The sequence below is a fragment of the Pinus tabuliformis genome, chromosome X (assembly GCF_031772625.1).
Source record: "Pinus tabuliformis cultivar Carrire ecotype Pingquan chromosome X, CPIR1, whole genome shotgun sequence".
Classification (NCBI taxonomy): Eukaryota; Viridiplantae; Streptophyta; class Pinopsida; order Pinales; family Pinaceae; genus Pinus; species Pinus tabuliformis.
The window spans coordinates 1,180,697,069-1,180,769,157 of record NC_142308.1 but is presented as its reverse complement, the minus strand read 5'-3'; positions in this window follow the sequence as shown (position 1 = coordinate 1,180,769,157).

Here is a 72,089-nt window from a genome sequence, read left to right as displayed (position 1 = left end):
AGGCAAAGGCCTACTTCTCCATAATATTGTGTTTGAGGGAAACATCTCTAAGACACTTACTAGAGAATGTTATTGGCTGCTCTATACCTTGCTAATTATTTTGTGTTAGGATAGTTGCTATGCTATGCTTTGAAGCAAATGAAAAAACAATAAAATCTTGAGTATAATACAGACTAATTTATAGGAGCACAGGGCTAGGCAGATTTTACCTCATTAAAATATTTTCTGGCTTCCTCGGTCCACTTAATCTCATTGTCTTTCTTCAACATGTTTGTAATTTCCCTTTTGATCTCTTCTAAGTTGGGGATTAACCTCCTTAAGAAGTTTATTCTTCCAAGAAAATACTGAATTTATTTTTTGTTTCTTGGGATATCCACCTTTTGAATTGCTTCTATTCTGTGAGGATCTATTCTAATGTCGTCTTTGGAAATGATGTGTCCTAACATATTTCCTTCTTTCATCACAAACAAATACTTCTTAGGATTTAGAGATATGCCATAACTTCTACATTCCTCAAACACAATCCTTAGATGCTACAAATGATCCTCATTAGAATTTTAATACAAGGTGATGTCATTAAGATAGATGACCAGAATTCTATCCTTCTCATCAACAAAGGCTATATACATAGCTCACTGAAACATGGCTCCCGCATTCATCAAACCAAAGGGAATTTTGGCGTACATGAAGGTACCCCATGTTGTAGTAAATGCAGTTTTGTTTTGATCACCTAGATGAACAAGAATTTCATTATATCGTGAGAAACCATCTAGCAACAACATCCTTCTTGCACCTACCACCTTTTAAAGAATGTGATCCATATTGGGCAATGGATAGTTGTCCTTGTGAGATACCTTGTTCAAATTCCTAAAATCCACACACAACCTTATTTCTCCCATCTTCTTCCTAACTAGAACTAGATTATACAACCATTTAGAAAAATGAGAGGCACAATAATTCAAGCATCAAACAATTTTCTTACCTCTTTTTCGATCAAGGGCAGCAAAACATGGCTTATCCTTTGCAACTTCTGTTTGAATGGATTTTGGTCCTCTTTGAATGGGATAGTATGTTGAATAACTCCTTTGTCATAGACTTTCAAATCAGCATAGCCCCATGCAAAAAAAATTAGAGAATTGTGTGAAGAGATCAGTGTACTTCTACTTCATTTCTAGGCTTAAAGACCTAGACATCTTGATCATTTCAGGCTTGTCCTTTGTGCCTTTGTTACACTCCTCTAACCCTGTTTATGTAGTCATCAATTTTGGCATGTGAGCCACATCATTTTGGTCAAAGCGTTCTTCAAGTGGTACCAACCCTCTTGGAATGACATTGTCTTTCAACTACATCACCTTCAGATCTACCCCATGTTTGTTCAAGTGTTCTCTAGTCTCATTTATAAACCTTTCCTTTTCACCTTCTTCCCATCCGTTGTGATTACCAACCCGCATCTTGGCAAATTATTCCTTCATTAACAAAAAATTTTCAAACAGCCTATCCTTTTCAAAAACCTATCAACACCTCACATTATCTGGGATAGAAGGCCTATGCCTGACTTCAATGTCATAATTTTCATTTGGATGAATTGAAAACTCAAAATCACAATAATATGTAGCTAAAGAATCTGCAACAACATTATGTTTTCTAGGAATAACGGACAAATTGTACTCAAGTAAATATTGCAGCAAATCTAGGACAACATTAAGGTAAGCCTACATCTGAGGGTGTTTGGTATGGTACTCACCATTGATCTTCTTGATAATCAACTCACAGTCTCCATATATTGATATTTTTTTAGCCCCTAGCCTTTTCAATACCTGCAAACCCAAAAGTAATGCCTCATACTCAGCTACATTTTTGGTGTAGTCAAAAGCCAACTTATAGGAACACAACTTGGATTTTCCAATTACTAGATTGATTATCCACTTGCCTGCACCGACACCTTCCTTACTTGTTGCACCATCAAAATTCATACTACAAAGATTTTTTTCCCCTTTTTATTCATCTACCTTGGTCTTCAGCTCTTTTCCTTCCTCATCATTTACCTCGTTGTCCTGTTTCTTATTTTCCTCTTCCTCTATTTTTACAATGACAACTGGACTCTTCTTCTCATCTTCAGGAAATTTTGAGTTGAAAAAAACAAAATAATCCAAATTAGAATGTACTGCATAAATAGGGGGATTGGTATGATTTTCTTTACTAGTAATGATGTATGACATCAATGGTTCCCGATAAAGTCTCCTATTTTGGTCACCAAAAACTGAAACAGTGATGTATGACATGTCGGTTTGCACAAGCCCTTGAAATTTTTCTATCCATGACCTTGATAAGAGCATTAAAAACTTAGGAGGTATGTCTGCCAATAAAATTTCCATAACCATGCTTTTGGATGGAATTTGAGTTACGGAAACCGCTATCTCTTTTATCAATCTCAAACGCTTCACTCTGCTAGAGTCAAAAGAGTACAAGTCTTTGTATGGTATAGTCACATCAAGCCCTAGACTCTCCATGATTACCTTTGGCATGAATTTGTGGGAAACCGCTGAGTCCAACATATTATTATGAATAATTACATCATGTACATTTAGGCTCAAATAGAAAGGAGTCACTTCACCATCCTCACTCTTGTCTTCAATATTTGGTCGAAATAAGATGGTGGGATGGTCATCAGTTACATTTACAGTATCATAATTATTCTCAATCTTTAACAATTCACTTAAAGGAATAGAAATTTTAAGTTTATAAAGTTCATCAAAACTAAAATGATTTTGCATCCTATCTGTTTCCTTAGGAGTTTCCTTAGGAGATAAATAATTCTTATCTTCTTTGTCTTTGGAGGAGTCATATTTATTTTGATTGATGTTACATAGTGTATCCTTTTTCTGACTTTTTCCTACTATGTTTTTGTTTGCAATGCTAACTCCAAGAGTTTTACTCCTTAAATTTTACTGTCTTTGGACTTGCATAATGGAATTTTGGTAACCCTTTCTATACTCCTTAGATTTGGCCATCATGATATCATCTCGTGTCTGAGAAAATAACATATCCTCTTCCTCTGTCAAGGGATTTTCAAACTGCTCTTGGTATTCCTTAGTTAAAAAAATAGTTTTCTTCCCATCACCGAAGAAGTGGATATGGTCTTCGGGCGCTTCTTCATCTTCCTCATCTTGATCTTCTAATAATTCTGCTGGAAGGGGGTTCTCACTTGCTGCTGTTGTTGTTTTTTAGGACCTCTTTTCTCCATTTTCTTAATTTGGTCCTGTTGTTGCCTCCTAAATTTTGATTCTAAATTTTTGTACCTCCTTGCGGTTCTCTTCTAAACATTATGTCTGACAGTGTCATATTTTCCATCATTTTCTCCATGGTATTTACTGAGGTGTCCAATTTTGTTTCAAATGATGTGGAAGGTTCTTCTTTAATAGTTACTTTCCTTTATGACTTCATCCTAGACTTCTTCACCAAAAGGTTTTCCTCCACACTAATTGCATTACTTTTCATATCTTCAAGTGTTGCAGGATTCCTTTCTCTAATTTGGTATGCCATCTCGGGATCAAAACCATCAGGGTAGTGGAACAAGGCTAATCTGGGAGTAGGCTTTATATCTACTAGAACGGATTTATAAACTTTGTTGAACCTTATTGAAAAGTCTTGAACCATTTCCCCGAGCTGTCTTTTCAAACTATCATACTCCACCAAGATTTGTAAAGGGTTCTTTTTCTCACCCCATCTTGCAATAAAGGCATCCTCAAGTTCTTTGGCAAAAGTTCTATCTCTCGCACCTCTCAACCACTTTTTCACGTCCCTAGAGAAACTATATGCCAATAGCCTCATCTTCATCAACCTCTTCAAGATCAATAAAATGATTTACCTTGTCTACATGTTGTCTTGTGGTAAGTTCGCTAGTGCCATCATACTGAGGGAGTCTTTGACCAAAATTTTGAGGCAAGGGATTTAACTCTGTAGGAAAGTTCAAAGGAGCATACCTGGCAGCTATGACTAGTGTTTGAGAAGATGATGAGCATGTTTTCGTGGTAGTTGTTGTGGATGGAAGAGGTGGTAGAAAAGTAGTTTGCTAAGTAATGGTTATGATAGGAGGTGTATAAACAGTGGATGTTATGGGAGTATAGTTCTGAGGTGGACTCAAAGAAGTTGTGAATGAGGGAACAACATATGAGAGGGGGAATTTTCATTGGGAAAGAAATGCCTTTTCAACATTCTGTTGCACTTTATTGAATAAACCCTTAAGCTTTTTAAACTATTGTAATATATTCCTGCCAAATTCAGACATTGTAGGTGGGATATAAGGACTCGATATTGACTCATCTATGATAGTTTCAGAAAATGAAAGATTCAGACTTAATCTTAAATAAAGGGTGTTGAGATGGTAACTGGAATTTAATGTCCTCAACTATACTCAAACTTTCGAGAAGAGAGTAGGACCTTTCAAGGGGCTATTGCTCCCTTTACCTTCTTCAAGTCTGCTCTTTCTTCTAAGAAATTTTTCAAGGATGTCTAGGATTTATGGAGGATTTGGGTCATGATTTTGTCTGGTATATCTCCTTGAAGCCAGATTTCCTCAAGATTGCTACAGATATCAACACTATTTTTCAAGGTGATTGTTTAGCCTATTGATGGCTTGAAACCTATCACCCATAGGGCTAGGATATAGTTCTGAAATGAAAATTATTGTGAGGGTATATTTGTTAGGGTCCAACCCTAACCCCCTTATTTATGTAATAGGGTCGATTCATAGTTATAGTTAGTTAAAGAGTCAATAAAGCCCATATTAATAATTGTAAGTGGTTGACCTGCATTTAAAGAAGGGACCACAGTTAGTTGCAAATGGGCCATGGTATGAGATAGATGGTATTAATAAGAACCATGGTACTGACCCATGGTATTGCATGTATGGATCCTATATAAAGGATAGAGACTCCCCTTGAGGAGCGTCGTGTCTTATTTTGTAATTGAGCCCAGCTCTATTGGAGGTTTCCCCCTCGAAGAGGCAAGTGAACATTGCTTTCCTTTCTAAATAATAAAATACATGTTGTTATTTCTTATTGTTCTATATTCTGGGTATATTTCTTCACATATTTGGTATTCTAGTATCTTCTCACAGCTCAAGAGCATAACAAGTGGTATCAGAGAACTTTCCAGGGCCGGTGGGATCTCCATTTTTAGCAGAATGTTTTTTGGCTAGAGACGTGTTCCGGCATCTTTAAACCATGGGATCTGTCGTTGAGCACATAAACCTATGGATTTGGGAAGGAATGCACACAGGAAATACAAGAGGTGGTCATGCTTGTTGGACTCCCTTGTAACCCCTGTGGGTACCCCTTTGAGTAGTAGCGCATTAGATAGAATCGTGCAAAGACTGTCTACCAAGTACCCTCTAGGTATATCAGAAGCCCCATAGGCTCTCTTGAAACCTCGCCATAGATAAACCGCCGGCCGTCTTGCTACTACAGTACACTGAGAACAACACTCGGGGAGATTACTCACACATACGATAGGATAGTCGGGTTGTATGGCTAAGGGTACGGTTGATCCTCCTTGGTTAGTGCCCTGAAAGATTGGGCCAAGTACTACTGTTGGACCCTTATGTATATCGCGATCTATAGCACCTGACACTCCTTGAGACCATAGTTCCCTAGTCTCTCTCTATATCACGCATCATCTTTTCCAGATTAGATCTAGCAGGTTGGGTTCTGTCGCAGCCGCAACAATCAGTTCCGCCAATCAGATCTATCAGATCCACCATTTAGATCTAGCAGCAGGGGTTCGATCACTGCCACATTCCTACTCATACTCTGTAGTTGAGGGGTTTTCCAATAGATCTGACTATTTGTGTGCATCCTATACCTGGGCGTGATTCTCATAGGACATTGGGCGAAATTAACTTTTTTGGGAATCGGCTACTGTAGTATTACTAAGCGAGGAGTAAAACTCCTTTTTATAGGAGACTTATCCCATAAGAATCAGGTCAACGGGCTGAGCAAGGTGGTACCATTCACTTGTCAGCGTCAAAATTTTGGGTGGTCCCAATTTTTTTTTCACAGTAACGACCAGTGCACTGAATCGGTGCATGGTACAAACCAGAGCTCAAGCTATGGCCAATGAGAATATCAACACCCTTGAACAAAAGTTGGAGGCATTAACGAAGCAGATCCAGACCTTAACTGACACAATCACAAAGGGCAAGTTGGGGGAACAATCAGAGGCATATGCTTTTAATGAAAACCTTGAGGGCGAGTCTAGTCATTCTCTTCACTTTTATGGAAACCACCAATAGTCCCAGCTTCGACCACCCAAGTTGGACATGTATAAATTTGATGGCTCTCATCCGGCCATATGGCTAGCACAAATGGAGCAATATTTCACATTGAATCACATCAGAGATGATGCGACTAAGCTAAGTGTGGGAAGCCTATACTTGGACCAAGAAAGATGGCAATGGTGGCAGTGGCATCAACGCTATTATGCAATGCCACTGACTTGGCAGATATTCTCAAAATCCCTTTCTAATAGTTTTTACCATGAATCTAACTTTTTGGGTTGTCTTACTAAGCTCCGACAGACAAACACAATGCAAGAATATATTAAAGCCTTTGAAGCATTAGCCTTCCACACAGGAGGTCTAGCAGATGAATTCTACTTTGAATGTTTTATCAGTGGTCTCAAAGATGCCATACAAGCCCACATCTAACTACAACACCCAGTCTCATGGCTGGTAGCTTGCAAGATAGCTCGTGAAGTAGAACGCACGTTAGAAGCCTAGTCGACTCATCCAAATTTCATAGCCAAGGGATGCCCCACCCAGGCTCCGAGCATTACCCAAACACTTAAGGTTCAAAAGGTGTCACTAGCGGAAATGGCGGAAAGAAGAAAGCAAGGATTGTGTTACTACTGTGATGAGAAATACTCCCTGGGGCATAAATGCAAGGAACCCAAATTCTTTCAATTTGATGCTACTAATCACAATTCATGTGAGGAAGCCCCACCATTGGAGGGACCAGAGGAGGAAGATGAGGACAACCAGCCAGACAATGAGCTCCCAGCTACACCTGAAGAACCAATTATCTCGCTTCATGCTTTGGCAGGAATTTCTTCTCCCCAAACTCTCAAAATCAGAGGTTTTATTAAGCATAACCCTGTAGTAGTCTTGATTGATAGTGGCAGTATGGATAACTTTATCTATCAAAGAGTCGCTAAAGCAGTGCATTGTTTTGTCAGAGCAGCCTCTAATTTCCAGGTCCATATTGCTGATGGGGGGATAATGAAATGTGAAGGTTGTTGTGAAAATGTCAAACTTCAAATGAGGGATTATCACCTAAAGACCCACATGTTTTCCATCAACATGGGTGGGTGTGACATTGTCTTGGGTGCTGAATGGCTCCGCACACTCGGCCCAATCACAATGGATTTCTAGGAGTATATATGAGCTTCAAGCAGAATAACCACACACACACCCTTTGCGGACTCCAGGCAGGTGCTCCTTCTATCATCAACTCGCATAGGATGGAAAAATTGTTAAAAAAAGGGCCACCATGGAGTTATAGCCCAATTTAATGCCATCCAGGCCTTCGAACCCACTTATTTGCATATTCATCCTGAGATGCAATAGGTCTTAAATAACCATCTACAGGTCTTTGACAAGCCTCATGAGCTTCCACCCTCGAGAGGGGAACATGATCATAGCATTACTTTGGTCCCAGGGGCACAACCACCAAATGTGTGCCCATATAGATATCCTTTCGCCCAAAAGAATGAAATTGAAAAAATCATCAAGGAACTCCTGGAAGCCGATGTCATTCATCCTAGAATTAGTCCTTATTCATCGCCTGTGGTCATGGTGCTCAAGAAAGATGGGGAATGGCGTATGTGTCCAGACTTCAAGGCCCTCAACAAGCTGACGGTCAAAGATAAATTTCCCATCCCGGTTGTTGATGATTTGCTGGATGAACTAAATGGGGCTCAATTCTTTACTAAGCTCGACCTTCGCTTAGGCTATCACCAAATTCACATGAAAGAAGTAGACATTCCAAAGACTGCTTTCCGAACTCATGATGGCCATTATGAATTCCTAGTCATTCCATTTGGTCTCTGTAATGCCCCATCCACTTTTCAGAGCCTCATGAATCACCTACTCAAACCATATCTCAGAAAATTTGTCCTTGTTTTCTTTGATGACATCCTCATCTACAGCCTCACCTAGGAAAAACATCTTCAACATGTAGATCTGCTCTTGCAACTACTCTAGAAGCATAAGTTATTTGTCAAATTGTCCAAGTGCTCTTTTGTCATGGAAGAATTTGAGTATTTGGGCCACATTGTGGGGCATGAAGGTGTCAGGGCGGATCCCAAAAAGATCTAGGCAATGCAGGATTGGCCTCAACCAAAGACCTTGAAGAGCTTGAGAGGATTTTTGGGTCTCACTAGCTACTATTGCAAATTTGTCTGCAATTACGGTCGCATTGCTAGACCCCTCACTCACCTTCTCAAGAAAAATTCATTCCTCTGGAATCATGAAGCACAACAGGCATTTATAGCTCTCAAACATGCTATGTGTTCCACTCCCGTATTGGCACTACCCGAATTCACCAAATCTTTTGTGATTGAATGTGATGCTTTAGGTACGGGCATTAGGGCTATCTTAATGCAAGAAGGTTGACCCTTGGCCTTCACTAGCCAACAACTAAGTGGGACAAATCTGGGACAATCTACCTATGAGAAGGAGATGATGGCCATCTTACATGCAATGGATACGTGGCAACCATACTTATTGGGGTGGCGTTTCCAAATCCACACTGACCATCAAAACATTAAATATTTTTTGGAGCAACACCTATCCTCACCACAGCAAAATAAATATCTATCCAAATTTTGGGATATGATTATGAGATAATTTACAAGAAAGGGTGAGAAAATGTCGTAGCGGATGCTTTATCACGCCAATTTGTGGAGGAAAGCACCTTGCTAGAAATCTCTCTTCCCATTCCAGAGTGGATTGAAGAGGCTCGCAAGGAATGGTTTTCACATCCTTTGCTCTCCCAACTCATTAATAAATTGCAGGCGGATCCAAATTCCACAGCGGGCTACTCTTGGCACGATGAGATTCTTCGCTACAAGGACAAAGTAGTGATATCATGAAATTCCACCCTTAAAAGTCGCATTTTGGCAAATTTTCACTCATCTCCCACTGCAGGCCATTCAGGCTTTCAGAAGAATTATGCTTGCACCCGACGTTCATTCTTTTGGACAGGCATGAAAAAGGACATTCTTACTTTTGTAGTTGAGTGTGATGTGTGTTAGCACCACAAAGGAGAAACAGTCAAATCCCCAGGCACATTATAGCCATTGACCACCCCTACCTCAATCTGGATGGAGGTTTCTATGGATTTCATTACGGGTCTTCCGAAGTCAGGCAACAAGTCAGTCATCATGGTGGTTGTGGACAGAATTTCTAAGTATGCTCATTTTTTGCACCCTACCCCACCCTTTTACACCAGCTTTTGTGGCTCAATCTTTCATGGACCAGATCTTCAAATTGCATGGCATGCCCACTTCCATTGTGTGATCATGACCCGATCTTCACCAGTAACTTTTGGCAGGAAATCTTCAAGTTACAAGGTACCCAACTACAATTCAATACTTCCTATCATCCCCAAACTGATGGTCAAACTGAAGCAATCAACAAATGTCTGGAGACCTACCTCAGGTGTTTCACTTCAGAAAAGCAACATCTATGGGTACAATGGTTACCTCTAGCCAAATGGTGGTATAATACTAACTATCATTCCACCACTAAAATGACTCCATATGAAGCAGTTTATGGTCAATTCCCTCCTTCACCTGCTTCTTATATCTAGGGATGCTCGAAGGTACAAGCAGTGGATCAACTCCCAAAAAACTGTGCAACCATGTTGGCCCACCTCAAAGAGAATCTCCATCAAGCTCAAAATCGTATGAAGCAATAGGCAGACCAACATCGTTCAAAGCGCAAATTTCAAGAAGGGGATCAGGTATTCTTGAGGTTGCAACCATATGGGCAAAAATCACTCAAAGACAAGGGTTGTTAGAAATTATCTCCAAAATTCTACGGACTGTATCAAATACTTCAGTGCATAGGAGAAGTAGCCTACAAGCTAGCCTTGCCACCCACTACAAAAATCCATTCCGTCTGCCATGTCTCATGCCTCAAGAAAGTGGTTGGGGACCATTGTAGAATTCAAACCAGTCTACCGGAATTGGATGAAGAAGTTTCAATCTAGCTCTAACCTAAACAGGTTCTTAACACGCAAGAACGACACCTGCGTAGCTGCACAATCAAGGAAGTCCTCGTTAAGTGGAAAGACACCTCTCCAGAAGATGCGACCTAGGAACCAACCAGTATTCTTCAGCAATTTCCACAGCTTTAGCCTTGAGGACAAGGCTATTTTTATGGGGGAGGGCATGTTAGGGTCCAACCCTAACCCCCTTATTTATGTAATAGGGTCGAGTCATAGTTATAGTTAGTTAAAGATTCAATAAAGCCCATATTACTAATTGTAAATGGTTGACCCACATTTAATGAAGGGACCACAGTTAGTTGCAAATGGGCCATGGTATTAGATAGATGGTATCAATAAGAACCATGGTACTGACCCATGGTATTGCATGTATGAATCCTATATAGAGACTCCCCTTGAGGAGTGTCATGTCTTATTTTGTACTTGAGCCCAGCTCTATTGGAGGTTGCCCCCTCGAAGAGGCAAGTGAAAATTGCTTTCCTTTCTGAATAATAAAATACAAGCTATTATTTCTTATTGTTCTGTGTTCTGGGTATATTTCTTCACATATTTGGTATTCTGGTATCTTCTTGCAGGTCAAGAACATAACAAAATTTGACACTCGTTCCCCTAGAACGGTGCCACTATGTTAGCACCCTGTAATTAACCTCTAGGCTAAAATAAGGATCACATACATAACCACATACCACTTGTAGAATTGGAAACTAGCCCTTCTAACTCTAGACATGGCTCTCTCTTTCAACTCACTCACAAAAGATTGGTTTCAATGAAGAACAGTGGCTAGATCTTGGGCAAGGGATGATTTTTTCAATTAAATTTTGTGCTAGTATGGTTTCAAAAGGAGTTCCATCAGGAAATGAAGACAAAATTTGAGTTCTTATGATCAAACCAGTGACTGGTAAATCTATTTAGAAAGCAGAGGCAAGATTAATAGCGCTTATCAGTGAAAAACATGATTATCAAGGTGTATAGGAAGAATAAGACTAACAATCAATTTTACAAAATCCATCTAACAGAGGATAAAACTTCAATATAACTTTAACAGGAAAGAATGAGATGAGTATTATTATGAACAAAGAATTTATCTTGGAAAGAAATCTCAAACATATAATCATAACAAAAAGGAATAATACTTAAACTGCATGTGTTGGAGAACCTTATAAGGGATGAATTGCAAACAATATAGTTGAAACATTCATAATATTTTATATATAATATGGTAAACAAATAAATAATACATGTTCACATAAGAAAAGGGACATACACCAAATCACCATGTATTCGAATCTCTAGTAAAAATAGATTTGTACATCTGCAACTGGATTTGTATTAATATTCTTAGAAAAACTACAGAGAATTTCAATAATCTTCTCTCCAAATACAACTACCAACCAGGAACCCCTTTTTCATCTTCTTTCATCATTAAATACAAAGAGGAATTCAAAATTACCACTCTAGGTGGTCAAATTCACTACACAGGAGTAAAACAAGTTAAATACAATGTATTTGTAGAAAAGTAGAAACCTACCATATAGAAGCTATCATAATTTGGAAACATCACTCTTTTAAAGCTTACAAAAAATTATAAACACCATGTTTAGACTTATCAATTAAAATAACTTATTTATGCCTATCCGACCACAAAAACCACTTCTAGAATGTCCCAAAATAGAAGTTTGTAAAAATAGCCATAACTGATAAACTTGCACAACAATGTGAATGGGTTTCCAACTTAGCATGGTTTCAGGATCTTCTGGACAAAACTGAGTTAATGGGTGCACTTGAAATTATGTTATGTCAGTGTAAAACCCCTGAGATATCCTTTTTAGCCTTTCTAGACCTTCCAACTAACTAGTCACCACTTGCGCAACCCTTGTGCAGTAGAAAAGAGATTCTAAATTTGTATTAGAAGCTCATGCTCCAAACTGATTGTAGTGACCACTTAATCATCTCATCCAACCTTATAACACCTAACATACTTCCAATCTACCAAAATCTCCACATTTTCATCAAAATATGACATTATGTCACGACATAACACTACCTTAGTCATATGGATTTAGCCTTCGACAAAAGGGAATAGAGCATATAGCTTTAAAAATGGCAACATGAAAATGACCTCCTTATGCCAACTTACTTTTGGGCAGCCTCAGCCAATATGCCAAGGCTACCTCCTCCTCCTCTTGATGGATGATGGTTGGCTTCCTTGGATTGCTTTGTAATTTTGACCTACTTGGTAGATTAATGCTCAACTTGCTTGGATGACTGCTTAGTTTTCTAGAGTTTTTTCTACTCCTGGTTATATTTTGTCTCATTAGTCTTAACCTTCTTCTCATGATCAAATTCCTTGTATAGTATATTTTCACTTGTATGTGTACATGCATAATCCAATTCAAAACTACCTCGTATTTATCAACTGTATAGATAGGTTCCAATACTTCAACATACCTCTTTGTACCTTTCATTCCTTTCTAGTGCCTCATCAACCTGACGTTGGCAGTCCTCAATTTGCTCAAACAGTTTTTGATACTCTTTCCATTCATCAAACTTTTTTATTTTTTTGTTGTTGGAAGGGTCTCTTTCATTTGTTCTTCCCTCTCAATTGTTGATCTTTTCTTGGGTCTCCTTGACTTTTATGGCACATTTAATCCCTCCAACTCAATCACTTGCTTGCCTTTATCATGGGTTGTAGGTTTAGAAGGATTCTTGGATGATTCACCTTCACTATATGTAGTTTCCTTTGATTCTTTGTGTCTAAGCCCATTCTTTTCCTTTTGTAAATGAGCCACAATGAGATGAGCTTTGTCGAGGTTTTCCTACAGCTCTATGATTTTCATATCAGTGTCCTCCATGGGAGCCTCTTGGCTATCTCTTCAAATTCTTGACCTCCTTCTTACAATTTCTCTGATGTATCATCATGTGGCTCAATTGTCTTCTTAGATGTTGGTTCCTCAAACATCTTCTTTGTAGCTAACATAGTTCTTGGTTTGTGTAGAAATTGTCTTTCTTATCTGTTAGCTTGTGACACCCTACCTTTCCCTCTGTTTATTGCTCTCTTATCCTTCAATGACTTCTTTGTCTCTTCAACTTCAGGACTACTGACAGATTCTCCATCTGTAGGTGTTTCTTCATTTTTTTCCTACTGATGGAAGGCTTTCTTGGCTTTTGGAGCTGAATGAATAGGCCAGCAAACCTGAGGCTGACAAGAAAGCCTCCCAAGAACTCTTCTTCTTCTCTAATTCATTCAAGACCTACAATTTAATTAGTGCAAAGTGGAATAAACTGGGCAAGTTTTTCTCTCCCTTAGACTAAATATTTTCTGCCATTTTTCCCAAGATTTTGAAGAGGTAATGAGGTAAGTTAAGGCTCCTTTTTCTAGTGAAGTGCACGAGAAGCCTAATATGGTATTAGTATACTCTGCTGAAATGGCCTTCAAAAGTGAAATATCTTTATATTGCTTTCAGGAGTTTGTTGTGGTGGTTCAATAGGTAACTTCCTGGAAAGGTAGGACCATATTTACCTTTGTACCGATGTTTCACAGAGTATTTGTAGTGTGATGCATCAAGTTGCATGCTTTTAAAACAACTTTCACCTAGTAAAGGTATCTTTGTGGCTTGGGAGATGGTTTCCTCTGAAAATGTAAACTCTAAGTCCCCAAACTTCACCTGGTTACCTTTGAGACTGAGGGAAAAGAGACTGACCACTTGGAAATGGTAACCATAAGTTTGGATTTTTTCACAAAATACCATATACCTTGTTTTTTCAAATGTTTCTTGAATAGTTGGGTCATCGTTGATCATCTCCAAACTTCTGGGTTCAAATCAAACCACTTCTCCTCCCTTGGTTTTAACTTGAACCAATGTATAAGTCCTTTATTATTCATAAAGGACTTATACATTGGTTCAAGTTAAAATGACTTCAGACATCATTAACTGCACATACTTCATACACCTTAGCATATGTATGCGACCATTACAAACTACTTTCGCGTGTGTATGTGCCTTTCAAAAAATATACCCATGTACAAATTTGTCCATACTGTTGAATCGAAATGCGGCTACCTAGAGGCGAACCCGAGTATGTGCGTGCTTATTCTAAGACAAACTTGCATACAAATCTTTGATTATTGACTCATTCCTTCGCTTCACAACAAAGCTTTAGCCAAACCCAAATCTCGGAAAACCTAGTAACAAACATACTTTAGAATAATGTTATCACAAATCGACCCATAAGGAAAGCATGTAGTCATTTCAGATCTAAAATATTTGATCCCACATCACATTCCTTGTGCAACCTTATTTTAGATCAAGTAATTCATCAATATCCCACTACTTTCACACTCAACACTTTGATCTTCATCTTCTTATATATCTTAGGACTTATCCAATACCACAGGGCAAATCCTTAGTAATGTTGATGGTATTTCTGGACGGGATCAAATATTTGTTTTCGCTCTCATTACTATGGGCCAATACCATGGTAAATATCCCTTGTATTTAGTACTATGGTGCAAAAATTGTATGTGCTTTCTCTTCTCCAGACTTTATTCATAAAACCCACATGTATTTCTCAAAACATCACCTTCATCATTCTTCTATCTCTGGACTGCTATGCCTTTTTCTAAACTCTTTGTCACATGTGTACTATCTTGTAAAATCATCCACTTATCATCATGTTGACAATCTTCATCAAGTAGCTTCCCATCAAGGACAACACATTTTTCATAATGCCAACCCTTTATTCTCCATTGTGATATTCTCTATTAATCTTGCTTGAACTTTATTTTCTACTTTAAGGGTTACTAATCTCTTAAGCTCTTCATCTACAGACTCCTACACTAGAAAGACACCTTCCTCACTTCTTGAGAAATCAAGTTCAACACACTAATCATAACCCTCACCAATAACTCCAAAATCATCATCGATATATTGACCAAAAACATTACTTTCCATACCTTTTACTAGGAGGAAAGAGCCATTAGGTTTTGCAGCACTCTTAATCTATCTTCAACCCTTATCTTTCTGAAATTTTTTCCTCTTGTTCTTAGCCATATTCCCACGATCTACCCTGAAGCGATCAAGCTCCACTGGGAGAACTCACTCTGATACCAATTGTTGGAAATGAGCTCACAGATGATGTGGGGCGTGAATCAGTAGTGATAGGAACTATAAAAATTTTCAACTCTTTTTCTCAATTATTGAATCACAACATACATTAACCCATTAATAGATCAGATCATATAATTCATTAGAAAAATTAGTAAATAAATGATTTGAAAATGTGGTTGTACTGTGATCAGCACATGAGAACCATAAAACAACCAAACAAACATGCATAAGATGACACAAGATATTTAAGGTGGAAAAACCTCCTCTAGGAAAACAACCACCCTTTTTGTTGTTGCGTTACTTAAATAATTTTATTAATCATCAAGAAATTCAATTACATATAAAACACATATGGCTACTATCAGTAAGAACCTTGATCCTCCTGTCAGAGCTCTATATGCATCCATCCATTGGAAGCCACCATAACCAACGAGCCTTGTCCAACAACTTTTGGACTATGGATAAATTAGATCCTCATCTCATGACTCTGCAGACATTCATCTACTAGAAGCCACCACAACCAATGAGTCTCACCTAACTCTCATTCGACTATGAAGAAATTTGTTCTCTATACTGATGTTTCCAAAGTCCCCAATCCACTCTTCTATGTGACCCTCGTTTCATTCATTTTCATACTGGAGTCAATATGAATTTCTCAACTAGAACAAAATAAAAACCTCTTGCATTGTAGGATCAAAATCAAACATGAAAATCACACTAATACAATTTTTCAAAACTCACTCAATCATTAGAAAACTTTAGCAATAATAAATTATACATGCAAAAATGATAATTTAGTGAAAATACAATGAACAATCATATAAAAAATTATTTACAATCATTCCTTACTCCATCTCCTCACTGCTACACAAATTTCTATCTAAATCACACTTCTACTTCCATTTACTACTACTGTAAACTATTGTAGATTTTTTACAAAATTCCCTGCACATAATATTTTTATCTCACACAAACTCTTCCTTAACCATCACTCTTCTTCATCTAGAGAACCAACCAACCAAAATCAACAAGACACACATATATATGTAGACAGATCAACCTTAAACAAATACCATGGGCAAATACTAGGGTAACGCCAATATATAGTGTAAATACCAAGCAAGCCAAAATTTGACATGCAAATACCATGGCAATACCAATACCAAGGGAACCTATACCATGGTAATACCAATACCAAGGGAACCTGTACCAGTAATACCATTACCAAGGGCACCTATACCATGGTAAATACCAAAAGCACCTATACCATGGTAATATCAATACCAATGGAGACTGTACCATGGTAATACCAATACTAGTGGTACCTATACCATGGTAATACCAATACGAAGTGCCAACCTATTCCACACACACACACACACCAATACCATGCATGTACTAATACCTGCAACCAATCATCATACATTTATCCTTTTCCATAACAACCATACATCAGAACAACATATGAACATAAGCAATCGATCATCAAATACATGTACCAATCAAATATTAGCAACTCATGCTATCTGATTTACATCAATGCCAACCATCATCACTGTAACACAACACCAAATCCACCATGTTTACACCAATATGAACCAACAACTGAGCCATAATGCTAACAATACCATGTCAATAATCAAAGGGAAAACATGGTAATTTTTTTAAAAGAAAACATTCAATATCTCACAGAACCATACCTAATTTTGTATTGCTTCTAATAGGGGTTGGAAATTCACATGTCTTTCGGTATTGTACAATGATTTAAGCTATCAAGTTGATATCTCATTATTCATGCATACTCTACTTTTGTTATCTACAACCATAGAAATTTGCTTATCTAGACCATGTCAATAGTAGAATCTACATAAAGGTTATGATCTCTTCTTTTGTTTTTAATCATTTCCTTAGTTTCACACATAATCTCTCTATATATAGAGAGAGATTAATCATATACCATGCTTGAATATAAAGTTAAGGTCTCCCTTAGTCATTTGTGACTAATAACAAGGGTGGCTTGACTTGTAATATTATAGAAACATTTAAATTCACTATAACTTACAATACAAAATATATATATAGAGAGAGACCTCGAGATCAGTTATGGAAGCACTTAAATTTATTTTGACTACCTAACTTTCTTCTCAATGATGTTTGGATTATTGTCATTGCTCATGCCTTACTTTTTAAGTAATAATTGCATCATTTTCTTCGAACTCATACATTTGGAAACATGATGGTATTAACATAGTTTATATCTATGTTGATGAGTCTCCTTATTATTATATTATATATTAAGTTTTAAATACTCCATTGTGACATAAGATTTGGCCTTGCTTAGCACTCAAAGTCTCGACTCCGAGTTGTAATCCACTACGTTACGTTCGAGGTGCTATAGATTGGGATTATTTTATAATTTACGGTATGATGGGTTGGCCTCATATCCACTATACATGTGTCATTTGGTAGTATAAATTACTGCAATTCATGAGGGTTAGTTTTGGGTGTAACCACCTTGGATTTGCCACCTCCCTCTCTCATTTGCACCTTCTCTTAGTAGTGTGGAGCTACGCAATACATTGCTTTTGCTTCTCATTCACACAATTGTAACTATATTTAGGCTCTTGAGTTCATTGCGTTTTAGAGTAATTCTTCCTGTAACGATCACACCCATAAAGAAATTTTAACATCGTTCACACCGATACTAGGCCACCCTTCTTCGTTGATACCAAAGCCTCATGTCGATTACATCTATTTCGTTGGAGTGTCTACTTTGATTGACTGGTCATTTTTCACCAGGTTTTAATAGACATTTCTATCATTCATGTGTCTTCAGGGTCCTTGAATGCAAGCTTAAGGGCCTATGAGTTGCCATATCTATTCAAATTAAATTCATTTTGAAAGACTTATAAAATATTATCTTTTATTTAATTTAGGCCAAGCCCTCACATGAATTTTGTTAGCAACAACTTATATTTTGTTAGTTATATTCTTTAAAAAACTTGAATATGTATTCTATTTGATGTATTATAGATATATCGTCTCTCTCATTTACTCGAGAGAATTTAATTTAATACCCTCTTTATTTTAAAATCCAACTTCTTTTTTATTTAGTTGATGCAGGCAACTCACTATTGAACCCTTTATGTTAAATGAATATTGTGTCGATATTCTTTTTGTAGACAATTAAATTGTCTTTGTTTTAGTTTCTCAGTCATTTTAAGATTGCATGAAAGAAATATATTTATGTTTCTATGTAGTTTAAAGAGTATGTTGTAAAACCCTTGTTGTCTCAACTCTTTACTTATTAAAGAATATAACTCGGGATGCCACTTTAACACTTATCATGGCATTCTAAGGGTTTATTTTTTTATCTTTTACTTGTATCCAGTAGAGTCATTTCTATCAATTTTCCTTGTTAAATACATTTTATGTATCCTGAGTTGAGGTATCGAAAAGAATAAGAGACTTGTCCATTATCAATTTACATATTTATGTCTAACGTGATAGTTCTTTCCACAAGCAAATGTTTATATATATATATATATATATATATATATTGTTGGGAAATGTATATTTAAAGTATAGTCTAGAAACGTGATGGGTCCTATCATGAGACCTATTAGTTCTTTCTATGACCTATCTACTTCTGGCTTGGGATTGTTCCCTAGGGAAAAGTGGACATTAATTTGTCTGCTACTCCTAAAAGAAACTAACCCAAATCTCCTTATACAATAACTCTATATATGTATATATGAGTCCTCCTTCATGTATAATATATTCCTTAACATTCCTACCAATTTAGTTAGACATATAACAGGATCTGCAAACTTAGTTAAATTTGTATCTTCTTATGTTTATACTTATCGACCCCTTATTTATATTGATTTTTTTGAACTAGTTACCAACACTTACTCATTCCTGGTCCTTGTGATAGTTCTTCATCTAGTAACACCTCAATACCTACACACATATAATTCATATACCTTCTACACAATCTTTTAATATTTTTCCTTGTCTGATTAACACAATACCAAATAATTTTCATTCAAAGTTCTTGTTAGTTTTACAGAAAACAACCAGACAAGATATTTATCTAAAATATTCTCAGGAATATGCCAATAGATCTCACAATCCACCCAACCATAAGCTATCTTGATTTTCTAGCTACCCTCGATCCTCACCCCTTCCAGACAAAGAATTGGTTGAAAAAAATTCCAAGGAAGGTTTTTCCCTTGAACCTCAAAACAGTATCATAATTTTTATGTAGGTTCTAACTAGTCTTTCTTTCCCACTAGTTAGAATTGGGAATTAGTTTCTTTTTCTTCCATAGTATTCCCAATCAAATCCAGTTCCTTGGAATTTATTTCTAGCCATTTCCTTTCTAGTTTGTTTTTATTATTCTCTTAACTTATTCTCTCTCTAACTCTAGAGATTCTAGCAAAAACGAGAAACTTTTCTCTTTTGTTCATCCTCATTCTTGGGGAATAAAAACATTTCAACTATTTCTCTGATATTTATGGATTAAGTTCTACCTGACAACCTGTTGACGGTGCTGGACCCGCCAAAATTTAGGGGATCTCCCTGGTATGAAGTCCCAACTAGACCTGACACCGTTGGTGTAAGAATCCCATCTGGTATGATGGCCTAGTTTCCATTATCTTAAATGTTTTCCTTATCTCTTGCTTGTTAGCACGAGAGAGTGGTCTTCTTTGTCTTCGAATAGCGAGATTCGCGTGCCTGTGAATGCTAGTGTTACTTGTGTCAAGGTTATTTCACGCCAAAGAGAGAGGGTGGGAGTGAGTCTCTAGTCTTAGGGAAGGAAGTCCCAACTCTGTCAGAGACACACAACATAATAGGACATCCACAACTTTCGGAAGAGAAATCCACATGAATGTGGCAGTCAAAACACACAATGGAAGATATCACGTACAACACCCAGTGGGACAGTCCGTGTGAGTGCGGTGGTCGTTATAACCAGTTTACGTGAAAGGTTTTATCTGATGTCCAAGGAGGGAACCAACATGGGCAGGACAACGTTAACTACTTATACAACACATTTTCTTTAATATATGCATTAGAACATCTAAATGAGTTCAATCATTTAACACAAGTTAAAGCTACATGTATTACAAGTGTTCAAGATTAATTCTTAAAAACAGTTACAACACGTGTCAAAACATGTTGGCCTATGAGCAAGCTTTTGAATTAAGAGAAAGTTCCAAGACACATCGATACACCATACATCACTAACCCCATGGGCGGGGTGTTGGAGCCACTACTCGCTCCTCAAAGAAAAGATTATAGACTATCAAGGCTATGTGGGAGGACACAAGGTGAAAAATCCTTTGCATGTACAAATCAAGGGGTATTTATAGCCAAGGGTGAAATTGGCCATTGTGACTGTTCGACTTCACTCGTGACTGTTTGACTTTCATGACTTTTCAAATTACATGACTCTTTAGATTACAAGTGGATCTCTTGGACTTGCACGTTACACTACATTGATTGAAAACAATATGGCCCACAGTAGTGATGTGGCCGACATGACTCATGACATGACTTGACATGACAGTGATGATATGTTCATGCTACTGCTAGTGTGCATGTCGAGCTATAGTTTTACTACGTGATGGATGTCCTCTTGGTGTATCACATCTTCACCTCCACATGGCAAGGTGTGCAGGGTCCTCGATGGTCATTGGGTTCGCTTGATGTTGCATTGTGCACATTTCTCCTTTGCTTGTACTTTGGCATGCTTGACATGTTCGTCTGTTCACGAAAATATATCATCGCATGTTCACTCGTCTATCCATCCACTAACATATCTTCACATGGTCGCCCGTTCATGAACACATCTCCTCGAATGCATCATTCATTGTCCATTTTGTGAACACATCTCCTCACATGCATCGTTTGTTCGTCCATTCGAGAACGCGTCCTTTTGCATGTACTCTCCTTGTTCATCCCATCTGTCATCGCGTCATGTCTATTGATGTACCTGTATCTGTAATCACTCATGATGAGACGACATGAAATCCATAAACCTCCTAGTCTACCATGATCCATGATTGTTCGCTTTCAGATACAGGTGACGAGGAGAGAGGACAAGGCTACAAAACTACGCGGGGCAAGTTTCAAGATGGGAAGCGAGCTTCAGGCACTACTTGTGAAATTTGCATAGAGGTCACTGGGACACTAAGATGAACAATCCGAATCAGCAGTGACTATCCACGGGGTCTGGCTTGGCTAGAGTGCAGATCTGTGCAATTTCTGGAGTGAAGTAGTTTGGACAGCATAGGGCCTTGGCAGCAAAAACTTAAAAATTTGTGGAGGGAGTTGGCTGCGGGCTCCAGGAAGCTTGACAGTGAAACCTATGCAATTCCTGGAGGGAACCCACAGTGGGCTACGGGATGGCTTGGCATAAAAAAATGCGCAATTCTTGGAGGCAGCTGGCAATGGGCTCTACGGTTGCTGGAGACAAAAACTGCACAATTACTGGGAGGCTGACCTACTGAACACCTCTCCATAGTTTTTGAGATGAGTTGGATGTTGGGTTGCTGATGGGCTTGCTCAGATATCTGTGAAATTTTCTAGGCGAGCAGCCAACCGGCTGACTAGGTGACTGGCTAGAAAAACTGCACAATTCTGGAGGGGAGACACGGACAGACACTTGGTGTCTGTCTGACCTTTCTGCACATTTTTTTGAGTCACCGGAGTGGGAAAGGTCTGCATCTACTGCGCAATAATTGAGGGGAGTCAGTTCCAGGGTCACTACCTGGTCAAACTCTCTAGTTGACCAGCATGAGGGTTGTTTGGTCATCTTGCGGGTAGCGCATATTGAAATGGCTTGTTGGACACTTCTGCACTATTATGGGTGACAGTTGGTCGAGTCGATCGCATGGTGGAGGTCCGATTGTCAAAACTTTAGCAAAAATGACTAAGTGTGCGAACGAGTGAATTTGTGCATACGTGACTTTTGTGAACACACACTCAACATAACTTGATGACAAGACACCTCAAACCATTAGGACAACATATGCTCAACATGACTGACCAATGGTGCAAGTGACAAGCATGACACTTTTGATGGATTGTTGAATGACCGTGACGACACTTGCATGAAAATGCATACAACTTCATGTGTGATTGCGACAAATGATTATATAGTGAACACAATATGTACACACAAAGTGAAGACCTTGTGCACAACTAGAACATGGCTACAAGCTTGACATTGTGACTAACATGCAACAAGTTGTTCGTTGAACGATTAAGCAAAGAGGGTGAAAGGACTCAACTCGAGCCCACAGAGTGAGCCCGAGTGATTGCAAACATCAAGTAAAAACTCAAGGGAGGCTCCAAAATTGGATGTGGGCCAACATTTTGGACGGTCTTGCGACCGCTACAACACTTGGCGACACACTGGTAGAATTCCAGCTTCTCTATTTTGGCTTATTGATAGCATAGGGCTTTTGTCGTTCAGGGGGCATTCAATCATTGTGCGGGTTACTTTGGCTTTGCCACTTACCCCATGCACAAACATGGTTCACCTTTCACCAACTCGGTCAAAAAAAGCACAAGTTTCATCTTGATCACAATGTTTCAAAATGGGGAAGCGTAGTTTGACTCGCGAGTTAAAAAAAATCGAAGTATAAGTCTCCATCTATGGTGTTTCTCTGCTGCCATCATGCCTAGACAGTACCCCAATGGAATCATGCAGGAACACACACATTTCTCCACTAATAGCGAGCCTGGTCAGTATCCCGGTGGAGTTGCATGCTTCACCTCTATGCACAGGAAGCCTTTCTCTTCTTTCACCTTTGTATTTTTTAAATAGGACTATGCATAGACACTTATTTATTTTTGGGGTGGAAGACGAATCCCAACTTATTAATAGAAGAAGAGGTTGTTCCTTCAGAGAAGCATGTAAGACCTCTAACATACGTTTTCTAGTTTAGATTTTCCCCTTCTCTATTTCCACTAGCTGGATGAGCTTGATCTCATAAAGTAGAAGACTGAATACAGGCATGGGATTTCCTAGTGTGGAAACAAGTTCATGGCTGGACCCAAGCTTCCCTTGCAAATGAATCATATTTCTATCAAGACTTCATCGGCCAAAGGTTATAACCAAGTACAGAGAAGACAGACACAGGACTGGCCAAGTGATGTCGTGTCACAAGTCTCTTCATATCTCAGCCACATACTCATTCAAAAGATAGGACTCAGTAGGGGGCAACACTTATTTCCGAAAAACAAAAATAGCAGGGTACCAAATAAACAAAACAAAACAAAAATAGTAAGCAAAGAAAACAAAGCGAAAATAACAAGCAGTAAGCAGACTATTGACATGGAATGGGGTGCGGACCGGCCTACTGAAAATAGTGCTTGAGATCTTTACCATTAACAGGAAGGTTGTCAATCCTCCCTTCAAGTGATTGCAAACGGTTTGTGTGTGGGCCAAGCTTCTCATGGATTGTGTACAGATCGATCCATAGGGACTGGAACTTCGTATGCTTGCCTTTGTCTTCATGGGGTTTATCCCATTTCAAGACTAAGTCACCAACATTGAAGGTAGCTTTACCTGCAGACTTCTTGTCGAACCATCTCTTGATACGGTTCTGGTGGAGTGTAAACTTTTCTTTTTCTTTCATCCTTTCTTCCTATAGTTTGTTAAGTGTTTCCATCCTATGTTTAACTATTTGTCAAGGCTTGCCTTGGGATTCTTGAGACAATTGAAGTGCAAGCAAGTAGATATTGGGCGGTAGGATGGATTCTTTAGCATAGACCAGGAAGTACGGTGAGGTATTTAGAGAGGTTTTGGGTGTTACGCAGTTAGCCCATAAATCATTCGTTAAGGCAGAGTGCCAGTTACGATGCTCAGAGTAAACAATATTTTTTATTATACAGATAAGGTTTTCGTTCGTGGATTCTGCGAGACCGTTTCCCTACGAGTAGTAGTTAGATGAATATTTAAGCACAATACCATTTTGTAATGTGAAATCATAAAGCTTCAAAGATGAAAAGTATGTTGCATTATAAAACAAAAGTGATACCGAGCTGCCAAAGCGTGAGATGATGTTCTACTGGAGGAAGTCGATGACCTCCTTGTCATTCACTTGTTTGAGAGGAACTGCTTATGTCCACCGTGTGATGTAATCAATCGCTATTAGAATGTAGCAGTGTTGTTTCGATGAATGTGGGAAAATTTCCCCGATAATGTCCATGTCCCATTATTGGAATGGTTCAGTTACTGCAACAAGATGGAGTGGGGTTGTTAACCTTCGTGTTCTACATCGCTGACATTCCAGGCACTTACAGGCGTAAGCGTGTGGATCCTTGAATAATATGGGCCAGTAGAAACCATATTGCATAACCTTGTGCACAATGGTATTTCTCGCGAAGTGACCCCTGGCTGGTTCATCATGCAAATCTTGCAAAACCTTCTCTAATTCATGTACCTCTAGGCACCTAAGCAAGATTCCATTATTGTCCTTTATGTAAAGCACTCCGTGCACCAACTGATAAGCTAAAGCTTTGAGATGCAATGCCATCTTCTATCTGATGGAAAAGTGAGAGGGTATGGTGCCTTACTCAAGGTATTGGTGCACATATACATACCAAGAGTTTTCGTTAATAATGGGTGGTGCTCTCACTACATCATACATCTCAATTTCCTGCTCCCAACAGACGAGCTCTTGTTCTTCCTCCTTTACGTCTACTTCCTTAGCTACGAGTCTGTAGAGATCATGACCCTTGATAGTGTGAATTGGCTCGATGTCAAGATCATATTCTTGCAAGTCCGTCGTCCAGTTTTCACATTGTTCACCCATCTCTTGTTGTACAAGAAATGAGCAGACTACTGGGTGAGGCACATAGACAATGCAATGGTTTTTCAGCAAGTGGGGCCTGAAGTGTTTCACTGCCTCGTATAATTCATATGCTTGTTTCTCAACGGCAAGGTAGTTGAGTTTGGGTCCCTGCATGCTTGTGCTCATGAAGGAGATGGGACATTCATCATTCAATTCATCCTTATGAGTGAGTACTAAATCGAGCGAGTCGTCGGAGCTGAAGGTGTATAGCAGGAAGTCTTTGTTGAAGTATAGGCTATAGAGTGCAGGCACTTCTGCAATATCTTTCTTGATATGGGTGAACATGTACTTTTCCATCTTGCCCCAACTGTAAACCGCATCCTTCTTGATCATGGATTGCATTAGTTTGACTATTTGCGCATAATCCAAGATGAAATTTCGGAGGAAGTTTATCTTTCCCAAAAAGGATTAAATTGCTTTCTTATTGGTTGGGTGAGGGATCTCTGTGATAGTCCAGACCCAGTCCAGATCAACCTTGATCCCGCTCTCGGAAATGATGTGTCCAAGGAGGTTCCCCTCAGACACTACAAATATGCTCTTTTTGGGATTCAAGGAAATCTCATATTTTCAGCATCGCTCAAAAAATTTCTTCAGATGGCATATGTGGTCTTCTCGTTTTCTTGAAGACACAATCACATCATCGAGGTACACCACTACACTCTATCTGATGATTCCGTGGAAGGTGACATCCATGGCATGCTGAAAGGTCATGTCTGCATTCACAAGCCCGAATGGCATTCATTTGTATGCGAACAAACCCCACTTGGTATAGAATGTATTTTTGAGTCTATCGGGTTCAACTACTAGAACCTAATTATATCTTGAAAACCCATCAAGTAGAGAAAACATCTATGCCCCAGATATTATTTTTAGAATGTGCTCCATAGATGAGATGGGGTAGTTGTCTTTGTCTAAGGCGTGGTTCAAGTTCTGGAAATCAACACACAATCATATTTCCCTAGACTTCTTTCATACAGGAACAAGATTTGAAACCCAACTAGAATGGTGAACTCTGTATATGATCCGTGCATGCAACAACTTACTGATCTCTTTTTGTATGAGGGGTTCAAGTGACGGATGTACTTTCCTCAACTTCTGCTAATATTGCTTGACCCCTTCTTTGATCGGAATGATGTGTTGGATTATTCACGTGTCATAAGTTTTCAGATCATCATACGTCCATGCGAACACATCTCGATATTGTTTGAACAAGCAGACAAAGGCTTGCCACTCCTACTGCGTACAACACTTTCCTAGATTGACGAACTTCTAATATTGTTTTGTTCCCAAGTTAATGAGTTCATGCATCATCGTAGAGCTGTGGGTTTTTCTATTCCTCGTCCCCTAAAAATGTTCTTGCAAGTCATAGAGCTTTTCCAAAGATGCCACACCCCTAGGGATGAGGTGGCCTTTCTTAATATCCATCCTTGCTTGTAAAGATCACTCGTGCTCATCTTCATCTATTGTTGCATCCTTGAAGGTATAAATGTTGGCCATGAAATGCAGTCTCTATTCATCATCATCAAATATGCGTAAATTAGTTATGTTATCCGAGATAGATGGTCTGTTAAAAATTTGAATATTATATCTATCCCTAAGCGGTGACATTCTACAAGTTGTGTTTTCCAAAGAATTGGTAGCTGCATTATGTGTTCTTGGTACAACAGTGATATTGAATTCTTAGAAGTTAGAGATCAGTCGCCATACCTATTGTTGGTAACTTTTGAGATACGGTGATAAATAATGAATGGTGTTATGTACCTATCGTACCATTGTTTCTGAATCACCTACCACTTTGAGTGTGACCACATTGAGGCTAATGGCTTTCTGTAAGCCCAACATGAGTACTTCGTATTCAGCAACATTGTTCATGCACTCAAACTCCAAGCGCCTTGAGATCTGATGCTTCTTGTTGTTTGGGTCGATCAATACACACTTGGCTATTGACCCATCTCATGTCTTTGATCCATAGAAGTACATGGTCCAGAACTCATCTGTACACAGACCATTCGACACACTTTCACTATTGCTATTGTTGTTTCTACTGCTACTCCTACTAATGTTACAATGTACTGTACATGTTTCATTTCCATAAGTTGGGCAAGGAAGGAGACCCAACTGCATGTCTGGTGGGGATGGGGCTGGTCATGCGGGATAACACCCCAACATTGTTTCCAAGAGGCAGTTGCCAAACATAAGCTCTGTGAAGGCCAATGGTTCATTTTCGCCATTAATGGGAGTGACATTGTGCATCATATATCTCTCAGATAACACCCGGATTTGATTTTTTTTGCCCTTGTACAGAAGCCTCATGTGTGACTAGTCTGTAGAAAAATATCCATTCAGCTTACTAGACCAATCTATGCTAAGCAGTAAGAAATACACGTCCATTATGTCCAAACAACAATATTTATGCACTGGTGAACTCGGTTGTCATGAGATAATCTGATGATCACATCACAAAGTTCTCCGGAGGAGGGAATAAATGTTGGATCAAGTTGGATGATTTTTGCGGATGTCTTGCTTCACTACGCAATGATCTTTTTAGAAATGGAGAGTGGCATGAAATTGGCCGTCGCGTGAGAATCAACCAAATAGTTCTGAACATTAGGGAAAATTGAGTTTTCTTCTTCCATCCGGAGTGTGTTTAGCACAGTTGAAAGTGATACGAGAGGTATGCTTACTCCTTTGTTGGCAGAGGTCACGCTATCCTCTGATGTATGTCCTAGTGCACGTAGCAGGATTTCTCGCTAACTCTGGATCTTATCCAACTTGAACAACCTGATGTTTGTGCGAGTTTTCTTAATGTCTTCCATTGATCATTGTTTAATCTTAGACACTTTTGTTGTTAATTTCTTGACAAGGCAAGAGAGGGTTTCAATATTGTTTGTTTCTCTATCCTTACCCTTTCTCGCTATAGCTTGTGGCTTTATACTCACCTCTCTAGTGTCCTTTGCTAGTTCATCATCCTTGATGGCCCCAATCGTGTGCAAGTCCTTTTCAATAGCGATTGCCTCTTCACAATTTTCTAAAAGTGTTGGTTTCGCAGCTCACTTGACGAACTGTGCAATGTTGGTTGGCAGTGCAGACGTGTAGTAATCGATGGTGATGGAGTCATGAGGTTTCGTGTCCACTGCAAACTTATTTAATATGCACAAAAACCTCTGATTGAAATATTTTACCTTTTCTTTCCCCACCACCTTCAGGCTTCCCAATTCTTTGAGTAACATGGCTAGGGTCTTGTCATCAGCAAACTTTTCCAGAAACATATGTTTGAACATACCCCAGTTCTGTATGGAGTTGACAAGAAGGCTGTGATACCATGCAGTTGTGCAACCGTCCAAGGTACATGGGAACAATCTACATGCAACGTCATCGTAGCGTACCTCAAGTGTCTATAGCTGTAGGTAGAAGTTGTCTAAGTAATCTTCTACCTTCACTATGTTTTCAGGGTAAAACTTTGTGATCATCCTCTCTGAGCGTTTTGGAACCTTTTGCAAAGCACCGGGGAGGGCCAATGGTCCATGAGTCATCCATTCCAGATTTTAGTTAGCCATGTCATCTTGTTCTCTATCCTCTTCCTCTTCTTCATAATCTGATAGTTCTGGCTCTGAGTCTGTTGGTTTGTCTCCGCCTCTGCCTCCTCCACTCCCTTCCCCTCCTCCATCGAAGTCTGAGCCCAAGATCACAAGGGTATCTCTTTCTCCCTATCAAAAGACCTAAGGTTCCTCTCCATCCATAACAACTTATACCAGACCTCCAAGTGTGGCAAGAACTTCTTCTTCCACTAATGCTACAACAACCCCTGTGGGAGTGGTTTTTGGATTTCTTTATGTGTATGGAAGATGTTGTATTCCTGGGATTAGTCCAACTGCTTTCACAAACTTGTGGGTGATAGGAAGAATGGAGCAAAGGTGTTGATATGAAATTTTGTGTTCAATCCTGGGAGGTGAGGAGTAACCAAATGTAGAGTCATGCGCAGGTAAGAGGGAGTACAAGCTACTGCCTTGACTAGATGATTGATGAGTGGGTGTGAGAGGACATTCAACCATAAACAACTCGCGACCCTCCTTCTAGTGCCATAAATGTTGACGGTGCTGGACCCACCAATATTCAGGGGATCTCCTCGTTATGAACTCCCATCTAGACCTCACAACATTTGGTGTAAGAATCCCATCTAGTATGATGACCCGTTTTCCATTATCTTAAATGATTGCCTTAGCTCTTTCTTGTCAACACGAGAGAGTGGTCTTCTTTGTCTTCAAACATCGATATTCATGTTCTTGGTGATTGCTAGTGTTACTTGTGTCAAGGTTCTTTCACACCAGAGAGAGAGGGTGGGAGTAAGTCTCTAGTCAGAAGGAAGGAAGTCCCAACTCTGTCAGAGACACACAAAACAACAGAACATGCATAGCTTCTGGAAGAGAAATCCACACGGATGTGACAGTCACAACATACAAAGGAAGGTATCACATACACCACCCAACAGGCAGTCCACACCAGTGCGACGGTCCTTATAAGCAATTTATGTGAAAGGTTTGGCCTGATGCCCGATGAAGTAACGAACATGGGTAGGACAATGTTAACAACTTATATAACACATTTTCATTAATATATGCATTAGAACAGCTGAATGATTTTAATCGTTTAATACAGTTTAAAGAAACATGTATTAAAAGTGTTCAAGATTAATTCTTACAAATAGTTACAACACGTGTGAAAACATGTTGCCCTATGAACAGGCTTCTGAATTAAGTGAAAGTTCCAAGACACATCGATACACCATACATCACTAACCTTTTGGGCTAGGCGTTGGAGCAGCTACTCGCTCCTCAAAGAAAATATTACAGTCTCTCAAGTCTATGTGGGAGGAGCCAAGGTGAAAAATCCTTTGCATGTACAAATGAGGGGGTATTTATAGCCAAGGGTGAAACTAGCCCTTGTGACTATTCGACTTCCCTCATGACTATTTGACTTTCATGAATTTTCATATTACATGACCCTTCAAATTACAAGTGGGTCTCTTGGACTTGCACGTTACATTACATTGATTGAAAACAGTATGGCCCACAGTAGTGATGTGGCCGACATGACTCATGACACGACTCGACATGACAGTGATGGCATGTTCATGCTATTGCTAGTGTGCATGTCGAGCTACAATGTTGCTGAGTGATGGATGTCCCCCTGGTGTATCACAGCTTCACCTTCGCATGGAAAAGTGTGCGGAGTCCTCGATGGTCATTGGGTTTGCTTGATGTTGCATTGTGCATGTTTCTTCTTTGCTTGTACTTTGGCATGCTTGACATGTTTGTTCGTTCGTGAAAATATATCCTCACATGTTAGCTCGTTCATCTGTCCGTGTACATATCTTCACATGGTCATCCGTTCATGAACAGATTTCCTTGCATGCATCGTTCATTTGTCCATTTCGTGAACACATCTCCTCGCATGCATCATTTATTTGTTCATTCACGAACACATCCTTTTGCATCTACTCTCCTTGTTTATCCCATTTTTCGTCGTGTCATGTCTATTCATGTACTTGTATCTACAATCACTCATGACGAGACGACATCAAATCCATAAACCTCCTAGTCTACCATGATGCATGATCGTTTATTTTGGATGCAGGTGACCAGGTGAGAGAACAAGGTTGTGAAACTACATGAGGCAAGTTTCAAGCTGGTATGCGAGATCTGGGAACTGCTGGTGAAAATTGCGTAGAGGTCACTGGGATACTGAGATGGACAATCTAGATCAGTAGTGGCTGTCCGCGGGATCTGGCTCGGCTAAAGGGTAGATCTGCACAATTTCTAGAGTGAAGCAGTTTGGGCAGCAGAGGGCCTTGGCAGCAAAAACTGTACAATTCTTGGAGGGAGCTAGTTGTGGGCTCTAGGAAGCTTGGCAGCAAAAACTGCGCAATTCCTAGAGGGAGCTGGAAGCGGGCTGTGGGATGGCTTGGTAGCAAAAGCTACACAATTCCTAGAGGGAGTTGGCAGCGTGTTGCAGGGTTGTTGGAGAAAAAAACTACACAATTTCTAGGAGGTTGACCTTCTAAACACCTCTGCACAGTTTCTAAGCTGAGCATGATGTTAAGCTATTGATGGGATTGCTCAGAAATTTGCACAGTTTTCTGGGTGAGTAGTCGGCCGACTAACTAGGTGGTTGGCTAGAAAAACTGTGCAATTCTGGAGGGGAGACAAGGATGGACATTATGTGTCTATCTGACCTGTCTATGTAGTTTTCTCAGTCAGTGGAGCAGGCAAGTTCTGCATCTTCTATGCAATTTTTGAGGGGAGTAAGTTCCGGGGTCACTAGCCAGTCAAACTCTCCAGTGGACCAACAAGAGGGTTGGTTGGTCATGTTGTGGGAAGCGCAAATTGAAATGGCTTGTTTAACACTTTTGCATTGTTCTAGGTGACAGTCGGTCGAGTCGATCGCATGGTGGAGGTTTGGCTATTAGATAGTGATCTCGTCGTCAGAACTTCAGCAAAAATGACTAAGTGTGTGAACGAGTGAATTTGTGCATACACAACTTTTCCAAACACACACTCAACACAACTTGATGACAAGACACCTCAAATCATCAAGACAACATATGCTCAACATGACTGACCGATGGTGCAAGTGACAAGCGCGACGCTTATGATGGATCATTGAACGACTGCGATGACGCTTGTGCGATAGTGCATACAACTTTGTGTGTGAGTGCGACAAATGTTTACATAGCGAACACAACATGTACACACGAAGCGAAGACCTTGTGCATGACCAGGACATGGTTGCAAGCATGACATTATGACCAACATGCAACAAGTTGTCCGTTGAACGGTCCAGCAAAGAGGGTGCAAGGACTCAACACAAGCCCATAGAGTGAGCTCGAGTGATTGCAAACATCAAGTAAAAACTCAAGGGAGGCTCCGAAATTAGATGCGGGCCAAAATTTTGGAGGGTGTTGCAGCCGCTACATTTCATTAAATATTAACAACAAATTAAATTTCATTTCCTTTATTTTTACAACCAAAATATAATAATTACATAAATCAAACTTCCCAAATTTAAATTGTTGTTCAAAATTAAACAATAAGGTCTAAAGTCAATAACCAGGGATGTTTCATCTCCTCCCCTACAAAGGGGCACCGTCCTTGGTGTTTCCAGATTCCATTCTTCTTTGGAATAACATTGGGAATGGCTTTCTCATTTCATCTTCTAGTTCCCAAGTGGCCTCATCCAGCCCAAAGTGCTTCCTTTGCACTTTGACTTGGGAATTGGTTCTTTTCCAAAGTGAGATTTCCCTCGAATCTAAGATTTGTACAAGTTTAACCTAGAATTCTCCTTCTAGTTTGAAGTGTATAACATTTCAATTTATTATATGGTTAGGACCAAATATATATTTTTTTAGCAAAGAGACATGAAATATGATTGAGCTCAAATTGTCCTCGTAACTGAGGACAGTCTCAGACCACATCACTGAGGATCCTAGATCCTCCCGCTCTAGGTGACAACGATTGACCTCCCTTTCACCACAGGGGGTAATCCTTGGTGATAATCAAAATTGTATAATCATTGTAGAATAATGTAAATGAAATTGATTTTCTAATTAACAAATAAATAGGCTAGATTATTCAATAAAGAGTATTTTAAATAAAATAAATCTTTTTGGGAAAAAGAGAAGTTGTAGGAATATAACATGTGAATACTTATAAAAAAGAGAATGTCATTATGACTAAGTGAGATTTAAATGAGTATATCGTGTTTCTCACAAAACAAAAGAGTTAGTAAAAATTAAAAATAAAACAAAATGAAAAGACAGAAGTTAGAAAAAACTGGTTTAAATGCATTTAAAAGAAATGTTATAGTTAGAAAAATAAGGGATCAAGTGCTATTATTATTTTGTTGAAAATAGCAACAAGAAATGCCAAAAATAGAAGTGCTAAAAATAACACTTATATAAATAGCATTTCGGGATACATTCCAATTTTAGTTAGTCCCTGAACTAAAATTGAGAATTAAAATTCGAATTTGATCTTAGCAGCTATTTGTAAAATAATTAATTAATTCATCTTTAGTTAATTAGTTGTAGAAAATCAAACATGAAGTCTATGTGAAGACACGCAACAGTTTCCCCTTTGATTGAGGAAGTTATTTCTTGATTAAGGAGATCAGGATGAGTTGTACTTTGAGTTGTAATTAGTTAGCTCAGTTAACTAGGTTAAGTCCAATTAGCTTAGTTACAACAGTTTGTGGAACTGATTGTCAGTTTAGTTAGTTAATGCATGCATGCATGTAACTGCTGCACTTCAGATAACTGAATATTCTCTCATAAATAACTCATGCATGTCAGTTCAGTCAGAGACCTAGTTGAGATTAGATGATGGGATAGTGTACTATTAGTTGAGGCATTTTCCTATAAAGGAAACTCATCCATGCAAAAGGAATTATCTCCTTCAGGATTGCACAATTATTTCAGAGCTCAATGTTGTGTGTGAGGTGAGAATCACACAGGTTGCAGCTGGATGACCCAGGAGAAACTGCGCAAGGAAATAGGAGGCTTCGAGGACTGAAGGAAGGCATATGTATTGTCTATTCTATCTATGACCAACGTTGAGGGATTGTACTGAGAGCTGGATAGCTTGTGAGCTAAAGCTTTATGTAATCTGGACATATTTCCACTTGTATGATAATACATAGAGATGGTTTTTTAGCTGAGGCTTCCCCCGAGTATTCTTCTATGTCCATGTGTGTTTGATTTCTCATTCTCTGTTATATGTGTTCTATTTGATCTTGCACAAATCGATTAAGCTTCCGCAAGTTTGTTTGTAGAAGTAGATCAAGTATTTTGCTTTAGTATATTACATTATTTGGTGATCTACAGTGGGAAATTCTACATGGTACCAAAGAAAAGGTGATCAAAGCGAAGAACATTATACAAAGAAGGAAGAAGTTCGAAGTTTGAAGTTCCTGATTATAGAAATCGAATTCTTATCACATCTCAAATTTGGTGTTCAACGGTTTGAGACTCGAGTATTCCCTTGATGGTAGCTCGAATTATATAGCCTGGAAGGATTGCATGGAAGTGGTATTAGAGGACAACGGTTTGAAGGACTTCATTGATCAAGAAGTCCCCAAGCCAGCAGTTGCTAATGCCCAAGAATTGGCGGAATGGAAGAAATGTGTGGCTAGAGTGAGTAGGATTCTTCTAGAGGGAGTTCGAGACCACATAGTCTCGAGTCTCCATGGGAAGAAGACACCATTTTCAATGTGGAAAACATTGAAGGATCTATATCAAAATGACAGTGATTAGAGGAATCTGGCGCTGAAAGACAAGCTTCAGAAAATCAAGTGTGAAAAGGGTGACACGATCTCTACATATCTGAACAAGCTCACCACCTGCAGGGATGAGCTTGGAAGTGTAGGGATCATGACAGCTGATGATGACATGGTGAGTCTTGCTCTCCTTGGTCTTCTTAAGAGCTAGAATAGCTACCAAGACTGGGTAAATGGAAGAGAGAAACTGCCAGATTGGGAACACCTTTGGTTGGATCTGATGTAGGAGGAGATAAGAAGAAGCACTAGAGATGGATCTTCATCAAAGCAAGATGATGAAGAAAATCTAGCCTTAGCGAGTAAGGCGAGGAAAGGGAAGGGGAAGTCATCCCATTCCAAATCCAGTTCCTCCTATGGTGGGAAGAAGATTGACAAATCGAAAGTGAGATGCTTTCATTGCCATGAGTTGGGCCATTATGCTACGAATTATCCACAGAAGAAATCCAAGAAGGGACCCTCGAAGGGATCAGATGGTGAGGCACTAGCCTCACAGTTCGAATTGGATTTCACCCTCATCGCATGCATGGTTTCATCGATGGTGGGATGTGTTTGGTACCTGGACAGTGGAGCTTCATTCCACATAACCAGCGACAAGAATGTTTTCAGTACCTTGGAGGAGAAGGATATCCAGATGCGGATCGAGATGGGCAACGATGGAAAGTACCATGTTTCAGAGGGAGCATGGAGCTCCTCTCACCTTGACTGATGTAAATTATGTACCAAGTCTAAAGAAGAATCTTGTGTCTGTCGCTATGCTAGAAGACAAAGGCTATGATGTAGTCTTTAGCAAAGGAAAGGCATTCCTGAGGCATATTGGCACTAGACAAACCAAGAGGATTGGGATTCGAGTAAAGAATCTCTACAAGCTGGAGGTAGACAACTGTGCTGCATTGAGTTCCAAAGCATAATTGGTGCAGAGCCAAGATGTTGGCGAGCTATGGCATAGAATATTGGGCCACTTGGACCATGGGGCCTTGAAGATCATGCAGCAGATTTATACCATACTTCCCAAGGGAAAACAGGAGAAAATGGATACATGCAAAGGTTGTACCTTGGGTAAGTATACGAAATCTTCCTTTTAGGATCGAGACAGTATAGCTGGAGAAATCTTTGAGCGAGTTCATATAGATGTGTGTGGACCATTCTCTACAACCTCCACCACTAAACAAAGGTACTATGTTATTTTTATTGATGATTTTTCTCATAGATGTTGGATCTACTTTATGCAGAAGAAGGATCAAACCTTCTCAAGGTTTTGTGAGTTCAAAGCCTTGGTAAAGAAAGAATATGGAAAGAAAATAAGGGCCTTGCATAGTGAGAATGGTGGAGAGTATGTCTCCCAACAGTTTAAGGACTTCTGTGCAGCAGAAGGAATTAAACGGGAGTTGACAGCACCCCATAACCCACAGTGGAATGGGGTGGCTGAAAGGAAGAACAGATCGATTGTGGGAGCAACTCGAGCGATGTTGCATGGCCAAAGCCGACCACTTCATTTGTGGGCTGAGGCATGCAATACAACAATATACTTGCATAACATAAGCCTACATCGTATACTGGGAATGAAGACACCAATGGAAGCCTTTTCTGGGAAGAGACTAGATGTGAGTCACTTCAGGATCTTTGGATCATCGGTTTATAGACATGTGACCAAAGATGCCCGAAAGAAGCTAGATCCAACAGCTGAGTTAGGGATACTTATGGAGTAAACTAATACACCCCACAACTATCGGGTGTTATTACCTACTAGTCAAAGGATAGTAGTACGTAGAGATCTAAAGCTCAACGAGCAGAAAGCCATGCGAGTATCACTTGAGAGGGAGCTCAAGTTGCATGCAGAGGAGGAACTTTTAGCTCCTAAGGAGGAGGAGCCTCAGACTGATGCAGAGCAGCCGCATGCAGAGGATTCGGGAGTGGAGACATCCACTCATGCAGAGTCTTCCAGAGATGGGCGGAAACGCTCAAGGGAAGCTAATAGGTTGATGCTAGATGCGAGAGAGAATGTGGGACAACCATCTTCTCAGCATAGACAGAGGAGGTCACCCGAGTGGTACACTGGTTACATGGCCCTAGTTAGGGAGTGTGTAGAGACCGAACCTTCTTCATTTGAGGAAGCAGCGCAACAACCAGTTTGGGTTGATGCTATGGTGGAGGAGTACGACTCCATTATTCGGAATTGTGTTTGGGATGTTGTCCCAAGACTGGAGGACAAGCGAGTGGTGAGTTCCCGATGGCTTTACAAGGTAAAGCAAGCAGCTGATGGCGGTGTTGAGAAACATAAGACAAGGTTTGTTACCCGTGGTTTCTCACAGGTCGAGGGGATCGACTACGATGAGACTTTTTCTCCTGTACCAAGGTACTCATCTATCAGATCGATGTTGGAACTATCAACTCAGATGGGTTGGAAGATCCATCATATGGATGTGAAGATTGTGTTCCTCAATGGGAAGATTGAGGAAGAGGTGTACATTGAGCAGCCGGAATGTTTTGAGACCTTCGACGGTGAGTCGCATGTGTGCCGACTCAAGAGGGCTTTGTACGGGCTGAAGCAAGCACCTCGTGCTTGGTACACCAGGATCAATAGCTATTTCACCGAGTTAGGCTTCACCAAGAGTGAAGCAGATGCGAACCTTTACCACATCATGGTACAAGGTAAGCCATTGATCATTGTTCTTTATGTTGATGATCTGATATTGACAAGTGATGATCAGTTGATCAAGTCTTGCAAGGAGGACCTTGCAAGAGAGTTCGAGATGAAAGACATGGGTCTTATGCACTACTTTCTAGGCATGGAAGTGTGGTAGAACGATGGGGAAGTGCTTGTGTCTCAAGGCAAGTATGCCAATGAGATACTCAGGTGATTCCACATGGAGAAGTGCAAGCCCGTGTAGACTCCTCTAGCTAGTAACTAGAGGAAGGAGGATGCTACTTCAGGTGAGGTAGTAGTTGCTATTGTTTATCGGCAACTTGTGGGGTCATTGATGTATCTAGTGAACACACGACCAGATTTGTGCTTTGCAGTGAACCAACTGAGTCAAGCTATGGTTCAGCCTACCAAGTTGTTTTGGAAGGAAGCGAAGCATGTGCTGAGATACCTCAGAGGCACATCTCAGTATGGATTGTGGTACAAACGGATAGAGAGAGTGAAGCTTTAGGGCTTCACAGATGCAGATTAGGCAGGGAGTCCATCAGACCAGAAGAGCACTTCAAGAGGAATTTTCAACCTTGGTTTAACTGTAGTTTCTTGGTATAGCAGGAAACAGAGGTCAGTTGCACTTAGCTCAGCAGAGGCCAATTACATGGCTACCAGTCAGGAAACATGTGAGGCCATTTGGATGTGGAAAATTCTCGTTGGATTGTTTTGTCAAAGGATGGATCCAACTATGATCTACTGTGATAATCAGAGTTGTATCAAACTCTCTGAGAATCCAATATTTCATGATAGGTCCAAGCACATCGATATCTGGTATCATCATCTTCGAGACTGTGTGGTGAAGAGGATCATGTTGTTGCTGTATGTTCCGACCGAGGAACAAGATGCAGATATTTTGACTAAGGCATTGTCAAAATGCAAGTTCAAGTTCGAGTTCCATAGAGACAGGATTGGGGTGACTGATAATCGCTTTCTTGTTGAGAGGGAGTGTTGAAAATAGCAACAAGAAATGCTAAAAATAGAAGTGATAAAAATAGCACTGCTATAAATAGCATTTCGGGATACATTCCAATTTTAGTTAGTCCCTGAACTAAAATTGAGAATTAAAATTCGAATTTGATCTTAGCAACTGTTTATAAAATAATTAATTAATTCATCTTGAGTTAATTAGTTGTAGAAAATCAAACATGAAGTCTATGTGAAGACATGCAACAATTCCCCCTTTGATTGAGGAAGTTATCCCTTGATTAAGGAGATCAGGATGAGTTGTACTTTGAGTTGTAATTAGTTAGCTTAGTTAATTGAGTTAAGTCCAGTTAGATTAGTTCCAACAGTTTGTGGAACTAATTGTGAGTTCAGTTAGTTAATGCATGCATGCATGTAACTGCTGCACTTCAGATAACTTAATATTCTCTCATAATTAACTCATGCATGTCAGTTCAGTCAGAGACCCAGTTGAGATTAGATGACGAGACAATGTACTATCAGTTGAGGAATTTTCCTATAAAGGAAACTCATCCATGCAGAAGGAATTATCTCTTTTAGGATGGCGCAGTTATTTCAGAGGTCAGTGTTGTGTGTGAGGTGAGAATCACACAGGTTGCAGCTGGAGGACCCAGGAGAAACTGCGCAAGGAAATAGGAGGCTTGGAGGACTGAAGGAAAGCATATGTGTTGTCTATTCTATCTATGAGCAGCATTGAGGGATTGTGTTGAGAGATGGATAGCTTGTGAGTTAAATCTTTATGTAATCCGGACATATTTCCACTTGTATGATAATACAGAGATCAGAGTTTTTAGCTGAGGCTTCCCCCAGAGTATTCTTCTGTGTTCATGTGTGACTGATTTCTCATTCTCTGTTATATGTGTTTTATTTGATCTTGCTCAAATCGACTAAGCCTCCGCAAGTTTGTTTGTAGAAGTAGATCAAGTATTTTGCTTTAGTATATTGCATTATCTGGTGATCTATAGTGGGAAATTCTACATATTTATCCTGCAACAAAATAATTAAATTAGTTTTTTTTTTCTAAATAGTAAATATTGGAGGAAAAGTTAAACCAATTTTACTGTGTGGAATATTAAGTAGTTTGATCATGTCAAAGAATTGTTAATCATTATATATTACCAGTGCAATAAAGAAATGAAAAATGAAAAATGAAAAATAAATTAATGATAAAAAATAAAATATGAGGACTAGTTTTATGGTATTTAAATTTATGTGAAAATAAAACCCTAAATAACACGTATTGTTAGAGTTTTGTTATGCAATAAATAAATCCAAATATAACTAAAAAATAAAAAATAACAAGTATTCAAATATTTAAATTGTTATTACATGCAATATTACTGAATAATTGTGATATATCAATAACCTGCACAATGAATTAGTAAATAAAACCTCACATGGAAATAACGCACAGAAAGAAAATAAAGAAATAGATATTATTAAATAAAATCTTCACAATGACAATGAACAACGTCGTTGTAGCAAGTACATGATGGCCTTAAAATAATAAGTCTTCATCTCTGATGCAGAACCATCCTTCAATCTGCGCAAAAAAAAGTCTCTGAAACAATCTTCTACCTCTTCTTTTGAATGTCTGGAATTTCATTTCATTTTATTTTTAGTTCTTGTAACTTCCAGTAACATTACATTAATAATTATTATTGTAACTAAATGAAACGTATATTTATTTCTCCCATTAATATTCCATTCAAATCTTCAATCAATTAATTATTAAATTGACTATGGTATAATTCATGAAAATATATATATATATATAAATTTTAAATAATACATTTATAATATATATAAATTTTAATATGATATATGTACATATATTAAAATTTTAATATATGTGCCTATGAATCTTATTCGAAATCCTTTTAAACATTATTTATAACTAGGTCGGGGTCGTGGATTTGTGGGTTGTTGGGTCAAAATTCGAGCCCAATACGTTAGTGTTCTACATACCGGACGACTTTATATATAAGAGCATTAAACCTTTTTATGAGGATGCTTATTTTATGTTCTAAAAGGTATTGAAATAATTCGATTTTTCCCTTTTTAATGTTTCAAAAGAAACGTTTGTGAGGTTAGTTTATTGTTTTTAAATATATATCAATATTTAATTTAATTAATATTTAATTTAAATTATTATAATCGATTTAATATTTGATTTTAATTTATTTAATTCATAATGATTTTTTATTTAATTGTATTATTTTAATTTTTAATATTGTTTTGTTTATGTTATATTAATTCATAATTTTGTATTTTAATTAACTTTATTTTGATTTTGGTTAAATTTAATTTTAATTTATTATTTGTATTTTAATTTAAAAATAATAATAATTTGTATTTTGATTAATTTAATTTATTTTTTTGTTTTATTTTAATTTATTATAATAATAATTGTAACTTGTAATTATAAGTATTAATTCAAAATTAAGATAATTTTTTATAGTGATTTTCTTATAATTTATAACGATATATTTAATGTACTGTGAAAATAAAAATTCAAGGAAGTGATTTTTTATTACGAGAATATAAGAGAAGATGTCATATAGAGAGGAAGGTACGAGACAAAATTTAAGGAATGAGCTAAGATCTAATTGGGGTCAAGTTGGTGACAATAGAATACATTGTGAATTATAACATGAGCTGGTAAAGCTAATTCATAAGTCACTGGCCCAACTCAAGCCAATATTTCAAATGAACCGCAATATTGAGGATCCAAATTAACATAGTTCCCTAATCTCAGGGAACTCTTCTTGTGTCATACTTTTAAATATACATGATCCCCCTCCTAAAACTTTGTAGAAGTCCTTTTATATCAATATAATTATTTTTCCTATTTTGAGCCTCTTTTAAATTTTGTTTAATTTGATTTACCATTTGCTCTATCTCCTAGAGCATGTGAGGTCCCAATACCAGCCTATCCTCAAGGTGGCTCCAAATTAGGGATATTTGACACTTCCTACCATATATAGCTTCAAAAGGACTCATTTTCAGTGAGGCTCGATAATCATTATTATACACAAATTCTACCAAATGAATGTAATCTTCCCACTTAGTGTGTTAGTTCATGCAATACATATGAAAAATATCCTCCAAAACTTAGATTACTCTTTCATTTTGATCATTTGATTGTGTGTGATATGCAGTACTAAAATTTAGTTGGGTACCCATACCAGTAAACTATTCCTTGCAAAAGTTTGAGGTAAAATTTGGATCTCTATCTAAGATGACCATCTCGGGTAGGTTGTGCAATTTAAAAATTTCCCTCATAAAAATATCAGCGACTTGTGCAGCTTTATATGTAGACTACACAAGAATGAAGTGAGACACCTTTATTAATTTATCGACCACCACCATTATGGAGTCATATTGTTTTATTGTCTAGGGAAATCATCTGATGAACTCTGGGGAGTTCACTTCCCACTTCCATTCTAGTATTCATAGAGGATTTAACTATATTGTTGGTTGTATATGTTTAGTTTTCACTTGCTTTCATTCTTGGCACCAATCTAGATATTTAGCCACTTCTTTCTTCATACATGGCTAGAAGAACTCCTTCTTCAGGGTTGATATTAATTTATGGTACCCTAGAGGTTCTGCAAAAGGTTTTTTGTGGTACTCTACCATTATCAGTCGCTTAATTTGTTCTTGATATGGTATATAGAGTTTGTTTTTATAAATTATTACCCCTTCCTAGATGATTTTATAGTCATCCCACTTCGCATGATAAACTTTAGTTTCTAGACGTGTATATATTTGTATGTAAACCTGATCAGTTAAGGTAACTTTTTTAATTTGTTCCCACAAGTATGTTTCATTTTAACTAATAGAAATGCCACACACTTTTTTTTAAATATGACTTAAGGTGCCAACCACCTTATTTTCTTTACCTTCTATTTTCTTAATGTTGAATTTGTATTTTCTCGAGAAAGCCATCCACCTGGCTTTCCTATCATTCATCTCGAGTTGAATGAAGAAATACTTCAAACTCTCATGATCTATAATTAAGGTGAATATTCTTTGAATCAAATAATTCCTCCACATTTTAAGGGCATGGATCATTGTTGCTAGTTCTAAATTGTGTACTACATAATATTTTTCATGTTCTTTCAATTTTCATGACCCATAAGCTGTCACATGCCCCTCTTACATAAGCACACCCCCCAGACCTTCGAGGCATTCATTTGTGCACAAATCAAATTCTTTCTTCAGGTCTGCTACCTTTAGCACTGGGGCAATTTTAAGTAAATGTTTCAGCCTCTCAAAACTCTCTTGACATTGTTCTGTCCATAAGAATTTTACTCCTTTTTTTTAAATTTATAGGGTGCACTAATTTGGAGAAACCATTTATAAAATTGTGGTTATAGTCGGTCATGCCGATAAACAATCATATATCTACTACATTCTTTGGGACCATGATCCGAATGGAAAATGGCATTCACCCATGGTATTCATCCACATATGGAATTTACCCATGGTATTGTAAGTGGCATCCACCCATGGTATTGTAAGTGGTATCCACCCATGGTATTGTAAGTGACATCAACCCATGGTATTCATTCACCCATGGTGTTTACCCACCCCTGGAATTTACCTGTGGTATTGTAACCAAAAGGGCTATAAGTAACGAGTCACAGTTTGTAAAAGGACAGATTGTCCACCACAATGTAACTTTTATAGTTATTCTCTATTTTAATATAAAAAAGTTTCTTTGTGATTTTATTTACTATGTGTTCTCTCCTTTTCTTTTTGGCATTGCAATTTCTCAAATCTTGGGGGCCTCTCCCCCAAGATCCATTTCAATTTTTTATATCTTGGGGGCCTCCCTCCAAGATCTAGATCATACCGTCTATTCAAGGATTGTCGTTACTTTGTCTGGATCCATTACTAGCCCTTCCTTTGAAATCGCATGCCCCAAATATTGTATCTTGTTATGAAAGAATTCACATTTATTAATTTTTGCATATATTTGTTTCTCCAGTAGTGCTCATAACACTATCTCCAGATGCTTTTTATGTCCTTCCAATATTTGAGAATACACTAGTATGTCATAAATGAAAATTAACACAAACTTGTATAAAAATATGTTGAATAAACTATTGATTAAGGAGATGAAACTGGTTGGTGTGTTTGTGAGAGTGAAACGTAACATCGTAAATTCATAGTGCCCATAATGGGTTCTAAATTTTCTTTTTGGTATATCCTCCATTCTAATTCTAGCTGGTGATACTCAGATTGAAGATCTATCTTGGAGAATATAGTTGCCCCCTTAAATTGGTAAAAAGGGTCATCAATACGAGGTAGAGGGTGTTTTTTTGTAATGTTAATTTATTCAACTGTCAATATTCTATACACGATATAAACTTTCCATCTTTGTTTTTAACAAAGAGGACTGAAACACTCCATGGGGATATGTTGGGTATGGCATACCATTTACAGAGTAATTATTGTAGTTGAATCTTTAACTCCATAAGTTTAGGGACAATCATGTGATATGGGGCTTTGGAAACTGATGTTGCTTCTAGCACCAATTCTATGGTGAAATCCAACTCTCTCTTAGGAGGTAATCTACGAATTTCATCTAGAAATGCATTTGGAAAATCCTTCACTACCTCCAAATATTCTATAGTTATTTAGGTTTCAATTCTCCACTTTTACAGCAAATAAAAATTACCCTTTTTTGGCTTCCTTTCTCAGTTGTATTGTTGATATTTGGTGTAGAAAAACAAGTTTGGAAATACCCCTAATAACTTGATTTTCACTGATATCATTCATACTAGTGACAAGTTTCTCCAAAATGTTACCCAAATATTTATGACCTTCCAGCCAGTCCATGCCTACCAAAACATCATAAGAACCCAATGGAAGTCCATTTAGATAAACTAAATAATTCTTTCCATTCAGGACATTTTGTAAAGCTTTAACATGGGTAGTGAAATTTCTTTTTGCACTCGTAGCCAAATGAACCAGCGAAGGATTTGTAAATTTTTCAGCTACCAATTTACAATTTTCTATAATCTTAGGACTAATGTAGCTAAAACAGGAACCTAGGTCAATTAGCATAGAAATAGGTCGATTGAGGATTGTACATTCTATTTACACCATGGTGGATTGGTTCGTTATCTGCCATTCTTCCAACATTACACTAATACATGGAATGTTCCTAGATATGTAATTAACAATGGAAGCCTCTTGAACATTTTGAATGTGTTGTACAATTTTCTTTTATAATGGAAATTTCTCAAAAGGTGGGGTTCACCACATCCCTAACATTTCAAGGATCTTTATATTTCCCATTAACCACCTTCTTTGATTCAACTTTTTTGGACCCAATATGGGTTTGTTCCTATGGTTTCCAGGATTATCCGTTATTCTTATTAAAATTTTGGCTTTGCCCTCCTTTGCTACTCTACTTGAACTGTCCACTTTTCCTTCCCTTGTTTTTTTGTAGCACACGTTCCTTCTTCTTATTGTGCCATAATTTTGAATTATCATTCTTATATTTAGATTACTGGTAGAAATTTCTTGCTTTGTGAATGACCTTATCCATATACCTTGGATTATCATACTTAATACATTCCTTGAAGGAAGGAAGAAGGCAATTGATAAATTGTTGAATCCTCACGTTTTCTTCTTTTATGTAAGGTACATAACATAGCATATGCATAAGTTTTGTTATTAATTCGTTCGTGGGCATTTGACCCAGTTTCAAGTTGTGAAACGCTTTTTCCGTATCATCAGAATATCATTTTGTTAGATAGTTTTCCTTGAATAGTCGTTGATATTCCTTCCATGTAACTTCTTTCCACTCCATATTAGGAATGGTTTGAACTTCTTCCCACCACAGGGTTTCCTTTCCCTATGATTCGTAGGTGGCTAACATAGCTTTTAACTCGAAAGTATAATCCTAGACTTGAAAATAGTGATTTATATTTAATAACCATGCTTATTACACCTCCTTTGATTCCCTGTTGTACATTGGGGTAGGATCTTTCTAAATTATCCATGTAACTGCACTTTAGACTTCTATTCTGGCGGGGGTTGAATCCTAGATGAACTATATTCTCCTTCATTAATTTTTTCCTTCTGATTTTATGTTTCCCCTTCTATTTTTTTTTTCTTACACATTTCTTCCCTGTCTTCACTCTCGTTCATTTATTACATTATTTTAGAATTTGAATTAGTAGTCAAGTTCTTAATTATTTGTTCTTGTTTTGCATTCGGATTCAGTAATTTCTAATGGCTTGCACAGAGGTTCAACATTTCAGTTTGTAATTCCTTCATGATATATAATAGTTCTTTATTAGGGTCTTGAGCTTGCTGACCCAAACATACATAAATATCATTTTCATCAATATGAGTATCAAAATTAGGTTCTTCCATAATGCCTCCCTTTTCTATCCTCTCCTTCAAATTAAGTATGTAAAATTCACAACTTGTTTTTGTTAGTTGCTTTTCTAGAAACTTTGGTTGACAAGAGGTCTCATTTTTGAACCTCAGTTCTGATATCACCTGTAATAATCCCTCCATGAAGAAAGAGCAAGGAAATAGATTTTTTTAAGCATGTTAATAGTTGAAGGGAAAACATGGTAATTTGTTTTTAAAGAGAACATTAAATATCTCACAGAACCTGTTGTCGCTGCTACAACACCCGCCAAATTTTCACTACATTCGAATTTTTGGAGCCTACTATCACCATCGTATCTAAGGTCTCCTCGATCATGAAGTGTTGTTTCATGTTATTATATTTTTTTCAAGTGTTCTTGAATGTTCTCAAGTATCTTCACATTTATTAGAACATCTTAAGTGAATTTCATGGTCATAACATCTTGGTTGTCGTAAAACGACACTTTTGGGTCAAAGGTGCACAAAATTCATTCGTTGTACTTTGGGAATGTGCACAAAGTGGAATTTTGATGTATATTTATCAGTGTTCAAGATTGTATAAGTTTTCTCGATGAGTTGGTATGTGTCTCACATGGTTTTGTATCTAAACTCATCCTACTCACCCCTCGCCATATATCCCACACTTTGAAAAATATTTGGTTTCAAAGCAAACCCATTGAGGTGAAGAGCACATGAGCACACTCTTAAGCCTTGATCAGGAATTCTTAGTTGTTTGGAAGTGTTCCATGTGCCCTCTAGGAGCACAAAGCATACTCCTTAAGCCATTTTCACTTCCTAATTTAGAATTGCGCCCGTCAAGAGACTAAGTTTTCCTTTGAGTGCACTTTTTTGACTTGAATAAGTGTGCCCTCCTTGAGCACATCTCAAAGGCCTTAAGAATCACCCTCTAGCCTTCCTAAGTGCACCATGCACACTCTTGACCCTTTGAGCGCATGTGTACACTCTGAAGGCACAAAGCTTCACCCTTCAACCTTCATGCTTGTGCCATGCTCCCTCCTAGACCTCTTAAGTGCATGAGTGCACACCAAAGGCCTTAAATCTTCCTCCTTCACCCTTTAGGAGTGATACCAATGCCCTCCCCCTATCCCTTGGGCACACAATGCACTTAGGAAGCTCGAAACCTCCCCCTTCATCTTTCGGACTTGTGTCATGTGCTTTGCCTTGATTGCCTCTCCCTCTTGGGTGAATGAGAACACTTCAAAGCCCCAAAGCTTCCACTTCTCAACCCTTCAACCTTTTATAGTGTGCCCTTGTTCTTAGAAGCTCTCCTTGTCCCTTTCAAGTGCACTGAAAAGGTAAGAATAGAAAATATGCATGAAACATGGTAGAATAGGATATTTTTAGGCTAATGGTTGCTTTTCATGAGTGATTCCAGATATAGGTATTCCAAGGATAGCATGGAAAGAACACATGAGGATGATCGGGAAAAGAGATAAATAAATGAAGCATCAAAAGAATAAAGAACACACTTGAATATTGGTGATTAAAGAACCCCGAAGACTCCATTAGATTGAAGACCCTTGGGAGGGTGAAGACATCAACGATCAGAGATGCATGAAAAGCAAGAATACAAGTGAAATCCATGTCACTACTGAAGAAGTCCATGTCACTAGCCACTATCAGTCCTAGTCACCAAAGATAGTGACATGTCAAGTTCTCATCGTATGATGATATGGAAGTATGATTTATTATTTTAATAATTTTACAGACAAATAAGTGGAAGTCCAAGAGGCCTGTATGAACTAAAGAATCATGGAAGTCCAAAAGACATGTAATACCAAAAGTCATATGGGACTACAAAAGGCATTTGGAATTCCAAAGGTTGTAGAAGTCTAAAGGTCATTAGGAATTCCAAAGGTTGTAGAAGTCTAAAGATCATTAGGAGTTGAAAATTCAAGTTTCATGGGGATGTGAAAGGTCATGCCTCATGTTATAAAAGGATCCTCATTTCTCATGTAAAGGAATTTTAATCTTGGCTTCTCCCACAAGGCATTAGAGAGATAGACTTAGTAATTTTGGGGAGAAAGTAGTGGCTCTAATGCTCCACTTTTGAAGCTAGTGATGTTCATTGTATTTATGTATCTTGGGACTTTTGCTTAATATCGAATCCTTCCAGGCGAACACATTTTCACACATGGATTGTTAATGTTTCTGAGACTATTCTTTGGACGTTTATGGTTCATGGTTTTTTTTCACATATACAGGAGTAATTGAACTATTTCGGTGACTTAGGTGCTTAACTTATTGGAAGTTTTGTAATGTTTATAATGATCGTCACATCTATGTGAACTATTTTACTTGATGTGAGATGATTCTTTCTCATTCATGTGTATCTCCGTTAGGGTAGTACTATTAATTCTCTCTTAGAGGATCACTTTATTTCCCCCCTTTTCAATAAGAGAACCTTGATATATTTGCAATTGAACACTCACAAGGCACACTTGCTGCTCATTCAAAAGGAAATTTGTGCTTCTCTCTCATGCTGAGAGTTAAATCCAATCCATCTCTTTAAGTAAAATGGTAGTCAGGCTGTATTTTGAATGGGACTCCTACACCAAATGGTGTGAGGTATAATTGGTACCTTATATCATGGATATCCCTAGTATGTTGGCAGTATCTAGCACGATCAACATTCTAGCACCTGAAGGAGGCCAACCAATTTTTTATGGTTGATAACTCCACACACCCTAACCATGATTCATCTTCTCGATGATGTAGGAATATTCCAAACACCATTCCAACTCGTATTCCTAAAGTAGGAGGGTCTTATGAGCCTGACCCGGAGCTGACATATGAAGTTACATATGAACAAACCTAGGAACTTTGACCTATAACGTATTGGTTTGGAAAGGCTGTTGGTTTAATTCTCAGTGTGACAAATTTCCCACATTTTAAAAGAAGAAAGAAACAACTAGTACTGGTATTTTAGTTTCTACAGTGGAAGATTTGGTGTTTTCCACTCTTGAAGAGTTAGTAGAATCCTTAGAAGATACAGTGCAACAAGATAAACTTCCTCCTATTAACGAAGGGTATGAGAATGACATTGTTATTTCTAATGATTTTTTTATGGTTTAGATGGTGAGGGAGAAGACTCGTTAGATTATGAAAAGGAATAGGAACACAGAGACAAAGACATGTCTAATCAGGACTTGGATTGGATGGTCCAAGGGCCTCTCTCTCTTCTGGACAATATTCATAATATGCCTAGATATTCATAAAATTCCTTATCAAAGTTCGATATAGACAAGAAGAAAAAGGTAGAATATCATATTGACGATGTCTACATGCATCTATGAATGTTGGAGGTAAGGTAAGATGATGTTTCTTGCAGAGTTTTTCCTTATACATTAGAAGGTAGAGAAACAACATGGTACCATAGTTTTCTTGTCGATTTAGTCCATGGTTGGAGGAAATTTAAGAAGCTATTTATTGAGAAAATTTTGCATGACAAGACTCCCACCATGTTACTGAAAGAGCTTGGAAATAGTAAGATGGGGGAAAAGGAGAAAGTGAAATATTTTAATTAGAAGTTCAATCGTATATTTAACAAGTTTCCCTAGGCACATAACCACACGATTCAATTACTATTGATTATTACACAAATGCCTTAGCCACTAACATTTACCAATTTATTAAAAGAGATGCAAAAGAAACATTTCGAAAAAACTTTGTAGAAGTGGTCACCCGGGAAGGACTTGCGTGCTATTGGAGTCATTACTAATGATGACGAATCAAAGGACTCCAAGGAAAATGGTAGGAAGTATCAACCTTCTTCAAGCAAGACTAAAGATAAGGACTCATCAGATACTGAAAGCTTGACCAAGCTGGTGAAAACACTTACCAATGAAATTTTAGAACTAAAGAAAATGTCAAGCGAGACTTATAATAGTAGCAGGCCTCCCAAGTCTTTCCCTTTTTAAAGGAATAATAATAATAATAACAACAACAATCACCCCTCCAAGTCTGCCTAGAGTTCGAGTGCTGTGATGAATATAGAAATTATGGGTATGGATAGTTATTGATCTTTCCATCAAGAATATCATTTAGAAAATACATTCCCACGGTGGAACCACAACATGAACGCTTTGGCTGCACACATTGTGGATTCCTTACTAACAGATGCGAAGACGAAACAAATGGAAGACACAGAGGAACCTATAGTGGATGAAGAAAGAAATGGTATTGTACATGTAATAAATGCATTTTATTGTATCTATAATGTTGACAAGAAGAATTCTAAAGAACCACCACAAAGTGAGCCCCTCCTTCGAAGCAAAATGGTCCATATAGTTTGAGGAGTAAAGGGCCCGTTTCTAGTTAGGAGGCGACAAGCAAAAATTTAAAGGAACAATTTTTAAGAATTATCTCACCACTAATCAATCCTGCTCAGAATATGTAGAGTACGTCTAGAAATGCAACTAATTCCAAGAACACTTCCTCCAACAATATGAGTAAGTCCATCACTCTGGAAGTGTCAAATAAAGTCACTCCTCTAGACACTTCAATAATGCCTGCCAAAGGTGAAACAATTAATTGTAACATTATTGAGGATTTGAAGAAACTGGAGCTAATATTTCCATACATGAGCTTGCAAAGATCACAGGCTAACGTGAACTAATTGCCTAAGCCTTTTCACAACCTTTGCTAGGTGATAAATCTTCTTCCTCTCAAAAGGTTTCTGGTAAGTCATCTGGTTCCCTTAAATTTGTAGTTAATGTTGTAACATTAGAATTTAACACTCTCTTCCCTTCATTTTATTACCTTTTGAATTTTTCAATTACAATGTCCATAATTTCTTAGTATATTCCGGTGCATCTGTGAATGTAATGCCATTATCTGTTGCAAAGAAAATAAATGCTAAATGGGACAAAACTGAGGAGGCACAAATTATTCAGCTGGACGGATCTCTTGTCCAAGCTATTGGTGAACTTAATAATGTGCTTATTATATTATCAAGAGATCATAGAGTTCATCAATGTATAAATATTGTAATTTTGGACATCCCTGAAGCCTAAGGCATACTGCTCAGCAAAGACTAGTCTAGCAAATTGTTGGGTTGTGTTATATTCTTTCACGACTAGCCCACGTAGTTAACCAGGGGGTTAGAGGGGGGGCAGAGCCCCCCCTTCGTTGCACCGATTGTGTAGTGGGAGGGTCATAGGGGGTTTTAGGGGTGCAAGTAACCCCCCTCTATGGGGTTTTTAGGACCCTATATTAGGTTGGGTGGACCTACCTATGGTTTTGTGCATGTTTTCCAAACATGGTTTTGGACGCGATGGTTTTCGGTCCATGGTATTGGATGCTTCAGCGTGTATAAATATGTATTGTAACATTGAAAGGAACATAATGAAAAATCAAGCTGGTAGTCCCGGTTTTGGGATCCAGGGGAAAATATCTGTGTATATGTGTTTTATGTGTTATGCTCTCGCATTGTTTATTTTCTGTGTTTTAGAATTCGTATGCAGGTAATTTCTGTATGGGGCTAAAACCTACATTTGGTACTAGAGTTATTTTGGGTTCAAGGGGACTCCTTTTCTGCTGAGGAGTTTCACTCGGGCCTGTGGTAGACCCTGTTCAGTGGGAAATCTACGGGATCGATTTTAGTGGTGAAAGAATATGGCGAGCAGTGGAAAGATAGAGATTGAGAAATTTAATGGTCAGAGTTTTGAGTTATGGAAACTCAAGATGGAGGATCTGTTGGTGGATAAAGATCAGTGGATCGTAGTAGATCCAGGTACTAAACCAACGGGAGCGTCCGATGAAGAATGGAAGAAGTTGGATCGGAAGGAAAAGAGCACAATACGATTGTGTGTCTCAGATTCAGTATTGTTGAATGTATCAGGGGAAGCGACGACGAAGGCTTTGTGGGACAAGTTAGGGACTTTGTACCAATCTAAGTCTGTGGTGAATAAACTGTTCCTAAAGAAAAAGCTGTATAACTTGAGGATGACAGATGGAGACTCGGTGATAGAGCATCTGAACGCATTTAATACTGTGGTAAGTCAGTTATTATCTGTTGATATTACAATTTTAGATGAAGATAATTGCATCAATTTGTTGTGTTCTCTACCAGATTCGTGGGATAGTCTGGTTATTGCAATACGTAGCAATGCAACTACCTTGCAGTTTGATGAAATAGTCTCATCCTTGCTGATGGAGGAAATGAGACAAAAAAATATGGAGAGCTAGAATGGTGATGCCTTGTCTGTACGAGGACGGTCCCAGAACAGAAACAAAAATAAGTCATCGAGTGGGAGGTCTAAATCTAGAGGGAGATCTAAATCTCTGGGAAAACCTGTAAATGTGGTGTGTTGGAAATGCGGAAAGGAAGGGCACTACAAAAGGGACTATAAATCTAAAGCTCCTGATAAACGAAAGGGATCTGATGATGCTCCTTCTGCACAAGTGAAAACCACCTCAAATGAAGGTGGGGATGTGTACTTGGCTTCTTCAAGTACACATGTAGATCATGAGGCATGGTTGATTGACTCAGGTGCATCCTTTCACTTCACTCCCCATAGTGAGTTGTTCTACGAGTATGAGAAATATGATGGTGGTGATGTCTTCTTAGGGGATGATAGGAAGGTTAGAATCGTTGGTCGCGGAAAAGTAAAGTTGAAATTGCAAGGTGGAAGGGTTAGAACTTCTAGGTGTTCTGCATATTCCTGCATTGACTAGAAATTTGATTTACGTAAGAAAGCTGCATGATGCAGGTGTAAAAATAGTGTTCAAGAAGGATACCTGCAAGATGGTTCAGGGAGCACTAGTATTTATGTGGGGAGTTTGGATTGAAACTCTATACAAGCTACAAGGTAGCACTGTTGTTGATGGGTGCAACAGTTCTGTGGTTCTTGAAAGAGAAGCAGAAAATCTAGTGGTCTCTGGAGAGAATACCATGCTGTGGCATCAAAGGCTTGGACATATTGGAGAGAAGGGCCTTCGAATACTTCATGGTAAAGCTATAGTAACAGGTATGAGTAGTAGCTCTTTGGATTTTGATTTTTGTAAAAATTGTGTATATGGGAAGTAGAATCGGGTGAGTTTCCCCTCTGGTGGTAAAAAGGGCGAAACAAATATTAGAGCTTGTGCACAGTGATGTGTTTGGACTTGTGAAGGTTCCAAAACTGGGTAAGTCGATGTACTATGTATCATTTATAGATGACTTCTCAAGGAATACATGGATATATTTCCTTAAGAAGAAATATGAAGTCTTTGATAGGTTTAAAGAATCTAAGGCTCTGGTGGAAAACTAGACAGATAAGAAGGTAAAGGTGTTAAGGACAGAAAATGGTGGAGAGTTTTGTAGCAATGAATTTGAAGAATTCTGTAAGAAGTGTGGTATAGCACGGTAGAAGACTACTCCATACACACGTGAGCAAAATGGAGTTGAAGAAAGAATGAACAAGACATTGATGGAAAGGGCAAGAAGCATGCTTAGTGGTGCCGGGTTAGGATAGGAATTCTGGGTAGAGGCGGTGGAGATAGCATGTTACCTAGTCAACATATCACCTTAATCAGCATTGGAGGATAAGACTCCACAAGAGGTATGGACTGGTAGGAAACCCTCTCTTTCACATCTGAGGGTATTTGGATGTGATGCATATGTACATGTTCCAAAGGAGAAAATAATCAAGTTGGATAGTAAATCTGAAAAGTGCATCTTTATTAGGTATAAGGATGGTTTAAAGGGTTATAAACTTTGGAACCCAGTAATAGGGAAGGTTGTGTACAACCGAGATGTGGTGTTCAGAGAAGTGAAAGATGTTATTAAACATGAAGTCCAACCAAAGGAACCTGAGAAGATAGAGTGTGAGCTTAAGGAGGAAGAATCAGACTCTACAACAGAGGAGGAGTCAAAAGATGAACAGCCACAAACTCCAGGTGTGAGAAGATCAGTTCGAGAAAGAAGGAAACCAGATAGGTACAGTCCATCTTCTTTCTATTCAAATTTTGCTTTATCTGTTACTGATGATGATCCCAGAATTGTGAAGGAAGCAGTAGATTCAGAGGATGGAAAACTCTAGAAAGAGGTCATGGTTGATGAAATGGCATCTTTACACAAAAGTGAGGCTTGGGATCTGGTGGAGTTGCTGGCTGGAAGGAAACCCATTGGCAGCAAATGGGTGTTCAAGAAGAAGACAAATGCAGAAGGAAAGGTGGAGAAATACAAAGCTCGGTTGGTAGCAAAAGGTTATTCCCAGGTGCCAGGAATTGATTTTGGTGATATTTTTTCTCCTGTTGCCAAGGTAGCTTCTATTAGATTACTTTTATCTGTTGCTACCGATTTTGATTTTGAGGTAGAACAGATGGATGTGAAGACAACATTTTGTCATGGGGATCTAGAAGAGGAGATCTACATGAAGCAATATGAAGGTTTTGCGATGAAGGGTAAGAAATAAATTATATGCAAGTTAAAGAAGTCTTTGTATGGGTTAAAATAGTCACCAAGGATGTGGTATTAGAAATTTGATACATTTATATGGGGACTTGGCTTCACCAGAAGCAAAGCAAATCACTGTGTGTATTTTAAATTAATTGGTGACTGTGTTATTTATCTGGTCTTGTATATGGATGATATGTTGCTGGTTGGAAATGACAAAGACATTATCCAGGATTTGAAGACCCAATTGTCCTCCAAATTCGACATGAAAGATCTTGGTGCTGCAAACTATATTTTGGGCATGGAAATTAAAAGAGATCGAGAAAAGAGGAAGATTTGGTTAAACCAGAGGAAGTATGTCGAGACAATATTGTAGAGGTTTAATATGCAAGATAGTAAATCGGTGAAGGTTCCTATTCCTGTAGGTGTGAGGTTATCTGTTGAACAGTGTCCCAAGACACAAGAAGAGGACATGTCCCGTGTTCCATATGTAAGTGTAGTCAACATCCTGATGTATGAAATAGTCTGTACTAGACCAGACATTGCACATGCAGTGGGAGTAATGAGCAGTTTAATGTCAAAACCAGGGAAGAAGCACTGGACAACAATGAAGCAGGTTTTCAGGTATTTGCGTGGCGCTAGTGATTATGGTTTGTGCTACCAAGGAAGACCAAGATTGGACAGAGTGTTCGATATTCGTGGCTTTTTTGATTCAAACTAGGCTGGAGATCTAGATCAGAGAAGATATACAAGTGGGTATGTGTTTAAACTATTTGGAGGTGCAGTTAGTTGGATGAGTAAGAAACAATCTGTAGTGGCACTATCAACTATAGAGGCAGAATATATGGCAGCCACTCATGCAAGAAAGGAAGCAGTTTGGTTGCAGAGATTGTGTTCAAGTATGGGTTTAGTACAGGGAGCTATAAGGATAGGCTGTGATAGCCAAAGTGCAATTTTCTTGGCAAAGAACCCTGCATAGCATTCAAAGACAATGCACATTGATGTTCTGTATCACTTTGTGAGGGATATGATAGAAGACAAAAAGGTTTTGTTGGTAAAGGTGGACACTTTGAAGAATGCTACAGATGCATTGACAATATCTGTGAGCTCTAAGAAGTTCTCTTGGTGTAGAGAAACAATGGGCATTGTAGGGCTAGATAAATGACTAAGCTCTCTTGTGGCCCCCTGTGGAAAGAAAACAAGTGGGAGAATGTTGGGTTGTGTTATATTCTTTCACGACTAGCCCCCTTCGTTGCGCCGATTGCATAGCAGGGGGATCATAGGGGGTTTGAGGGGTGTAGGTAACCCCCCTCTATGGGGTCCGGGGTAGTGCCCTGGAAAATTTTGTTTTTTGGACCCTATATTAGGTTGCGCGGACCTACCTATTGTTCTGTTCATGTTTTTCACAAATGGTTTTGGACGCAATGGTTTTCGGTCCATGGTATTGGATGCTTCGGCATGTATAAATATGTATTGTAACATTGAAAGGAACATAATGAAAAATCAAGCTGATAGTCCCGATTTTGGGATCCAGGGAAAAATATCTATGTATATGTGTTTTATGTGTTATGCTTTCGAATTGTTTATTTTCTGTGTTTTAGAATTCGTATGTAGGTACATTCTGTACAGCGTTAAAACCTACACAAATTACAAGGGTATTTTGTGACAGACTGGTCACGTTTATGGCTTCCATACAAGGGCAAGAATACCAATATTCAGGTTGAAATTGAGTTGTACATGAAAGAAATTGTGAAACCACTTGAGGGATACAATAAGCTTGTTGCTTTTATCGATCTAAATTTTTGGAATTGTTTCCTTGAAACTAACTTGAGGTGTTATCAGACACAACCATCAACCATTGCACCAAATACATAGTTAGATCTCTTTCCTTATTCTCGAGTTAGTGCAAATGAATCGTGTAATATAGATGTACATACTAATACTAATAATAGTATAGAAATTAGCATAGTAGCTAATAATATGTGGAATTTATACTTTGATGGTTCAAAGACGCAGGATGATGCTGGAGATGGTTGCATACTTACAAACCCATTCAACAAGAAGCATGTCCTTTCATTCCATCTAGAGTTCGAGTGTACTAATAATACTGCTGAATACGAAGTACTCATACTTGGGATGAAGAAATCCATCGATATGAAGGTATATATTCTCAAGGTAATTGATGACTCATAGGTGGTCACCCGTCAGGTATGAGATACTATCCACCATGTTTCACTGAATCTTAAAAACTACGAGTAGGAGGTATGTCATTTAATTAATCATTTTAAAGCTTTTAATATCATTTCTATTCCTAGGCTTAGAAATGTTGCAGCAGATGCATTAGAAAATTTAGTTGCTAGGATGTTGCCATTGAAAAATGATTTTTCTATTGAAATTGTATATAAACCATTTGTGACTAACAAAGTCGCTAATTTATGTGTTTTCAATGACAACCAATAGATACTTTGCTTTATGGCTAATGCGGATGTATTCAAATATGTTGCCATAGATGAGGATGAGCACAACTAGGCTCTACATGATGCATCCAACGTAATGAAAGGAAACACTATGCCTAAGGGTGTGGTGTCACTAGAGGAGTTATATTACCTAAAGAACCATTTTAGAGGACCAACCAACACAAAGACTCAAAGCCCAAAGTTATCATTTGAACAAGTAAATCTGGTACCTCCTATACGTCTTGTTCTCCACAGGAATGATAGGAAGTGATCCCCTTATTCAAACACTACCATGATGTATTTGCATGGACATATGATGATTTAAATACATATGACACTTGTATTATCTAACACGGTATTCCTATAAAAGAAGGGGAAAATCCTTTAGAGAAGAAATTACGAAAAGTTCATCTAACACTAGAATCCCTTATTCAAAAGAAATTGAGAACGTTGTTGGATGCTTAGGTCATTTTTTAAGTCATACATTCCACTTAGGTTTCCAACTTGGTCCTAGTTAGAAAGATGTCTAGTGAAATACATCTATTTTTAGATTTTCACAATCTCAACCAGGCTTCTGACAAAGATAATTACCCAGTGCCATCCATGGAATAGATCCTTCAGATAGTATCTGGGTCTGAGATGTTTTCGTAGATAGACAATTTCTCTCGTTATAATCAAGTTCTAGTAGTGGAACCCAATCGATTAAAGACTATTGTCAGGACCAAATGGGGAACATTTTCCTTCAAGAAAATTCCATTTGGGCTTATCAATGTCGGTGCTACTTTCCAAAGACCGATGAACATTATTTTCCATGACCTTATTGGTCAGAGCGTAGTTATTTATTTAGATGACGTTACTTTATTTTTCAAGAGAAGGTTAGATCATGTATGTCATCTGAAATAGATATTTAAGCAGTGTCGAAAGTATGGGATTTCTCTTAATCCCAAGAAAAGCATCTTTGGTGTGTCAGAGGGATTCTTTAGGGAACATCGTTACAAAAAGCATAATTAAAATTGATCTTGAGAGGGTCAAATCCTTTACACAAATCCCATTTCCAATCAATAAAAAGGTTATGTAGTCTTTCTTAGGAAAGATCAATTTCTTGATAAATTCATCTCTGATTATGCCCAAATAGTCAAGCCTATATAGGAGATGGTTAAGAAAGATTCAAAATACAAATGGGATAAATGAGAAAATGACACTTTTTCTCAAATAAGGTAGGTTATATTTTATGCACCCACGTTATTCCATCCATACTATGGAAAATATTTCATGCTCTATACCTTTTCTTTGGATTTGTCGATTGCAGCCATGTTGACTAAAAAGGATATTGAAGGGAATGAACGACCTATTTCCTTTATGAGTGCTAGCCTATAGAGACCATAATTAAATTACCTTGCCATTGAAAAACAAGCATATGCGGTATACAAGGAAATTAAGTATTTCAGTTCCTATCTTTTAAAAGCTCATACAATCATATTTTTACCTCATTTGGCAGTAACAACATTATTTGTGTAGTGGGAGCTGGGTGAGAAAATGACTAACAAGAATATGATCTAGAATTGAAACCAGTTCATACCATAAAATGTCATGACCTTTGTAAGATAGCAGTGAAAGCAAGTTATTCTCCCGAGAAAAGTATTTTAGGTTGGGTGTAGGAGATAGAAATGTATAATATTGAACATGTTCCTTAGTCCTTGTCTATAGTGCCATGGTATGCTAATTTACAACAATTTCTAGAGCATGTGTCAGTCAGATAAATCGTTCTTGCGGACAAGACCGATCTCCCTAGTATCTACAGATATCTAGTGACAAGCAAGACAAGAAAATTCTACCTTTCTCTAAATATTGCGATTTATAAATAAAAGCCAAGAGGTGTTTTAGACCCTACCTTAAGTCCAACGCTAGTTTGTGGCAGCCACGCTCCGACCGTCCAAATGAGTTTCCTTTTAAAGAACCTGCAAACACAAACAAGCACACATCAAATAACACCTGCATAGCCAATATAATAAATCATATTCATCATGATGATCAAGGAATTCATGAAATAAACCATAGAATACAACTTATTGAAAAAAATAAACTTGATTGTATTAACTTTAAACAAAGAAGAACTTTACAACCTTGGTGCCTTGATGTTGTACAAGCTCCTCCCATGGTCCAACAAGAATCTCCTCTACTTTGACAAGCTTCACACTCTTCCCAAAGAGGTCAAAAGGTATGTAATCTCTCCTCTCAAGCTCAATTAGGAAGTCTAAATTCCAACAGCATTTACCCTCAAAAATATTCATCTTTCAACCTCCTTAGTAACCATCCCAATGCCTCATTTTATAGTGCAGAGGAAGGAAGTTACCAGGTCCACCTTCAAAGGGATAGAGTCCTCCTTCAAAGGGATAAGCTCCTCACATCAAGGGGTTAGCTCCTTTAATTATAGGATGCATGAATGTCAAAGGAGCGAACTAACCACCTCAAGATTCCCTCTAGAAGCTTCCAGAAATAACCCAAAGTGAGTTTTTAAGAATGTACTTGCACCTTTTTTACTTTTACAGGGGTCCGCACCCTTTACATAGAAACAGAGCGGGCAAGTCTGTAGGGGACATGACCAAGGGGTGCGGGACTGTAGGTAATGCTAAGAGAAAGTGCGGAACCAGAGTTTTAGAGATTTTCAAGGACTTTCTCTCATTTTTCAAGGCTTGACATGAAGAGCTGAGGTTTAAGACTTGCATAGGAGGAAAGTATGAGTGGTGATAGACTCACACTGATTGCAAAATGTCATGGTGACAATATTTTATGTAACAGATTGCCCCCTAAAGTGCGAAGTCTGTAATAGATGAGGATAGTATTTGTCATCTAAGAAGAGTGAAGTACTTTATCATTTCGAGGATCATCCTATGGAGAGCCTGGTTGGAACCTGTAAAAACATTCAATACATATATATATATATATATATATATATATATATATGATCATATCATCGCTGAGGTAGGCATTCCCATACTTAGATCAAAACTGACTAGAAAAATAACTAAACTGCCCTGATATAGGAATGATTTTGTAATACATCACAAGTATAGTCATATGTAGACACAGTATGGGCGTAGCCATCTATTTATGAATAGTCCACTGTATAATGAATAACAAAATTCCTCGCAGCCTGGATGGTGGAAACTAGATCCAGGGTCTTGATTTCTACTTCCCGAAATAGTACGATTCTATCCATGTGAATGAATGTGTCGAAGTAGAACATGGTAGAAACCACTTGATTACCAGTCAATGATGTAAACTGTTAACAAGTGTGAGAGAAACCACCAGTTATGTCAATGGCTCTCAAAGTACTCAGTACAATCCATGAAATGTGAATAGATGAGTTGATGCCGAACATGTCACAGAATCCTTTGATCGGAGGTCAATGATGCAACCTGTCGTCGAAGGCGAGAAACCTGCCATTGAGGCATGCAGTTTCCAAGGTACTGACGATTTCTAGATAATCTTACTAGATAATGAGCTGAAGTCAATAGAAAGCGATCCATCGTAGGCAAGCCCACAACACGAAATCATAGATCAAGTTTGAAGAAATATGTTTGCAAGGACTGACTCAGGGATGGTCAAGATGGATGACAAATATTTTGTAGATGAATGGTTTATTTGGACTGACCTCTTGAACACATAAGGACACTGCAGATGGTTTGGTGACAATTAACCCAAAGCTAATAACCAGAAACCAGCTGAAGACTTTCAATATGGTTTGATTAACTGTTAGGCAAAGGATTTCCCAACCCAGGTGAACAAAAAGTGTCATGTTCAAGAGTGGTTAAATTCTTTTCTGAGACACAAAGTATAACAAACAGGTTCATTTTTCTCTCTTTTCCCCCACCATTTCTGGAAAGTACCTCTTTATTTTTTACAAGCTTGAGGAGGATAACATTTGCTTGGTTATAAGCTCATCCTTCGGATGAGTCCAACTTAGTTTAAAATTTGAACCCTAAGAAGGAGTGGTCCATTCCTGTTTATAATTGAACAGGTCCTTTACTGTTAAATTTTAATGAGTCCAGTATAGGAGAAACTCGGTGTTTTTCAATTTTAGGGAGTCAGAAGAAAAACTTAAGAAAACTCCATGGTTGTCCTTTTTCGTAAATTTGTGTCTCCTAAGCCCGAAAGGTATAAAATAATACTTGAGAGAACCGCTTGACCATTACGATCAAGGAGTACTTTTCATAATTAGTGGTCCTGATCCGAAAAAGTAAAAAAGAGATCAAAGACACATCATTTTATAACCAATATCGAACTTGAAATGACAAAATCCCGACAATCTTTTCATGTTTATATGGTCAGAAAAGAGTTGTAAGTGGACCGTCCTTTTAATTCCGTTTTAGCGAGTTTAAAAAGGAAAAACTCAGCAATCTTTTCATATTTTACGAGTCAGAAAAGAGCTTAAAGAGGACTCGTCCTAGAGGAACGAGTGGTATAAAGGGTAGCAACTGGTTCCAGCAATGGAGGAACTGCTCAAAACATGTAATGGTTAAGAGGTTGGCTAATAAAACCACTCATAGATGCGGTCCCTCAGGAAGGGTAAACAACCAAGTGAAAGCATATGATCAGCCAAAGAGATGGTGGCGATGGAATGAAAACAACCAAGGCTCATCTAACAGAATTTAGCGGATAAAAAAGGCAATCACGAGATGTAAAATGGGTATGGGTTCATTTTTACACAAGCTTGAACCATAGAGAACTTTGCTTGGATTCGGTTTCATGTTTACACAAGCTTGAAACGAAAAACTATGCTTGTTATAAGTTCGCATGCCCCCAGCATAATGACGCAAAACGAGGTACATGCCCCCCAAGCTTCATTGCATTCAACCAGGTGGATGAAATGAAGGTTTACTTTCAAGATCTTGGAAAGACTCGAGGGAGTTGTTTCATTTTTTAGTGAGGTTGACACAGGAACAAAACTATCCTCACAAACCCTTGTTTCATTTTTAAGCGAGCTTGACACAAGACAAGGAACTATGCTCTAAAATCCTTGATTCATTTTTTAACGAGCTTGACACAAGACAAGGAACTATGCTCAAAAATCCTTGATTCATTTTTTAACGAGCTTGACACAAGACAAGGAACTATGCTCAAAAATCCTTGATTCATTTTTTAACGAGCTTGACACAAGACAAGGAACTATGCTCAAAATCCTTGTTTCATTTTTTAAGGAGCTTGACGCAAGACAAGGAACTAGCTCCAAAATCCTTGATTCATTTTTTAACGAGCTTGACACAAGACAAGGAACTATGCTCTAAAATCCTTGATTCATTTTTTAACGAGCTTAACACAAGACAAGGAACTATGCTCAAGTCTACTCTCTACAATCTACCTATATAACCTACTGATTCATTTTTTTAATGAGGTTGACACAGGAAAAGAACTGTCCTCATACCTTATTCATTTTTTAACGAGGTCGACACAGTAAAAGGAACTATCCTTGCCAACTGATTCATTTTTTAACGAGGTTGACACAGGAAAAGAACTGTCCTCATACTCACTGATTCATTTTTTAACGAGGTCGACACAATAAAAGGAACTTTCCTCGAACCAACTGATTCATTTTTTAACGAGGTTGACACAGGAAAAGAACTGTCCTCATACTCACTGATCATGGCTTCCAACTGGGAGAAAGACATGTCAATGGACACACTTGATCATGGCTTCCAAGAGGTCTTCATCAGAAGGAAGAATAGTTCTCTGGAAGGAACACATGTCAAGGGACTCAAAAGGGATAAGAACATCGTGTTCAAGTAATCCCATAGAGTTTTCCATGTCAATTACCGGATCTAAATCAAAGGAAGATGAGAAAACAGTGAGAGGCTCACGTACATCGGTAACTGAAAACATGGGACCAGTTGCCACATAATTAACCGTGGCGGGGTAGATACCACTTTAGAATTAGGAACATTTAGGGGTGTCATATTATTGGTAGTTGAAACAAGACTAGGGAATGAAAGCTGGTCTACAGTCACAATATTTCCATTGTGAGGGAAAGACATCACGCGAACGAGTGTCGATACGACAGCTTTCATTGCATAAACATAGTCTCGCCCAAGGAGTAAATTGAAATCCAAGGGACCTCGAACTACCATAAGATCAATACAGATAGTTTTACCTTCCAAGGTAATAGAAAACTTAGGAAGGATCCCTAAAGGTTCACTAATGGTTCTATTAAAAGCTTTCAAATTCTGCGTAATAGGCACAAGCTGAGGGGAACCCAAAGCTTTCCAAGCAGTTGGGGATAAAATACTAATAGAAGCACCTTCATTTACCTGTGTGCGGTGTATGTCCCTACCGCCAACCTTGACAATGATTTGGAAAGGGATGGAGGAAGGAAGATGAGATTTTGTCAATCTATTCCAATCAAAGGAAAAGACCTCAGTACTTGGAGGGGGTTCTATAGAAACAGGTGAAATGCCCCCCGACGTAGAAGAATCTGATGTAACAAAAATAACCTGAGCGGTATGAAGTTCACTCTCTAAAGGGAGAGTGGGATCGATCGAATGTGAAATTGAATCGAGCACTTGATCAACTAATGGATCATCAACCTGAGTGATATGAGTTTCACTCTCCAATGGAAGAGTAGGATCAACTGTACTTGAAATTAGATCAATCACTCCGACAATTGACGGTAGGTTGGGAGAAAGTTTACGGTAACCAGTTGGAAATTCTTGTTGTGGAACAGTAAGGTTTTCCAACAATTTTGAGGCTTCATCCATGTGAGGGAAAATGTGAGTTTGATGACTCCCTTTGCATAACTTACAAGGAAACCTAACTTTACCCTTTTTCCCAGGAACCTGACTATCACTGGTTGATGGATCAATGGAAAGTTGATGAGATTTTTCTGACCATACTTCCAAGACCTTTGGAATACCAGGACAATTGATAAGGAAGTGGTCACCCTTACAAAGCCTGCAAGGGTATTTGGGTTTACGATGCATGTTGGAGGTTTCCTCAACACAACTAACACTTACAGCCATGGTTGGTTGGTTGACTTCTTTCTTATCTTGCTTCTTCTTCTTCTTCTTCTTCCCTTTCTTCTTCTTCTTAGCCACCTGGTTACTAGCGTCAAGGCTTTTACCAAGTGAAGAGGAAGAAATGGAGGAAGAAATATTAGGCGAAGAAGGTAAAGGGTCAACAGAAGGTTGGTGATGTTGAGATGGTGAACTCTGTTGAGGTGAAGCATTCGGTTGAGGTGGAACAATTGGAGTATTTGGGGCCAACGAAGTTGAAAATAACCATATCGGTAAACCTATTGTAAATCCAGGTAATGACAAAGTAGCCATATAAGGAGGACCAACATTTCCAAAGTAAGGAAAAGTACTAGGATTCTCGTTAAGAGGGGTTCCTTGGTTGGTAAATTCCGGAACAGTTGCCATTATATTCAACTTCAGTGAATTTTATTAACAATTTAAAACTAAAATTAACAATTCACAATTCACACCTAACAATTAAAATTCACAATTAACACCTATGGTCTCAAAAGTAAAAACAAACAAATTAACACGCGCTATCAAATCTAGGAGTCAAACCACACACAAATAGTAACTTTCTGTACCAAAAACACTAGTTGGTGATGAAATCCAACGTTGAAAAATTCAATACAGAAAGGGCGGTTGGAACAGTTACCCCGACAACCTGCTTAATGAAACAGACTGGCACAAGTTTCTTCACAAAACCATCTCGAGTGAAGAGAACCCCCAGAGAGTCCAAGTGAGTCTAGTCGACGTCTGCTCTAGGTACAGTGGGATCTTCCCTCCACCGTCACCTTAGGAAAGAATCCTATAGATTATGGCCACTAAGGCTACCAACAAAAACAAATATACCTGGGGGAATAGTCTACGATCCGATACACACGCAAGGGCAGAGTAACAAAGCTCAATCCCCTTGAACGCTCCTTGAAATAATCCAAGGTTTACCAACAAGTGACCCTAGGCTCCTCGACAATGGTTAATCCGAGGTTTACCATTTTTAATACGTGTATATCTGCTATCGTTCCCAATGAGGAAGGATTGATTACCTCACTGGTTCAGATATGATCTTGTGCTTGACTCCTTTAAGAGGAGCTTCCCAGAGCATATATGTAACAATTGGAATTTATTTCCTACCGCAAGATCGACTACTTGTTTGTTTTACTGTCTTGGAGAGTTAACTAAAACCTATTCCAAGACACTAGCCTAAGCTAGATTGGTGGAAAGAGCCCTAAAAATGTAAAAATTACTAGATGAATTTTAATTAAGTGCTGTGTTATTTAGGTTGTTATTACTCAAAAGGGTAAATGGATATGAAACCAATTGTGTTATGAGCCGACCCAAAACTGAATGCAATCGAATATGATAATGTAATCTTTTCAATTCGATGAATCCTAACTAAAGTAAGGAGAGAGTTTCCATTCACTTCCAACAATGAAAAAATTGATCACTAAGAGAAAATATAACAAATTCTCTAATGCACTAATTTCATCAAGAAAAACTAATGCAAATCAATTCCAAAATAGTTTTTTTATTTTTATTTTTGTGTATTAAAAACAAGCATAAAAATATGCAAATTCAAATCAAAGAAAACTGATCTAAATCTACGATTGATTTTATTCAGAATGTAAACTATGCAATTGTAATCTATGCACAATTCACTTGAAAAGTATGCAAATGTAATCTATGCACATTTTTCATTCATATTCTGAAAATGAGAACTCTAATTATGCAAATGTGATCTATGCAAGAGAATTCTCAAACACAAGATGATTCTAATGTAATCTAAGAACCAATCAAGTGCAAGTCAAGAAAATTGGGTGAGAGTTCCAAAGATCAAAAAATAAAAACACTCAAAGGCGATTAACACTCATACACAATTTAGCCCCCCCCCGGCAAAAGAGGGGGAAATTTTTTTGCAAAAACAAAAGCAAAAAGATGCAAAATTGTGAGAAGACTGAGACAAACCTCCAAGTAATGACCAAAGGAAATCAAATTAATAATTTCTCAAAAAAGAGACTCTAAACACCCAATTAACTTAATGGAGATTGATGAGATGAAGAATTTGCTAAAAGAAACTCATAAACGAGGCTTTTTGACAGAACACATGCAGATCTGGGTAGAGGCTAAAAAACGTAAACAAATCCTAAGCTTAACTGGATGAAAAGATTTTAGGTTTTTCAAAAATTTGACAGGGTCTGCAGGCTTCCGGTATAACCAGATGCGGTACCGCTCTGTGTAGTAAAGCAACAGTGCGGGGATGTCCGCACTGTGTTACAAACAGAACGTGCGGTCCTCTTTCAAAAGCGTGAAAAAACAAAAAACAATTCAGACCCTAAAAACTACCCAATCCCACACACATCAGGCAAAAACCAGAAACAAAGAAAAAGTTTCTCAAGTCAAAGTAAAATTAAAGGCAAAAAACCAAAATTAAAGTCCCCAGCGGAGTCGCCATTTTGTTGGCCAGATAAATTGTTCTTGCGGACAAGACCGATCTCCCTAGTATCTACAGATATCTAGCGATAAGCAAGAAAAGCAAATTCTACCTTTCTCTAAATATTGTGATTTATAAATAAAAGCCAAGAGGTGTTTTAGACCCTACCTTAAGTCCAATGCTAGTTTGTGGCAGCCACGCTCCAACCGTCCAAATGAGTTTCCTTTTAAAGAACCTGCAAACACAAACAAGCACGCATCAAATAACACCTGCATAGCCAATATAATAAATCATATTCATCATGATGACCAAGGAATTCATGAAATAAACCATAGAAGACAGCTTATTGAGAAAAATAAACTTGATTGTATTAACTTTAAACAAAGAAGAACTTTACAACCTTGGTGCCTTGATGTTGTACAAGCTCCTCCCAGGGTCCAGCAAGAATCTCCTCTACTTTGACAAGCTTCACACTCTTCCCAAAGAGGTCAAAAGGTATGTAATCTCTCCTCTCAAGCTCAATTAGGAAGTCTAAATTCCAACAACATTTACCCTCAAAAATATTCATCTTTCAACCTCCTTAGTAACCATCCCAATGCCTCATTTTATAGTGCAGAGGAAGGAAGTTACCAGGTCCACCTTCAAAGGGATAGAGTCCTCCTTCAAAGGGATAAGCTCCTCACATCAAGGGGTTAGCTCCTTTAATTATGGGATGCATGAAACTCAAAGGAGAAAACTAACCACCTCAAGATTCCCTCTAGAAGCTTCCAGAAATAACCCAAAGTGAGTTTTTATGAATGTACTTGCACCTTTTTGACTTTTACAGGGGTCCGCACCCTTTACACAGAAACAGAGTGGGCAAGTTCCTAGGGGACATGACCAAGGGGTGTGGGACCGCAGGTAATGCTAAGAGAAAGTGCAGAACCAGAGTTTTAGAGATTTTCAAGGACTTTCTCTCATTTTTCAAGGCTTGACATGAAGAGCTGAGGTTTAAGACTTGCATAGGAGGAAAGTATGAGTGGTGATAGACTCACATTGATTGCAGAATGTCATGGTGACAATATTTTGTGTAACAGCATGGAACCATGCCCATGCACTTATTGAATAAGAAAAAGAGGGAAATCTCTTTAAAAGCTCTATCTTACCAACTAGTTCATGGAGTACTTTTTAGAAGAACCACAACTGTGTCCTACTAAAATGCCTTGAGCCGCAACATACAGAGAAGGTACTTAGATACTTGAATGACAGACCGATAGGTGGCCACTATGCAGGTGACACTACAACACGTAAATTTATGAGGGTTGGTTATTATTGGCCCACTCTATCTAAAAATGATCAAACTTATGTTTGCAACTTCCCAACTTGTTAAAGATGTGTTGGTTGGGATCAGAAGTCAACAACCCCACTGCTACCAAAAGCAATTGAGGAACCATTCCAACCTTGGGGCTTAGATGTCTTTAGAAAAAAGTATTCCCATTCATCAAAGAAACACTGATATATTCTCACGATGACATACTATTTCACTCGGTGGTCAGAAGCAGTTCCCTTAAGGCAAGTAAATGACCAGGAAATCATCCACTCTTGCAACAGAACATTATAACCAGGTTCGGCATTCCTACATCACATGTCTTTAATAATGCAACTTACTTTTCATCATTGAAACTTTATCAATTCCCATTAGAAAATGGGATTGTATTAAAACATGCATCTAATTATTACCCACGACAAAATGGTTTAGTTGAATCCACAAACAAAAATCTTATCCACATAATCAAGAAAACTATATTCTCTAAATAAATGAAATGGCATATTTCTTTGACCAATGCACTTTGCACTGACCATGTAAATACTAAGCCTTCCCTGAAGACCTTGTTGTACTTTTTGGTTTATCGTAGAGAAGTTATCTTTCCCCTGAATCTATATCTTCTAGCCTTGTATCTCACTCAAGAGTCACAAGGTAGACCTTGCTTTCTGGTTTAGAGCAAGATAGATACTTTATAAAACTTGAGGAGGAAAGGTTCAAAGCCAAGGAAATATTTGTTGTGCATCAGAAATTTGTAAGGCACTCATTTGATAAGAAGTCTGTAAGGGAAAAGAGATTTGATGTGGGTGACCACGTATTGAAGTGGGATAAACCCCACGAGGAAAAGGGCAAAACACAAAAAGTTCCAACCTTTGTGGGTTAGACCATTCATAGTCAATGATAAGCTAAGTTATAACACATTCAAGTTGAAATCCTTAGATAGGAGGATTGAACCCCTTCCCATAAGTGGTCGAGATTTAAAACATTATTTTCAATAGAAACTATAAGTCACTCTTCCTATACAGTTTGTTTCTTTCTCTTTTCTATATGTGTCAGTTGTACGTGTGTTATGTTAGTCATGTCCTATTGTTTCATCTTTGTTGGTCATTATACATAAATAAGACCCTATGTAAAAGTGTATGTCTCAAAAGTAATTTGTTGTGGGATAAAGGATAAATTTGACAACAACAATGCTTGGCTTTCCGTTATTTTCCTTCTTTGTTGAGAAAATTCCATAGGTTGAGCTAAGTCAAGATGGAAAATATGATTCATCCAATAGGAGAACCTTGGGGGAACCTATTATATTTGTTCCTATGCTAGTATCTAAACCACCGTAACTTGGTGAAAATATACTTGTGTATTAACGCTTGTCCAATCTAGTAGAGAAGATATAAGGGGAAAATCTAAAGCAAGCAAACCAATATCAGAGGTCTTAAAATAATTCTTTGAAGGGTAAACCTCCTTTGCTCTCAATAAGTTGGGATCCCTCTTCTTGCCATTAAAAATAATAAGTTTCAATGCACAATTCTATTAAATAAATAAATAAAGGGTGAAAGAAGAGAAAGGCTTCGTATGTAGGGAGGTGAAGCAAGTAACTTTGTTGGATTACTTTCCAGGCCCATTGGAAGCGAAGAAACATTTTTTCTCCTGAATTGAATCAATCAGGGTATTGTCTAGGCTTGCTGGTAGTGCAACAACACCAAAGATGAAAACTCATACTTTGAATATCATAAACTCACTCTGCCCATTACCCTTTCCTGGATTGAAACAATTGTTATATGGTGTATATTTTGTGTGTTCAACCAAGTAGAAGAAAGTGAGATGCTATGTATGTAACAACGTTGAAAGGGGGAAATCAAGGCAATCAATAATTCCTAAAGGTTTGACTCTTAACCGAAAGTTATTCCCATATAGAGAATCAAGATTCCACATTGTGTGTCACCAAGTGTTGTCGTTGCTAGAACACCATCCAAAATTTCACTTCTTTCAATTTTTGGAGCCTACTATCATTCTTGTATCTATGCTCACCTCAATCTTCAAATTTTGTTTCATGTTATTCTATGTGTTTAAATTGTTCTTGAATCTTATCAAGTGTCATCACATTGATTAGAATATCTTAAGTTCATTTCATAGTCGTAACATCTTAAATGTTGTATAATGACACTTTTGGGTCGCAGTCGCATACACTTCACTCGTTGTACTTGGGGAATGTGTACAAAGTGGTGTTCTGATGTATATTTATTATTGTTCAATTTTCTCTAAGTTTTCTCGATAAGTGGGTACGTGCCACACATGTTTTTGTATCTAAACTCGTTTCTTCACCCCTCGCCCTATATCCCATACTTAGAAAAATATTTGGTTTCAAAGAAAACCTATTGAGGATAAGAGCTGAGCACACTTTGAAGCCTTGATTGGGAATCCTACATTGTTTGAAAGTGCATCATGTGCCCTCCAGGAGTGTAAAGCGCACTCCTTAAACCCTTTTCTTTTCCTTGTTTCGAATTTCTCCCCTCAAGAGACTAAGTCTTCCTTTGAGCACACTTTTGCAAATCAATGAAGTGTCTCCTCCTTGAGTGCATGAGCACAACATGAAGGCCTTAAGCTTCACCATTCAGCCTCCCTAGTGTGCCATGCACCCTCCTAAGCCTTTAAGTGCATGAGGACACTCTGAAGACACAACAATTCACCCTTCACCCTTCATACTTGTGCCATGTGCCCTCCTGGGCCTCTTGAGCACATGAGCACACCTTGAAGGCGTGAAGCCTTCCTACTTCAGCCTTCACAAGTTTTCCTTGCACCCTCCCTCTCTCCCTTCGGTTCAAAACAGACATGGGAAGCCTGAATCCTTCCCCTTCGTCCTTCAAACTTGCGCCATGCGCCATGCATTGACTACATCTCCCTCTTGAGCGCCCAAGTACATACTCAAGCCTTGAAGCCTCCATTTCTCTCCCCTTTACCCTTTTACAGTGTGCCCTTGTGTCCAGAAGCTCTGCTTGTCCCTTTCAAGTGCACTGAAAATGAAGGAATAGAAAATATGAATGAAACATGGTAGAATAAGAGATTTTGAGGTTGATGGTTGCTTGTCATGAGTAATTATAGACAAAAGTAGTCCAAGGATGGCATGGAAAGCACACATGAGTGTTATAGGCCAATTTTTTACATTTTATCAATAGGCTTGGTAACTAGATCAATCAACATCCTTTTACACCTTTTCATCACCCTTGTATAAAACCCTAAGCATGAATCTACCGAATCTGTGAATTTATGCCTTTAACTACGCCATTTTAGCTCTTTTAAGTCCCAACACACCCTGCTACCTTAGGAGACTACATTTACTAGTAGGTTGACCCTCTCTAGACCTACGTTGATCACCAGTAGGTTACCCCTTGCCAGGGATGCACTGATTCTAGAAATTTAGGAAAAATAAAAAGAATCTCGAAGCTTCCTCTTCCATAAGATTCTAGAGGTTGTTCTAACCATTTACCTAGGATGAAAGTCTCCAATCCTATCCTATCCTACCTTGGAGATTTCACCCCTTATCCCTTGAGCTCATCCTCCCACCAAGAGTGGATCTCAAGCCTATATTTCTAAATGGATAAGAATTTATAAACCACCATCCTCTCCTATATATTTACTGCCATGCACAAGCTAGGGTTTGGATTTTGGAGTTAGAATCTACCCTCATGTTGTTGTTGTGAGAGTCATTATTCCATGCATTAGGGTGACATAGAGATACACTTTGTGACAAGGAGGACAAGTCAATTTGGAGGAGATATCCTAGAGGATCAACTCCTATATTTGGTTGTAACTCTCTCCATTTCTATTAATACAAATATTTCATTATTTTCCTATATGTGATGTTATCATTTTGTGTATTTCAATGTCATGTTGATCCATTGAATAAAGCGATTTGATGATACTACATAGGTGTCATAGATGGTTGGATTTTGTTGTTTATTGTGCAGGTCCTAATTATAGTGATCAGAGATAGGATTGGAGTATAAAATCCAAGAGAGGAGAGAAGCTTATGATGGATTCAAGGTAGCGTCATCCTATTGTCCATTTACTTGAAGGAAAACATTGTTTGAATCTTTTATTTTGCTGTTCTAGATGAGACCATCAAGTCTAGGGAAGATAATTTTGTCCACAGTCATAGATTTCGTATAGCAAATTAGTGGCCATACTGGGGAGCGGTGTATTCCCTTGGTGGTTTCCTTTTCCTTAGTGTTTGTTTTTCCTCTTATTCATACCTTTACTAGCTTACTCAGTCAAGAAAAGACCTAGGAATACCCTTCATTGAGTTTCAATTGCAATTTTTGTGTCAGAACATTGCATCCTGTGATCAGTGCTCCCTATGGTCTAGAAAGAAATCGTTACAACACTCCTGAGCCTTATATGTGTCTGCGTTGAAGAGAATTGGTGCCCTTCTAGTGTCTGTGTTGGTTCTTGTTCATGCAGAAATTTTCTTTTGTTTGAATTTCTCTCTGTCCAACTTTATTATAGTTTCTCTTGCTTGAGTCCCTGAGTGTCTTATGGTCTCTTAGAAGCCTCCATTTGGTTTTCTCTTGGTTTTGAGTGCCTTTGATAAGGATTTGTTTATATTTTCCTTTATTCTTATCATTAGGACATTAGCAAACTGATTTGTTTGATCATTGAGTGCTTGAAAGAATGGTTTTCTAGTCATCGTTATGAATAGTTTCTTTTATCATTGACTATACATGCATCTTAATTTTCGTCACATTTTGAAATTAAGTGAAATTGAAAACAAAAATCTCTCTACATTGGCATATAGGGTTTTGTGTGTGCATCAGTATTGGAACAATTGCATTAAAGGGA